The sequence below is a fragment of the Myotis nattereri genome, assembly GCF_964212035.1.
Source record: "Myotis nattereri genome assembly, chromosome: 9".
NCBI classification, from domain to species: Eukaryota; Metazoa; Chordata; class Mammalia; order Chiroptera; family Vespertilionidae; genus Myotis; species Myotis nattereri.
Window position 1 is genome coordinate 73,011,884 of NC_138084.1, and position 67,967 is coordinate 73,079,850.

Sequence of the window (67,967 nt, forward strand, 5' to 3'; positions counted from 1 at the left end):
GAGTTGGTTTCTTCTGAGGAGTCTCTGTGGCTCGCAGATTGCCTAATTTAGAAGAGATTATTAACTATAGTGAAACCAGGCGTTTGGTGGACTAAGTGTGAAGATAATGACTAGGCTGCTCCTAACATGAGACACACCAGCCTACTGTCTTTATTTATGTTGACAGTGCTTTCATTGGACCAGTGTCAAACATCACACAAGGCAGCTCATAGCCTATTACACTTCATGCATAGAATTTTGGATGAGTCACTCTTTTAAGTACTGAACCTAACACACTGAATTTTCTTTGGTCAAAACCCTTCCAAATATTTGCCATAAGTATAGACTAAGAAATTTGCCTTTTTTACACTAATAATTAAGTTTATTACATTGAGCAATAGAACTATTTTAGTTGTTTAAATGTAACAACACACTTCACAATTTTATTTTATTTTATTTTTTTAAATATATTTTATTGATATTTTACAGAGAGGAAGGGAGAGGGATAGAGAGTTAGAAATATCGATGAGAGAGAAACATCAATCAGCTGCCTCCTGCACACACCCAATTGGGGATGTGCCCTCAACCAAGGTACATGCCCTTGACTGGAATTGAACCCGGGACCCTTGAGTCTGCGGGCCGATGCTCTATCCACTGAGCCAAACCGGTTAGGGCCATAGTTTTATTTTAAAATAAGGCTCACAACAAACAAGTATTGGTGAGGATGTGGAGAAAAGGGAACTCTTATACACTATTGATGGGAATGCAGATTGGTACAGCCACTGTGGAAAGCAGTACGGCGTTTCCTCAAAGAATTAAAAATGGAACTGCTGTACAGGCCAGTGATTCCACTTCGGGGACTATATCTGAAGTAACTCAAAACACTAACTTAAAAGAATATATGCACCCTTATGTTCATTGCAGTGTAACCTACAATAACCAAGATTTTTAAGCAGCCCAAATGGATAAAAAAAAAACCAAAAAAAAAAAAACCTGTGGTACATTTACACAATGGACTACTTACCCAGACATAAAAAAAAGAAAGAGATCTTACCTTTACAACAGTATGAATGGACCTGGAGAGCATTATGCTAAGTGAAATAAGCCAGTTAGAGAAAGACAAGTATCCTATGATTTCACTCATATATGGAATCTAGTGAACAAAATAAACTAACAAACAAAGTAGAAACAGACTCATAATTAGAGAACAGACTGACAGTTGCTAAAAAGGAGGGGGTTGGGGCTGGTAAAAAAGATGAAAGGATTAAGCAATAAAAAACAAAAAACCTTATTGTCATAGACAAAGGTATGATGATTACTAAAGAGAAAGTGTGGTGGTAGTGATACTGTTGTAATTAACCTGGTTATTAATAGCCAGAAAGAAACAGAGGGGAGGCCAAATAGTATAGGCCTGTCATTTGGCTGCTTCACCAGGAAGCTAAAGCTTTACACTCCCCAGGTAGCCACTGGTCTACTCCCCAGATCGCCTGGGGAAGGACTGGACAGGGAGGAGAATAGACACATGCTCAGTAAAGACAGGACGCCTTCAAGAGGGTACTTGACTGTTTCCTGGGAACAGGTCATTGCCAAGGATGGGCGTGGCACTGCAAGGGCATAAAATTTGGGATATTTAATCTCCTAAACCAGCGGTTCTCAACTTGTTAAGTAACAAAAACCCAACTAAAATTGACTTAAAGCAGCGGTTCTCAACCTGTGGGTCACCACCCCTTTGGCGGTCGAACAACCCTTTCACAGGGATCGCCTAAGACCATCCTGCATATCAGATATTTACATTATGATTCATAACAGTAGCAACATTACAGTTATGAAGTAGCAACAAAAATAATTTTATGGTTGGGTCACAACATGAGGAACTATATTTAAAGGGCCAGAAGGTTGAGAACCACTGCCCTAAACAAAGGAGTTTGCTCTCTAGGTTGCTCTTGGCATGCTGCACTTTAACTCCTGGTGTGCAGGGCTCTCTTGCTCCTGCTTCCTGGCATTGGTCCACATGACCCACAGTCATGTGACCCCACAATGTACTGATAGACTTTGGTAGTACATACATTCAGCAAATCACACTGAACTTTATTGTTATTAGCCTGATGCTGAACTGGACGCAGCAACATGGAACGAAACTGGACACTAGCTTTGCTTTTAGCTTTACTGAAATCCCAGCTAGACTTCTTCTTTAACTGGACTAAGGAAAATGGGACTTTTGAAACACAGATGTAAGTCCATGCAAATAAAAATCACTTGTCCTCCTGTGTGAGTCTCAGAAAATTAGGACAGAGGATACCCCGATGTCCGCAATAGCAGTGGGAGTTAGAAGATGTTATAGGAGGATAAATGGTGATGGAAGGAAACTTGACTTGCTGTGGTGAACACACAATATGTACATTAAAAAGATGATGTATTATAGAATTGTACACCTGAAACCTATATGACTTTATTACCCAGTGTCACCCCAATAAATTTAATAAAAATAAAAGAATTGGCAATAAAAAAAAGAAAGTGTGAGCCTCCTCATAAAAACAAAATCAATTGGGTCAAATTAGTTGAGAGAGTTTTTCAAGTCCTGTGTATATGTCCATTGAGTTTCCAAATGTATGTTCCATCAGTTACTGAAAGAAGACTGTTGAAATCTCCAACTACATCTCTGGACTTGTTTGTTCCTCTTTTTAGTTCTAGTGGGTCTTGTTCCATATATTTTGAAGCTCTCATTGGGTCTGCACGCATTTAAGAGTGTTTCTCATCTTGATAATTTAACACTTTTGTCATTAGTAAAAGTCCGTTTTCTTTCCAAGTAACATGCTTTGTTCTAAAATCTACTTCACCAGACGTAGCCTCTCCATCTTTCTGTTGACTATTATCTGCATAGTATATCTTTCTTTGTTATTTTACTCTTAGTCTACTTGTGCCTTTATGTCAGCATAGGTAGCTAGTTATTAATATAAGGAAGAAAGTAAAAGGGAACAAAATAATCTTAATAAACTGTGAAGCTGAAGCAGGTGGCAGAGCAGCATTCCATCTAGTTTCCTGGGAAAATAGCATAAACAGACTCATTCACACACTCCAGGGGACTTAATCCTCTGAACAGACAGGCAAATGCCCAGGAGGCTGCTGCAAGCCTGGTACCAGAGGGAGGACGTGAAATTCCTCTGCTGGGCATGTGGGCAGTAGAAACTAGATGACATAGGGAAGTTTTGGACATGAGCAATGAGAACCAGGGTGACAACAAAGAGAGGCGTGGCCTACCTGGGGAAAAAATGGAAAGGTAATTGGTTTGGAGAGTGGGAGTGAAAATCCAATAGAAGTTGCTGGGAGCAGGATCTGAGGCAGGCCTGGGAAATGTTAGAATTTTGAGTTGGATAGTTTGAAAAGTGCTTTGTTCTTTACCCAAACCAAGAAGATATATGGAGGATTAACAAAAGCCTCCTGGCAGTGCTTTTAGAGCCTGCCCACCCTCTACATCCCCGATGGTGTGCTCATTCCCTTAAATCACAATAAAATCTTTCTGTCCCACTTAAGGTTCACATGTGTGTCTTTGAAATTCTTTTTTCATGACGGCATGAAATAACTCATTTTTCACAGGTAACGTTTATACTTATAGTGGGTTTCTTTTAGATAGCATAAACTTGGTTCTTCCCTTTTTTAAATCTTATCTGACAACCTGCCTTTTGATTGGGGTATTTAGATAATTTTAAATTAAATATGGATATAATTTGGTTTAAGTCTATGCTCTATCTTCCTTCTATTTGTCTTTTGTCCCCTCTTCCTTGTTCTGTCTTCTAAAGTTGTTAACATTTTTCATAACTCCATTTTTGCTCCACTATTGGGTTATTTTGTTCATTTACTTATTTTTAGTAGCTGCTGTAGAGATTATATTATGCACCTTAACCCTGTTACAGTTTGTCTTCAGATATTTGTTTCCCCTTTTTATCATTTGCACTGTTATCATGTTTTTCTTCTACATATGCTACAAACACCACAATATGTTTCTATGGTTTTTGTTTCATACATTCAATTCTCTTACATCATTTTTGATGCTCTTTAGACTCAGGTGTTGATCTAAAATTCTATCTAATATCATTTCCTCATCCCAAAATACTTACTTTCATATTTATTCAAGTAGAAATGTGCTGAAACAAATTCTGTTATTGTTTTTCCCCCAAAATGTCTTCATTTTTAAAGAAAAATTTGCTAAGTTAAGAAACTTAGAAAACAGATTTGGATTTGTTTTGTTTTGTTTTCAATATATCAAAGACATCTCTCCATTGTTTTTCTGGCTTGCAGAGTTTCTGATGAGTAGTCTACTGTCATGTTGTAGCTCTGTGTATAATGTATCTTTTCTCTGGCTATTGTAAGATTTTTTTCCATTATCACTGGTCTTCACACAAAATAAACTTTATGGTCTTGATTTTTTTGTTTTTTAATTTTTATTTTCTTTAGAATGATTTGAGCTTCCTGGATTGGTACAACCACTATAGAAAATGGTGTTGAGTTCCCTCAAAAAATTAAATATGGAACTGCCATTTGACCCAGTGATCCTACTTCTAGGAACATATCCTAAGAAACCAGAAACACCTTTCAAAAGAATATATGCCCCCATGCCCCAGTTCATAGCAACATTATTTACAACTAGGAGCCCAGTGCATGAATTCATGCACCTTGAAAGGAACTGTGTGCTGCTAGGCTGTGGTGGGCACAAGGGTGGGTCTCGGTGCATCCTCTGTGCCCCCACCTGGCCCCTCCTGCCACAGCCCCAGGTCTCCTGTCTGCCTGCAGCCCCACTCCTGCCGCTACTGCTCCCACACGCTGACAGTGCTGGCCCCGCTCGCACCCGCTGATGGCACGGAGTGATTGGGGCCGGTGCCAGCAGCGGGTGCGAGTGGGACCAGTACCCTCAGGGGTGATCAGGACCAGCAGCAGCCACTCACACCCGCTGATGGTGGCAAGTGATCAGGACAGGCGCCGGGCACTGGCAGTGGGTGTGAGCAACGGCTCTAGCACCTGCTGCAGGTGTGAGTGGGGCTGGAGTCAGCAGCAGGTGCAAATACCAGGTGGGACTGTGGTGCATGGGAGCAAAGAATTTTCAGTAACCACTAGCGGCTTGCCCCAATGACAGAGACCGGCACCCCTCCTTGGTCTGGTGCCCCTGCTCACCTCCTCCACAATCCCACCATGGCCGATGCCTGCCATGTTCTGCTGACACATCCTGGTGGTCAGATCACATCATAGTGACCGGTTGTTCAGTTGTTCCACAGTTCAGTCTATTTGCATATTAGCTTTTATTATATAGGCTAGCTACAATTTGGAAATAGCCTAGGTGCCCATCAACATTTGGGTGGATTAAAAAACTGTGGTACATCACACAATGGAATACTATGCAGCTGTAAACAAGAAGGATCTCTTAACCTTTGAGACAGCATGGAGGGACCTGGAGAGTATTATGCTAAGTGAAATAAGCCAGTCAGAGAAAGACAAGTATAACATGATCTCGCTTATATGTGAAATCTAATAAACAAAATGAACAATATTTATGTACAGTATCTTGTCATCTGTGAATAATGACAGTTTTACTACTTTTCTAATTTGGATTCCTTTTATTTCTTCTTCTTGTCTATGGCTAGCACTTCTAGTACTATGTTGAACAGGAGTGGTAAAAGTGTACATACTTGCTCCTGTTCTTAGAGAAATAGGTTTAATTTTTGCCCATCAAGTATGATGTTGGCTGAGTTTTGTCATATAAGGCTTTTATTATGTTGAGCTATTATCCCTCTATTCCAACTTTGCTGAGAGTTTTTATCAATAAAAGGTGTTGGATTTTGTTAAATGACTTTTCTGAATCAATTGATATGATTATGTGATTATTGTCTCTCAATTTGTTTATGTCATGTATCACGTTTATTGATTTGTGAATATCATACCAGCCTCGCATCTCCGGGATAAATCCCACTTGGTCAATATGTATGATCTTTCTAATGTAGTGCTGGATCAAATTGCTAGAATTTTGTTGAGTATTTTAGCATCTATGTTCATCAGGGATGATAGCTTTTAATTCTCTTTCTTTGTATTGTCTTTATCTGGTTTTGTGGCTAGGGTAATTCGGTTTCATAGGAAGAGCTTGGAAGTGTGTCTTCCTCTAGAATTTTTTGGAATAGTCCGAGAATGATAGATTTCATTTCTTCTTTGAATGTTTGGTAAAACTCCCCTGTGAAGCTGTCTGGTCCAGGGCTTTTGTTTGCTGGAAGTTTTTTTTATTTTTTTCTTCAATTTCATCAGTAGTTATTGGCCTATTCAGGTTTTTTTATTCTTCCTGGCTGAGTTTGAAAGATTGTATTTTTCTAGGGAATATATCCATTTCATCGAGATTGTCCAGTTTGTTGGAGTAGAGTTGTTCATAGTATTTTTTTTTTATAATCCTTTATATGTCTGTGGGGTCGGTTGTTACTTCACCTCTTTCATTTCTGATTTTGTTTATTTGGGTCCTCTCTTTTTCTTTCATGGTGAGCTTGACTAGAGGGTCATTAATATTATTTATCCTTTCAAAGAACCAGCTCTTGGTTTTATTGATATTTCATATTATTTTTGTTTGTTTGTTTGTTTGTTTTTGTTTTGGTCTCTATGTCATTTATTTCCACTCTGATGTTTATCATTTCCTTCCTTCTGGTTCCTCTGGGCTTTTCTTGTAGCTCTCTTTGTAATTCTTTTAGTTGTAGAGTTAGATAACATATTACCACTTTTTCTTGTTTTTTTGAGGTAGGCCTGTAGAGCTATGATCTTCCCTCTCAGGGCTGCTTTCATTGTTTTCCATAGATGTTGGAATGTTGTGTTTTCATTGTCATTTGTTTCCAGGATGCTTTTTATTTATTCTTTGATTTCTTTGGTAACCCAATCATTGTTTAATAGCATGCTATTTAGTCTACAAGTGTTTGATTTTTTTTTCATTGTTTTTATTGTAGTTGATTTCTAATTTAATGCCATTGTGATCTGAGCAGATGCTTGATATGATTTCTATCTTCTGGAATTTGAAGAGAATTTGTCTGTGTCCTAATATGTGTTCTATTTTTTTAAAATATCAGGTGTTCACTTGGAAAGAATGTATAATCTGTATCTTTGGGGTGAAATATTCCGAAGATGTCAATTAGTTCCATCAGATATAGTGAGTCATTTAGGATTGTTGTTTCTTTGCTGATTTTTTGTTTAAAGGATTTATCAAGTGATGCCAATAGCATTAAAGTCACCTACTATGATTGTATTGCTGTAGGTCTCTCCCTTAATATCTTCCAGAAGTTTTTCTTTATGTATTAGAGTGCTCCCGTATTGGATACATAGATGTTTCACAGAGTTGTATCCTCTTGTTGAAATGCTCCCTTTAGTATTATGAAGTGGCTCTCCTTATCTCTTATTATGGCCTTCACTTTGAGGTCTATTTTGTCAGATATAAGTATTGCTACCCCAGCTTTATTTTCATTTCCTTTTGCCTGAAACATTTTTTTCCCATTCCTTCACTATCATTCTGTGTGAGTTCTTTGTTCTGAGGCGGGTCTTTTATAGACAACAAATATATGTGTCATGTTTTCTTATCCACTCAGCTACCCTATGTCTTTGGATTAGAGCATTTAATCCATTTACATTAATGGTTATTATTGACTAGAGGCCCGGTGCACTAAATTTGTGTAGGGGGTGGGGGGGGTGGAGAGGGAGTCCCTCAGCCTGACCTTCACCCTCTCCAATCCAGGAGTCCAGAAGTTGTGTCCCCATTTTTGGCATCTCTGGTAGGTAGGGCAAGGCTGGCGTCTCCACAGATCCCAGAGAAGTTAAGGGGTGGGGGAGAGAGAATGGTTGAAATGACAGAGAGAGAGAAAGAGAGAGAGAGAGAGAGAGAGAGAGAGAGAGAGAGAGAGAGAGAGAGATAGTAGTCATATATGTGTCAGAGAGAGAGAATGTATATGTGTCTATAGAGAAACAATAGTTGTATATGTATCTATGAGAGACAGAAACAGAATAGTTGTGTATGTGTGTATGAGAGAGAGAGAGAGGATCTGAAAAGTAGGGTTGTGGGTGTGTTTCTGTGTAAGAAATGGAGAGAGAAAAAGATTGAAAAGAAGGGAAAAAAGGGGAGACAGACCCCACCTTCCACTTAGGGGACTCCCTTCTCCTTACCATGTAGTCAGCAACCCCAGCACTGAGTCAGCTAGGGTAGGGTGACCCCATTTTCCCTTCTCCATCTTGTGCTTCTCCTGTGTCTGGGCATGTCCTCTGGATGCCTTTGTCCTCTCATCAAGAGTCACCTCATGAGCCCCCACCCTGTGGCCCTGAGGGGTGAGATCAGTTGGAAGTGTCAGAATGAACATTCTCTCGTCCTTCTGCTAGCCACTGTTTGCCCTCATTTCCTGAGGGCTGTCTATCTGGCCTCCCCCAAGGTTATCTCTGTAGCCCCTGGACCCATTGAGTATCAGAGTGATTCCACCTGGGAAGCAGGATAGGGATCTCCGTTGAGCCCGGGCATCCCCAGAAACTGAAAGATTGAAAGAGCCACCAGAGCCTGCAGAAGAAGGGGGTGCCAGGGAGCTGGTGTGGCTGTGGCCCCCCTTGACAGCATAGATGTTTGCCTCCTCTTGAAACTTTCTGATATTTTTATTATAATGAATCTGCTTGTTGCCAAACCAGTTGGAGACCTGAGAAACGGTAATGACACACTTCTTGGCAAGCTCCTCCTTAGCTTCCTCACTGAGATATGGGTTACTCAGGTGGAAATAGAAATACATATTTAGGACTTCAGTGGCCTATCTGCTGAAGTTCTGGCATTTCCATCTGGCATCCAGGACTGGGAGCGCAGGATCATGATGGCCTTGCAGGTGGGCACTTCCACTGATGGCTGCTCCTGGGCCACGCCTGACTGGTAGTGACTAATTAGCATATCTGGGCTAATTAGCATATTCCTATCTTATATAGGATAGGCAGTTGTTTGTCACCATTTTTATTCTTTATGCCTGTGTTCCTTCTTCCCTTTCTATTTCTTCTTTTTAAAGCAGTCCCTTTAGCATTTCTTGCACTGCTGGCTTGGTGGTAATAAAATCCCTTAACCTTTTTTTTTTCATCTGTGAAATTCCTAATTTTCCCTTCAATTTTGAATGATAACCTTCTGGGTGCAGTATTCTTGGAATCAGACTCTTGCTTTGCATGACTTTGTATATTTCATTCCATTTCCTTCTGGCCTGATGTGTTTCTGTTGAAAAGTTAGTTGATAGTCTAATTGGACTTTTGTAGGTAAATTTCTGTCTCTCTCAGGCAGACTTTAAGATTCTTACTTTTTCATTGATGTTTGCCAATTTAATTATGATGTGTCTTGATGTTGGTCTTTTGGGGTTCATCTTGTTTGGAACTCTGTGTCCTTCTTAGACTTATGTGACTTTTTTCTTCCTGAAGTCAAGGAAGTGCTCTGTCATTATTTCTTCAAACAGGTTTTCTATTTCTTGGTCTGCTTCCTCTTCTTCTGGCACCCATATTATGTGAATATTGTTTTGTTTTGTGTTGTCCCAAAGCTCCCTTAGGCTCTCTTTCTGCCTTTGAAGGTTTTTTTTCCCAGTTGCTGCTCTACTTGGGTGTTTTTTCTACCTTATCTTCTAACTCACTGATGTGGTCCTCCGCTTCTTCTAGTCTACTATTGAAACTTTCCATTCTGTTCTTTATTGTAATTATACCATCCTTTATTTCCTCTTGATTCTTCTTGATTTCCTCTTAATTCTTACAATGTTGTTAAATTTGTCTTTCATCCTTTTTAGCATCCTTATACCCATTGCTCTAAATTCTTTCTCTGTCAAATTTCTTGCCTCCATTTCATTTATTTACTTTTCTGGCAATTCCTCCTTTTCTTTCATATGGGGTTTGTTTCTGTTTCCTTTTTTTTTGCTGTTCCTTTGTGGTTGTTTCTATGCATTAGATCAAACTTCTTTGCCAATGAGATTTTTTGAGTTTGTCTTATATAGTAGATATTTTGCATTTTACCACAATTTAAAAAATATCTTAGTATGTACTTGATATAGTGGCAAAACATCCCATATTCTGTTTTGACTTTCTGTTTAAACTTCAGTGAATTGATGATTCTTTATTACATAGATTTAACCCTATATGTGATTTCTCTCTTCTTTTATATTCTCACTAGAGGCCCGCTGCATGAATTCATGCACAGGTGGGGTCTGTCGGCCTGGCCGGCAATCAGGGCTGATTGGGGCTGGCCAGTGGGGGTGGAGGGGCCGCGGGAGGTTGCCTGGCTGTGGGAGGTTGGCTGTGGTAGTGCACTGACCACTAGGGGGCAGCTCCTGCATTGAGCGTCTGGTGGTCATAGTACATCATAGCTACTGCTGGACCGGTTGTTCCGGTTGCTCTGGTCATTCAGTCATAATGGTCATATATATATATATATATATATATATATATATATATATATTCCTCAATTTCCAAGGTAGGGTGAAGAAAATGTCTTATTAGCACAATTCTGCTATGATTGTCATTTATTATTTATTTCAAATAATTATTTCCTAAAAATGAAAAACTTATTAGGAAATTATAACTATTAACAAATATAGGTAGGTGTAATTATTATTACTCAATCTCTTCACACACCCTACATACCCACATAAAATGGTAGCACCAACTTGCCTGCTATTTCAACTATGCACCCCAGGTGAGTTTGGGGAGCCATGGCTGGTGAGTCTTTTCTAATCTGAGAGTTCATGGGGAAGAAATAGTTTGGGAAAAGGCTGACTTCCTCATTAGGCTTGCTGAAGGTTTATGCAAGCAATGTAAACCTAAAAGGTTTATGTGACGAGGGGATGAAGGAGGAAGAGAAGGAGATCAGACTGCCTTTCACAGTATTTTTGACATAAGCAGTAAAGGTCAGGAAGAATCTGGAATTCTGTTTGTATTTTGCTAGTCTTATCTGAATTTGAAACTTTGAGTCACCTGGGCATGGGATGCATATCAGCAGACCTCTTTGGAATTTAAGAAATGGGAGTGTGTCAGAGAAGAATGACTTCTGATTTTCAGGAAGTTAACAGAAATTCATGAAATCAACTCTCTCGTGTTACTCAGTGACCATATGCAGGTAATGCTAGAATCAGAAAGAATCATATTGAGTGGATGCTGCAAGATTCAAAGATCATTCCTCAACACTGATGAGCCCCATGGAGTGACATGTTTGGTTGAATAAGATTGAAATGATTGCTTCCTTGTTGGTGAGTGGAGAGGAAAATTGGGCTGTGTTCATTACTTAAGGAATCTTTGTTTCAAATAGACTGAGTCTTGATTCAGAAGAGGAGCCTGTTTATTCAGTCAGTGGGCCATGGTACAAAGTGATTAGCCAGGGGTAGATGAACAAAGTGAGAGATGAAAAGGACATTGTCATGGATAAGGCCCCAGTGTTGATTGACTTTATTATTGGGAAAGGATGCTGGGCCTGCCGTAAAAGTATTACACATCTCAGGGAAGACCATCAACCTGCATTAAAGATCCAGCTGCATTAAGGTAAGGGCCAATGATTCAGCCTAAAGTCCTACTAGTCCCTGTATCTTGAGTCAGGTATCTGCTATTTTCATTTGTCTTGTCAATTTAGAATAAGTTTCATATCATTTTAGCCTCAGACCCTATTTCTATATGACGCTACTGCATGATCTCTTGTCTCTAGAGAAACAATAAACTCTTTTTCTACCTATAACTTGCTCTTACCTCATCTTTCAATTAACGTGCTTTTCACAATATAAAGTGATGGTGGAGTTGTCAGGGAGCAAATTGACTATCAATTAAGTGTGCATTAAATAATTACATTTACATTAAATTACACTAGTCAACTTCTTTGCTTGTTATTTTGTGCAGTATTGTCTACTTGCATTTGCCAGTCTGTGGGTGGTCCCCTGAGGGCTACCCTCTATATTACCAGTCTTCCTAAGACCCCAGTTCCAGGTACTGATATTTGAGTTGGTCCATTCTTAAATCCTTTGCTCCCTCCTCAGAGTGAAGATGACTTCTCTGGTGAACTACCAGTACTAGAATACCAGCACTTCCCCAAGCCACTTCAGAGGGAGAAGCTGTTAGTTATGGTGGAAGAAAACAAAGTCTGTTTCTATCACAGATGATTAATGTCTCCAGTGGTCATCTATTTTTGATAAATCTCTCACTCATTTCAAGTTGCTTGTTTCTTATTCCTCCCTTCCCCATCCCAACCAATGATAATCCATCATTAACAATGAAGGCCATGGACTATTGTAATCTAATTGAGAATGCCTCTCGTCCTCTATCTGTTTGTTGTTCCATTCCCTTACAATTCCATAGTCACACCTACACCTCACTTTCAGTTCTGTTGGGATGGGGAACAAATGAAACCCTGAGTCAGAATCTTCAATAGCATTGACTCTATAATGCACTCATCTTCTTGCTAGGTTTTCAGCACCAGATCTATGACAACTAGCCAATGTAATAAAACTTCTTGCTAAAACAACACTAGGGGAAAACCCATGGATAGATATTCCATTGCTAGAAACCAAACTTCCTTAAGAAATGTTCATGAAAGTTCTGATAGCAAAGATAACTTTTCTAGCCCAAATGTGCAGGGTGGAACTACATATAGCCCACAGCCATGTTGACCCTACACAATGGACTGATGGACTGCAACTAGATTAATACTAAACTGAACCAAATTTCACCATAGAAAGAAAAGTTTGGAAACTGGCTTTGCTTCTAGCCCTTCTGAATTAAACTATTCTGGGCATGTATTCAGATCCACCTTAGCCTCATCCTTGTTATTAGATGTGTGGTTATATGTATAATTAATCTTAGCTACAATTTTTTATCTTTGAGGTGAGTTAATACTACCAAGCTCACAGTGTAGTAATGATTACATGAGATGACATATGTAGTAAATTAATAGTGCTTTCCACAAAGAGAGTACCCAGTAAAGATGATGATGATGATGATGGTGATGATGATGATCTTAAGGGCCTCAATTTAGATGCTCCTGAGAGCAGAGGCAGAGTTGGGGACTTGCATGGAGGTAGCTTATTTAGAAGAGGTCCCCTAGGAAGCAGTGGTGAGTGAGGGAGAAAAATCACTCTCCAAAATTTCATTAATGAATTCATTACAGTTCCTAGCAACCGGATTTCAATTTTCTGGGGATCCTCTAAAATTGTGTACAATCTACCTTTCTAGAATATGGAGAATTGGGGGTAAGAGCATTTATCAAATGACTACTGCCCTCCTATGGTTGAAGCTTGCCCCCAGGGCTGGGCCCCTACCTGAGCCTAATTTTCTGGGTGTCCATGCTCACAGCTGAGCAGCCCTCATTACTTTGGTGAACATCCCCAGGAAGAAAAGCAAAAAGAGCCTGAGGCACAGGTGCTTGATGTGGGACACTGGCCACATACAGGGACTACTCTCAGGTGGGCTAATGGGCTGTGGCATGTGATGAGAATGGTTCTTAAACTCATACAAATTAACTTCATACACTGCATTGCTTATTAACATATTATTTATGTATTCAATTTCTTTTTTTTTTAATCAAGATAATCTTCATGTCACTCCAGTCTCCTTCCACCCTTGAATGGATGCAATTGTTCACTCTTTTAAAAACTACTTGTAGAAATATGCTGTTGGATTCTTTTCCTATGAAAATTTTTCTCTTAAGACACTTCTCATATTCTACAAGCATTAAAGATATTTGAAAATTATATTAAAGTAATAATTAATATTCCTGAATGTCTGTTATTCAAAAGTTGATACTGATTTTCAAACATTAACTTTAATTCAACAGCTTCTCCAAGGCAGGTAGTTTGCAGGTAGTGGAATTGACACTTGAGTTGGATACCTATCAAGTGAATAATTACACCAGTGTAAAGTGTTGATAGTGTTAAATGGTTGAGTCCAAAGTCTGGCCTTTAATCTCCCTAGCAGAGGCCAAAAATGTAAACACCCTACAGGTTTGCCAAGAAACATACATAAATTGATCAGGTTATGTGGGGACAGGAAAAATGGGAGAGCATATAAATGCACAAATGTAGCCTTATGGATTCAGATTCAGATATTTACTGTCGTATGAAAATTCAGGGAAGAGATGATTCTGATCCAATATTTTATTTGAAATCTTACAATTTTTAACTTCTGCTAAAGACTACCAAAATAAGTTATTGCTGTGAGTCTCAAAGAAAACACATCTTCATTCATGAGGGAGTCTGTAGGTCACCAATGTTTTACTTCTTTTAACCCATATATATGGTCTTGGCCCTACTACTATTACATGATAAACCCACGAGGCTGAGATTTCTCCCCAGTCACTTTTGTAAGTAGTTCATCTCCCTGCAACTAATCTGCAAAATGAAACCAATAATGCCTGTATTCTTTTCCTAGGGCTGCTGTAACAAAATATCACAAACTGGGGGCTGAAAGCAGAAATGTATTTTTTTATAGTTCTAGACTCTGGGAGTCTGAAACAAGGTGTGAACAAGGCCATGCTCTCTTTGCCAGCTTCTGGTTGTTGCTGGCAATCCATGAATTCCTTGATTTACTCTTTGAATAACTCCAATCTCTGCTTTCATGATCATATTGCTGTCTTCCCTATGTGTGTCTATGTTTTTATATGTGATTCTTTCTGTCTGTCTCTGTTCTTGTGCCTCTCTTCTTTTATAAGTATATTTGTCATAATGGGTGAAGAGTTCACTCTATTATAATATAGCCTCATCTTAACTAATTACATTTGCAAGAACTTTTTTCCAAATAAGGGCACATTCTGAGTTACTATGGGTTAGGACTTCAACTTACATACAGGTGTGGGCAAAAGTAGGTTTACAGTGGTATGTGAAACACAGTTCTCATTATATTAATGAGTATTATTATAAATGAAATGTCTTTTTTTCCATACAAACAACTATAAACCTACTTTTGCCTGCCCCTGTATTTTGTGGAACACAATTTAACTCATAACAATGGCTCACTCCCAGGGCTGTTATAAAGCTGTTATTCTTTGGATTTATCTTCTCTGGGATGCATTGCGTTTCCTCTTTCAGTGGGCTCATATTTTTCTCAGTTCTGGAAAAATTTCTTCAATTTTTTTTAAAATATATTTTATTGATTTTTTACAGAGAGGAAGGGAGAGGGATAGAGAGCTAGAAACACTGATGAGCGAGAAACATCAATTAGCTGCCTCCTGCACACCCCCCCACTGGGGATGTGACCACAGCCAATGTACATGCCCCTGACCGGAATCGGACCTGGGACCCCTCAGTCCGCAGGCCGACGATCTATCCACTGAGCCAAACCGGTTAGGGCAAAATTTCTTCAATATTGTTCTCTCTTTCATTTTCTCAATTATGACTTTCTGCAATTTTAATCAGATACATATTAGAACTTCTCATTATGTTCTTCATATCTCTAAACCCCTCTTTCAAATTCCCCTTCTCCTCATCTCTGTTTATTGCATTCTAGATAAATTGTTTAAAATATATTTCAGATTACTTATGCTATCACAAATTTTATATGTCTGCCTTTTAACCTAACCACTATTAATTAAAACTGATATACTTCCAACATTAAAATTCTCTGCTTATTTCTTACTGTAAAGTAATTGCTTATTATTTTCCTTATTTGAACTCCTTATCCACTGCCATTCTATACTCTTATTTGATTAGTCCAACATTTGCTTATTGTTGGAGACATCAATTTGCAGTTTCTTGTTTCTTCTGTATATTCTCATAGTGGCTTGCTTTTTAGTATGCCTATAAACTTCATTCCTTCTGCTTCTGGCAGATGACAGTCCAAAGATCTCATCAATCCCTCCTCAAAGATTTGGTACCAATGCCATTCTAATACCAGCCTTTCACCTCGCAGAGGTCCCATAGGCCAGTATTTTTATAATACTGTTGATATAGAAATCTGATGCACAGAGACTATAGTTCTCCTGGCTGTCAGCTAGTCCAGACAGGCTCTTTGCTGCTCCTCTCCAGCTCACAAACTCTGAAGCTTCTTCTCCAGCCACCCAAACTCCCAGGAGCTCCAATCACATCTCTTGATCTCAATACCCTGACCACCCGGGGACCAGGTTCTGGTTCATATAGAACCAACAGTGACCCAAAGTGCATGTCTTAATAAATTCACAATGTTCTGGTGCATGGATGGTCTCAGACAGCTCCTGGTTATTCCTTACATTAGATTGAGACATTCAGCAGTGATATTCAATAGAGAATATACATCAAAAACACCTACGATTAGTTTTATGTATTTGTAACCCTGAGCCTCACTCTTGGATATTCTGGTTCAATCATCTGAAGTATGAATATTAGTATTTTCAAAAGATTTCACTTGCTGAACCAATGTAGTTTAGATACTTATTCTAGAGTCTAGTTCTCATTAAGCATTCAATACAAAATAGCTACTTTAGAGGCATATTCACATGAGTCATCTCCTCGAGAAGCTGCCTATCTCACCAGTTAAATTTCTCACTGAGGCTGACTGTTGTAAATCTTTATAACCTGACCCAATCTGTCTCTCAAAACTCCCTTTCCTCTAGTTCCAAACAAGCAACCTTTGCCATAAGCATTGAGGAGATCATTCTGGCCTCGGCATTTTGTCTATATTATTCTAGGCATTGATTCCAGCCTTGACATTTTGTGTATATTATTCTACTTATTGGATTGTTTTCATCTCAAAACTAACAAACAAAACCACTGACTTTAAAGTATAGAAATCCAATTCCACTTTGTAGTCATGACTCTGCTAATGAGAAAGAGACTTATACACTCTAAACTTCAATTTTTGATCTTTAAAATCGGGCTTAACTTTTCAGTATTGTTGAGTGGGTGAAAAGAGCTATCTTAGTACCTACAACACAGAAATATCTCAATAAGTTAGTCACCTTCTCTTTCCTCCATCACCAATCCAAACACTATGCCTCCTGCAGTTAGAGTATGTTGTGTCAGCCTGGGTGCCTTCGCTGGCTGGTCAAGGTTATATTTAATTGACTGACTTCTGATATCTCACAGCACTTTTTTATATGCCCTCACTTATTGTCAAAATTCTTTTTAATACTGATATTTTATCTTCATCAATTAGCTTCAGTTCCATAAAAATAAATGCATAATCCTATTTTCTGCTTTTATAACTCATATTTCTTAAAGTAGTGCCCGCTGTGGAGTAGCACATGGAGCCAAGTAGAGTCATGCATCACTTAACAATTGGATAGTTCTGAAATATGTGTTGTTAGATGATTTTGCCATTGTGTGAACCTGGATGGTTTGTCCTACTACACAACTAAGCTACATGGTATAGACTCTTGCTACTGGGCTATAAACCTGTACAGCATATTATTGTACTAAATACTGTAGACAATTGCAACATAAGTTAAGTATTTGTGTATCTAAACATAGAATAAGTACAGTAATGGAATAAATGGTATTCTTGTATAGGGAACTTAGCATGAATAAAATTTATTTGACTGAAAGTTGCTCTGATGAGTCACTGAGTGAGTGTTGAGTGGATGTGAAGGCCTAGGAGATTTCTATGCACTACTGTAGATTTTAAAAACATTGCCTCACAACAGTGTCAGAAATAGAACTTCTAAACTGTTAATGCTGCTCTATGAACGAAAATGTGGACTGGATTGATTGATTGGAGATATCAAGGAGAAACTGAATGGATAAGGCATAGATCAGCATGATAGTGACTGTCAGGATGAAATAAAAGGTGGTCTGAGGATCACTAAGAATAATAGCTCAAGATGAAGAGATAAAAGAACATAGAGATTGTCATGTAATGTGGTTTTGGCTATTGCATCTTAAAGCAGTGGTTAAATTAAGAAACTTTGTGGTATTCATTAAAAAAAGGATGGTTAACATGTAGAGGGTGTAGAACAGTGAAGACTCAATATTTTAACTTTGGACATTTGTTTGGGGTTCCATTGACCCTATCTTACACAGAGGGCTCTCTCTGGCATGGAATTCATGAGGGGAAGAGGGGGATTTACCTATGTTTTACACTATTATAACCTGAAAAACATTCAAAGTTCAGGGACAGACGGACTCCACACTATCACAGAAAGCTTTTACTAAAGTGGCAGTGGCACTTACTACTTGTTATGTTAGCTCCTATGGACCTGTGTCTTTGTACATGACTTTAGGTCCTTAACAAAGATTTTACACAATAAACTCTGATGGCCATCAGACTAAATCTGGGAGGACTGCAGTGCCTCTGAATATTTTGCACTGGAGAGTCAGGTTTCTCTGTGCTGAAACAGGTCAGTAGCTGACTAATTGGGATGTAATCTGTGCACCCACAATTCAGGTGCTATGAGTGAGAAGAAGTCAATCGCAAAGCCCCACAGGCATGGCTCCTGTTGGAGAAAGAAAAAAAAATTCCTCCTGGGCTTCTGGTTAAGATGGCAGCATAGCAAATAGATTATTCAGAACCTCCCACAACCACATCAAAATTACAACTCAACTAAAGTACAACCACCATTCAGAACCACATGAAATTTAGCTGAACAGAGTCTTATAACTAAGGATATACAGAAGAAGCCGTGTTGAAACTGGTAGGAGGGGCAGAAGCACAGAAAAGGCTGGTCCCAAATCCATGTGTGGCTGTTAAAAATTGGGAAGGATAACTCAGCTGCAGAGGTCCCCCCTGAGGAGCCAGAGGTCTGCGTTCCACACCAGAATCTAGTGCAGGGAAGATAAGTTCCCATAACTTCTGGCTGAGAAAACCAGCAGGGATTGTGGCTAAGTGAGATAAAGGGCTGCTCGAGCCCTAGGCAGTTCCTCTTAAAGGGTCCACACACTGACTGACTTGATCTCTCATGTTCAAGGCACTAGGGCAGGAGATTGAAAGGCACTAGGATCATATGGGGAATAACTGAATTGTCTGGCTTCAGGATGAGGGCTGGAGGAACAGCTTTCTCCCAGATGGAAGTGCTGGCAGAGATCACTGAACCTTCTCCTGAGAGAGCTGGCAGTCTCCATATCTGAATCTGCATCAGCCTGGCACTGTTTACCCGGCCCTGGTAATTTCTTGAGACTCCAGTCCACCCAACTGTGTCCAGTGTCTTTTCTATGCAAAGGGCCTGTCTTGGCTCATGCTTTAGACTTTCCTAAAATCTCTCAAACTAGCAGCACCTGGCCTCTGTGTGACCTATACCTCTTGCTAAATGGCCCCAGGCCTGGCACTAGTGGCAGCCAGCCTCAGTTCACAGCTTGGCTTCTTCTGGGCATGTCCTTGTCCAACACAAGTAGCAGTCATCTGCTCATGCTGGGTGGCCCCAGGGCAGGGCATCTGATAAACAACTTCAGACCACATCAGATTACAACCTAGCCACCTCCACAAGCAATGCACTCAAAGACAGACTCAGGGGGCACCAAAGCCCCACTGAAATGAAATCTGCTCTATGGGATTGGTCTCTGCACAGCAGCTCCTCCTCTGTAGTCACAGCCAGTCCTTACAGCCAATCAGCCTGAGGGTCAATCCCTCCCAGTGATGTAACAAAAGCAATCAAGGCTCAACTACAACTGAACAGTGTGCACAGCCTACATATGGTGCACCTGGAACATTCAGTCCAAGTGTCAAGGGAGACTGTGTCACTGGTCCCTACAGAACACCTTCTACATAAGGTCACTCTACCCAGACAGGGATAATCAGAAGCTCTAGCTGATACATAGAAACAAACACATGAAAACAGCCAGAATGAGGAGAGGAAGGAACAGGACCCATGTGACAGACCAGGAGAAATCTTCAGAATAAAAACCAAAACACCCACACACAAAAACTTAATAAAGTAGAGCTAAGCAAACTATCAGATATAGAGTTCAAAACAATGGATTAAACATGGCCAGTGTTCCTCAGTGGTTATAGCATCAACGCACACACCAAAAGGTGGTGGGTTTGATTCCCAGTCAAGGCCAAGTACTGGGTTGCATGTTAAATACCCCCTGGTTGGGGTATGTGTCAGAGGCAACCAATTTTGTTGATGTTTCTCACTGTTTCTCCCCCTTCCTTCCTCCCTTCCAGGAAAAATGCATGGAAAAAATGTTCTCAGATGAGGATTAAAAAATATATATACAAAACAAAACAAAACAAACAAAAAACAATGGTTATTAGGATTCTCAGGAACATTATTAAGAATTTTAACAGCATAAAAAAAGAAACATGGAAACCTTAAAAAAGAACCAGTCAGAAATAAAGAATACAATCACTGAAATAAAGAATGCATTATTAGGAATCAGCAGTAGAGTAGGTGAAGCAGATCAAATCAATAAGTTTGAATATAAGAAAACAAAAAACAGTCAGAACAGGAAAAAAAATTAAGGTAGTATAAGGAGCCTCTGGGACAACTTCAAGTGTACCAACTTTCACATCGTGGGATTGTTGGAAGGAGATGAGAGCAAGAATTTGAAAACCTATTTGAAAAAAAATGATGACAGAAAACTTCCCTAACCCTGTGAAGGAAACGGACATACAAGTCTAGGAAACACAGAAAGAAGATGAACACAAAGATGCCCACACCAAGGCACATCATAATTAAAATGAAAAAGGTTAAAGACAAAGGGAGAATCTTAAAAGAAGCAAGAGAAGAGCAGTTAGTTTACTACAAGCTCCCATAAGACTGTGAGCTGATTTATCAACAGAAACCTTGCAGGCCAGATTGGATTGGCAAGAGATATTCAAAGTGATGTAAAACAAGGATCTACAGCCAAGATTATTCTATCCAGAAAAGCTATAATTTAGAATAAAAAAAATAAACCTTCCCCAGTAAGAAAAGCTGAAGTTCATCACTACCAAACCAATACTACAAGAAATATTAAAGGGTCTTCTTAAAGAAGAATAAAAAAATCAGATCAAAAATATAAATAATAAAATGGCAATAAATACATATTTATCAGTTACTTTATTTTTTAAAATACGCTTTTATTGATTTTAGAGAGAGAGGTAGGGTGAGAAAGAAACATCAATGATGAGAGAGAAGCAATGATTGGCTGCCTTCTGCATGCCCCCTACTGGGGATTAAGCCTGCAACATGAGCATATTCCCTGACTGGGAATCAAACCATTGACCTCTTGGTTCATGGGTTGACACTCAACCTTGAGCAACATTGGCCAGCTATCAACAATTACTTTAGATACAAATGGACTAAATGTTCCAATTATATATACACTGAGTGGCCAGATTATTATGACCACTCCATCAGTACAATGAAGTGAATTAGTTATGCAAATAATAATAATAATAAAACCTTGAGAGTATTTGCTTAGGAAGTTTTGAATATTCAGTATTTTTGAAAGTGTCAATGAAGTACTGATGGGATGGTCATAATAATCTGGCTACTCAGTCATTATATATAGTGACTGAATGGATAACCAAAAAAACCCTTACATATGCTATCTACACAAGACTTACTTTAGATTGAAAGACACACACAAATTTAAAGTAAAGGGATGGAAAAAGATAGTTCATAAAAATGGAAACTAAAAACAAACAAACAAACAAAACAAAACAAAAAAACTGAGCAGGCAATGCTTATACCAGACACAATAGACTTTAAAACAATAGCTAAACAAAGAAGGACCCAGCAACTCCATTTCTGTGTACTTACCTGAAGAAACCCAAAACACTAAAAAAAAACCCAAAACCAAAACCAAACAAAAAAACAAACAAAAAAAATAAACATATACATCCATATGTTGCTGCAGCATTATTTACAGTAGCCAACATACTGAAGCATACTGTTTCTGGATACTAAGTGTCCAAAAACAGATGAATGGGTCAAGAGGAAGTGGTGCATATATATATATATAATGGCATGTACTTCAGCTACAAAAAAAAAAAAAAAAGAAAAAAATCTTTCCATTTGTGACATCATAGATGAACCTAGAGTGTATTATGCTAAGTGAAATAAGTCAGACAAAGAAAGGCAAATGCCAAATATTTTTACATATGTGGAATCTAAAAACAAAATAAGCAAACAAGCAGAACAGACTCAGATGCCTGTTACTTATTGATGGTTTCCAGGTGGGAGGGGGGTTAGAGGGATAAGTAAAAATAGTTAAAGGGATTTAGAAGTACAAGTTGGTATCTACAGAGTGGTCACTGGGATGTAAAGTACAGCAGAGGGAATATATAGTCAATAGTATTGTAATAACTATATATGGTATCTGTTGGTACTAGATTTATCAGGGTGATCACTTTCCAAGTTATATAAACTGCTAATCATGGGGATATACACCTGAAACCTATAATATTGTATCTGAACTATAATTTAAAAAGAAAAATAATTCCTCCTGAACCACATATCCTTCTGCTTCTTACAGGAAATTCAGCTCCACTATAATATACTAGAGGCCCAGTGCATGAAATTAGTGCACTGGGGGAGGGTGTGTCCCTCAGCCCAGCCTGCACCCTCTCCAATCTGAGACCCCTTGGGTGATGTGTGACTGCCAGTTTAGGCCCGATCCCACAGGGCCTAAACTGGCAGTCAGACATCCCTCTCACAATCCAGGGCTGCTGGCTCCTAACCACTTGCCTACCACCCTGCCTGATTGCCCCTAACTACTTCTGCCTGCCAGCCTGATCGCCCCCAAACAACTCCCCTGCCAGCCTGATCACCCCTAACTGCCCTCCCCTGCTGGCCTGATTGCCCCTAACTGCCCTCCCCTGTCAGCCTGATCACCCCCTAACTGTTCCCCCCTGTCAGCCTGATCGCCGCCTAACTGCTCCCCTCTGCCAGCCTGATTACTCCCAACTGCCTCTGCCTCGGCCCCTGCCACAGTGGCTTTGTCTGGAAGGAAGTCAGGAAGATGTCCGGTCTAATTAGCATATTACCCTTTTATTAGTATAGATAGGGCCATCTCATATATGGATGGGTCTGTTATCAACCAAAGTATCATTATGTGGCACATGACTATATTAAACAAGGAGGAGAGCACATTTCTTACCCAAGTTCTTTAATTTGTGATTTCCAAGTTTCTGAACCAACATTTTTTTTAATCTGGTCTTCTTATCCATGAAATGGAATCAACATTTATTTAACCAGTTTAACTTGCACAGTTTTCGTGACAGGCCATGAAATAAAGCATATAAATAATTTACAAGCGCTTTACAAAGTATATTTTGACAATCCTCGCTTCTGAAATATGGCTCATGACTAGTATAGACAGGAAGCACTGTGACATGGTCCACCACATTATTCCATCCTAGAAAGTAAGAACAATTATGAATCCCCCTTACACACACACACACACACACACACACACACACACACACATCAGAACACAGAAGCACAGAGATGTTAAATAAATTGTCCAAGGTCTGTACGTAAATTATCCCAGGGCTATTGGATCTCAAAGTCCATGCTAATAAACTGTACAAAAGAGGTTTTAGCAGTCCATCACCTTAATCACTTAACCACTTCACCTCCCAAAAGAGGTTTTAGACAAAGGAAAAATAAAATAACATATGATGGTTAGTTTTCTAAGATGTATGAATCACAATGTCCTAACAGCCCTAAAATAATAAAAAAGAATAAGAGATAAATACACTGAGAATGTAAGTGGCTTTCTAAGGGTGAAAATGGCACAACTAGAACACAAGCACAGTGGTCTTCTGCTTTCTATGTAGGAGCTTTTCATTTCACCTACTGTTATTCAAAGCAATATTGTTGAACAGCTGCCACAGGCAAGTCTGACATGAGGATTTTTAAATCAGTATACTTCCTTTAAAACATGACTTATAATTGGACTGTTCCATTAATTTATTTTATGATGATTTTATTTATGTAACAGTCAATGTAACACTATTTCTACATACATAGCTGAGTTGACATATTTATCATTTCTAAAACTTATTTCCACTCTGTCCATCCAACTATAGGTAATTCCATTTTATTTTATTTATTTATTTTTTTATTTTTAAATATATTTTATTGATTTTTTTACAGAGAGGAAGGGAGAGAGATAGAGAGTCAGAAACATCGATGAGAGAGAAACATCGATCAGCCGCCTCCTGCACATCCCCCACTGGGGATGTGCCCGCAACCCAGGTACATGCCCTTGACCGGAATCGAACCTGGGACCTTTCAGTCCGCAGGCCGACGCTCTATCCACTGAGCCAAACCGGTTTCGGCGGTAATTCCATTTTAGTCACTAAGTTCCAACTGAATTGTTGTGAATAGTATATATTCCTAAAACAAGACAGATAATCCCTTCTAATCCAGTGTATCAGTACAACCAGTAATTTCAGTTTTTGCAAGTTAATATTATGTGGTATAATTTACATAACATAAAATGTACTCCTTTTAAGGATATAATCTGATTATTCTATATAAATGTCTGATGTAGAATAACACTATCAAGATGCAGAACAATTCCATCACCCCAAAATGTTCCTTCATGCCCTTTGCACTCATTTTTCTCTCCACCTCCTCTTCAGGAAAACAGTGACCTGCTTTCTATGTAAACACATTAGTTTTTCCTATTCTAGAACTGCATATAATTGGAATCATAGGATATGTATTCTATTGTATATGGCTTATTTCACTCATAATAAAAGCATAATGTTTTCATCAAGGTTGTTACATGTATCACTAATTTGCTCCTTTTTTTATTGCTGAGTAGTATCCCAGTGTATGTATTTAGCACAATTTGATTATACATGCATGAACTTAAAATAGATATTTAGAATGTTTCCATTTTTTTAGCATCTAATTTTTGAGGACACAGTGGGCCCTTGCTATGTAATGACTCTCTACTTAGCTTCCCAGGATCAAAACTTATGGTTATACATCCCAGGCATACTGCCTGGCCATCCTTTCTGTGGCTGAAATGCTACCTCAGCATGTTTCAACTCATCGGTGTAAGGCCCTGGCTTGTAGGGAAACCCTCATGTGAAATCCTTAAGGCTTTCAGAAATAAATGAATAGATATAAATGTATACGGGAAGAGATATACATGCAATTTCTGCTTTCTTCCCTATAACAAGCCTCCCTGTGCCAAGGGTCACAAGATTGTGCTGCATACTGGATTGGGTAAGAAGCAAAGTAAAAATAAAAACACACTGAGAAAAGTCTTAGATTAAAATCTATACAGTGGATTTTATTCTAATGAAAAAATAAATTTAAGAAGTAGCCTACATCAAACCAAGGAACTGGTGGTCCACGTGTTAGAATGTAAGTTTGCTTTTAATAGTAAAACAGTAGTTTTACAGCTAATAATATTTAATTTAGATACTTCCTGCATGTATGCATGCTCACACACACACTGCATGTTTTACTAACTCTGTGTTACTATTCTCTTAAGAAACCGAGGTAATATTCCCATCAGTATTTTTAGTAAATAAGTTGATAACTTTGAAAGACTAATAGGCATTTTGTTATTAGTCCATCTTCCATCAACCATATCTACGAAATAAATCGGTTATGTTGAGTTTATTTCCGGACGAGCAATTAAACACGTGCTTGCAAAGAGCAGTGCCTCTCTAGGCCTTCCTGAACTCCTCTGTCTTCGGTTTTAACATCCTCCATATTTCACCTATGGCTTTCTTAATTAATTTCTCCTTAGCACTTACCTCACTCTCACACTGTCCCAGTCACATATTGGTTTCACCTTTCTCTTCTCGCCTTGAATGTGAAGCCATGAGGCAAGGGACCATTGGCTGTGTTGACTGAACGCCTGGAGCCTAGAGCGGTGTCTAACATGGAGTAGGCCACCCAGATATATATGCTAAGTGACTGAATGAATGAATGAGATGGAGGAGGATTCTCACAAGAGAGAAATTTAACTAGATAACCTGCAAATAATTAACCTTGGCTATTTAATTTAGAAATATTTAAATTAAAACAATATTAATAACAAATAATAACATTGTGTGCTCACGATGTGCTATGCAATTTCCATATTTTCATTGACGTAATGTTCAAAGGTGTGTAGGTATGTACTATTAATTAATTTATTTTACCAATAGAGAAACCAAAAGCGTAGGGAAGTTTAATACCTTGTTGAAGAAAGGGAGGTTAAAATGCTATCAGACATTCTGAGTCCAGAGTCTGAGCCATTAGTCTCTACAGTATCCCACAAAACCGAATCATCTGAAAAGAAAGTGTTAGATAAGAAAATATTTGATTCTGGTGAAAAATGTTTTCACTCCTAATAGCAGAGCTGCTTCTCAGAAACACATAGTTCCTAGGACATAGCAGATCTGCAGGACAGGGGCACGGATCACAATGGTTCAACTTCTCCAAATTCCATAGATTGGATGTATGTGTCCCTCCAATACTCAGATGTTGAAAACCTAAGGACCAAGGTGACAGTATTAGGAGTTGAGGACTTTAGCAGTTGAACTGATCATGAGGGCAAAAGCCTCATGAATGGGATTCATACCCTTAAAACAGAGATTCCAAAGCGCTAGCTCACCCTTTCTGCCAGGTGAGGTCATGGTGAGAAGTCAGCAGTCTGCAACCCTGTAAAGGGCCCTCACCACAAGCCAACCATGCTGGCACCTGGTTTTGCGCTTCCAGATGCAGAACTGGGAGAAATAAAGTCCTCTTGCTGATAAGCCACCCAGTCTATGGCATTTTGTTACAGTAGCGTGAATGGACTAAGACACCAAAGGATGAGTAGCTTTCCTGATCACACTCCCTAATGAATGAGAGATTCATTAGTGTGTGAGTTGAAGTGAATGGATACTTTCTCTCCACTTTCTTATCCTCTGGGCTGCATTCCCTTCCTACCCCAGCCTCATCCAGTGCTGGTGAAGGAAATTTTCCAAGGACGTACACCAGGAGGCACTCTGAAGGTAAGCAATAAGATTATTACTTCGGAGAAAAATAAAGACATGCATATGAATGAGCAGTTGGTATTTCCTAATAAGTGTACACGCCCTGCTGAAAAGGAAGGTGGAACATGCTTTCAGTTTCAAGTTGCACTCCAAGGCTAGGAGAGAAAAACCATGGCCGGTGAGTTTTGGGGTTTTTTTGTTCTGTTTTGTTTGTTTGTTTGTTACTTTCTAAAAGGGAAAAATTTTTGAAAGTGGCTGGCTTTTGGGGAAGCCATCATTAGGTTTTGTGACTGTTTAGGTGAACAGAACTGAGGGAGAGGGAGGAAAGAGGAGAGAGGAGAAAGGGAAGTAGAGAAGGGGCCCCAAAGACTCTCAGTTTTCAGAAAGGCAAAGTGAGGGCCGGAAAGGAACTGGGCTTTCCTGGTTTCACCCTGTCATTTTGCAATCTTAACTGAATTATCTGCCAAAGGGTGCAGGATCCACATGAGATGGGTACCAGCAGCTGCTGTCCCCAAGGGAAATAGGCTATCACTGTTTCCTTCTTTTATTATGCAGAGTTGAATAAACAGGAGGCACTGATAGTAAATCTCGGACTTCAGGCTCTCAGTGAGCACACTGGGTGGCACTGAGGGGAGGGTGAGGGATGTGGGTAGCTCAGGATGACTGAACTCCCTGGGGAAGGTCATTTTATGGATTAAATGTAAAGGAGGCTGTTGCTGACTTGAGAGGAAAATGAGGACGTTTAGTAACTTGAGGGATCCTTGTGCTTCAAACAGACAAAGTCCTGAAGGAGAAGAGGTTGGTTTTTGTCCAATCAGTGACCTCGGGCACAATAAATGGCTTGTTGGATGACCTATTAGAGGAAAGGGTGCTGAACCAGGAGGAGATGGAGAAAGTAAGACGTGAAAATGCCACAGATATGGATAAGGCCCGAGCTTTGATTGACTCAGTCACTCGGAAAGGGGCCAAGGCAAGCCAAGCATGTATCGATCACATCCGTGAAATCGACTCCCACCTTGCAGAGAAGATGGGGCTGCCCTCAGGTAAGGTCTACAGCTCGGACCAAAGTCCACTCAGGCCCCGGGTCTTTGCACCCACATAGGATTTCTTCATTGGTCATGATAGTGTGCCCACAACTTCTTTACATCTGTCTTCAGGGCCCCATTTCTAAGTCAGTGGCACTATTGTATATCCCCTGTCTCGTTACACTTTATTCTTATTCCTTTAGCCTCAGAATCCTTCTAATAATTAAAACTCACTTCCCATCCTGTGTATATGGTAGCTCAGTTGTTGAAGTTTATGAGAACAGTCTGATAAACTTCATACCACATTCTCTAGTCCTTCTGGAAAGGCACTTTATTTATTTGTTTAGTTAGTTAGTTAGTTAGTCAGCTAGTTACTTAAGTCTAGGAATTTCTAGTAACTTATATAGTTATCTGACATGAAGATTTAAAGTGTGTCATTGAATAGTTTTATAATTTCTCTCCAAAAGTTTGCTCTCCAGGAGGAATAAAATATTTCAATGATGGTGAAGCACTCAGAGAATAAACTCAATCCTGACAGAAAAGCTAGGATTTTAAATGTGGACTCTTTCATTTAATTGCCCTCTTGCAATTTCTTTGAGTGATGTTGTCCACTAGCATGGAACTAGGCTGTAGACCAGGTGTCCTCAAACTTTTTAAACAAAGGGCCAGTTCACTGTCCCTCAGACCATTGGAGGGGCCAGTTCACTGTCCCTCAGACCATTGGTTTTTTTTTTTAAAAAAAAAACAAACTATGAACAAATTCCTATGCACACTGCACATATCTTATTTTGAAGTAAAAAAACTAAACGGGAACAAATACAATATTTGTATTTTCATGTGGCCTGCGGGCCATAGTTTGAGGATCCCTGCTGTAGACCATTGTGTAAGGCCCGACCTCTACCTCACATGCTCCTGAGGCCCTGATACAAGACAGACAGGCATCTGACCTGCCCCTTCTATCTATAGTGCCTATGGCTCCCACACAGCTAAGATGGGAGCTCTGGCGGACTCTCAACCCCTGGTCTCTTTTATGCTCCCCAAATGCAATCAGAGGGAAAAGTTGTTCTTTGAAAGCAAGACCTCTTTTTCTCCAGGACTAGGGGAAGCCTATGCCTGGCTTACTGGCATAGCAAAGCTCATCTCTCAGTAACTTCCTGTTTCTCTTTTAATACCTTTTTTTTTTCCATTTAACACTCCCCCAAATTAAAGACAATCAATACTAACAATAGGGTTCAGAATAATTGTATAGAAGCCAAAGTTTCTTCTTCTTTGCCCCAGTTTCTTCTTCTTCCTTTCAGTTCATAATCCTTGAGTCCTAGAGGCACTTGGACAAACCACTCTAATAAAGCCAACACCTGCAGTTGCCTGGCTGCTTGCCAGCTGACGGCTCCTCAGTCAGGCTGTCATGCCTTTGTCTCTCTCTCATCTACTTGGCAATTGTTTTCAGGGCCACAGAATATGGTAATTTGATGACTTATTTGAATGACTCTAATGGCAGAGATCTTTCTAAAAAAAAGTTCTTGACATGTACACTCCTGCCACCACAAGTTTTCCTCCAGAAAACCTTCTTGAACTTATTGATGGTTAAGTTAGTCCAGCAGTCTGGATGGGAAGGATGGGATGAGCTGCAGTCTGTCGCCTTGGGCTCAGCATTTTGAGGGACAGCCTATGGTTCTCCCTCATGCAGAGCAGGGAAGTGGACCATATTTTATCTATGGAAATCTTGTCTTCAATTGTAACTATGGGATGAAAACTCAGTGTATTTTACATGTGTTAGCACATGCCAATTTTTAGAATTTCTGGATTAAACTTCCAAGGTGTGTATTGTTATACTAGAGGCCCGGTGCATGGATTCATGCACTGGTGGGGTCCCTTGGCCTGGCTTGCGGGGATCAGACCAAAACTGGCTCTCTGACATCTCCCAAGGAGTCCTGGATTGCAAGAGGGCTCAAGCCAGGCCGAGAGACCCCACCAGTGCCAAAATCTGTACACGTTGCCTCTAGTATGCATATAAGATCTTTGGTTAATCTCTTCCCACCCTCCCCACTTCCCCCTTGCCTCTGAGATTCATCAGTCTGTTCCATGTTTTCATGTCTGTAGTTTCTGCTCCTGCATTTAGCATCATAGCTACCAGTTAAACAGCTGGTAGGCTAGTCACTTAGGCTTTTATATATGTATAGATTGAGATCCTTATAAAAACTTTAAGAACCTTAAATGTAATTCCTGTCCTTGAAATTGATAAGCATAATGAATCGTGACCTCAGAGGATGCATTAATAGGCTTGAGTTGTTTTATGCAACCAAATAGTGGATCAGGCTTTTCAGTGTTTGTTTGTTTTTTCCTCAGAGCATGCCACTGAGTAGGGCAAGTGCAGATTACAGAGACTGTGGCCAGGGCCCCCGTCACGTGCATAAATCCGCAGTGCCCTTTGTGGGCTGGCAGAGTGGTTCAGTTAACCAGAGCCCAGATTTGTGTTTATATCCTAACTCTACCACTTTCCTGACCTATGGCACTTAGAAAAGTAACTTAACACTGGTTGATGGTGGAGAAGTGAGTCACCTCGTCATCATTTTCCGCTGCGATAAATCTTGGCAGTGTAATTGTGCAAGTCTTTTCTTGTTTTTTTTTTTTTTTTTTTTTTTTTTTTTTTAAATCCAAATCACCTCTGTGTTACACAGCTTCACTTTGCATATACCTGTTATGCAGTAGTGATCACCTCAGGAGCCACCTTGAAACACGCATATTAAGAGCACTCTTGCTTCTATAGCTGATGGAATCTCAGTGCCACTTTCATCATAGAAAGCAGAAATCAAGGGATTCACTTGCAGGCACTCTTCTGTTCTGCCTCAAATGTTAATGTCCAGGAATAAACGTGGAGAGGCTTTTGTTTCTCAGTGCTGAGTGTGGTTCCAGGTAGACAGCTATTTGAACAGATCAAAGCTTGGGGACATTGTTTTCAATAGGGAGTTTCCAACAGAGATAAGTGACTAATTTATGGCCCTTATCTTTCCTCAGGTGCACAATCAAATACTGATCATAATACACAAGACTCCCAAGCAGAGATTCTTCCCTTCCCAGGTAATGGAATGTTCAAAGCAAGAGCATTTTTGAACCCCATCTTCCTTGACATTAACTGCAGATTCATGGGATAAACACGGGGTGAGGAGGCAATGGGTAATTCTCCTGGATTGATCCTATGCCTTTTGCTCTTTTCAATCTATTCTGCTTTAGCAGAGGTCATTCCTGCAGTTTCGCTACCATGTTTATACCAACAAATTCTGAATATGTGTCTCAAATTCTGACTACCCACTTGAACGCCAAACTTGACCCCTTTTTCTCTACATATCCAGAGCTAAACTTGCCATCTGCCTTCCTTCACACCTTGGTTCTCCTCCAGTTTTCTCTCACTTTGTTATGTTGCCATCATTACCAAGTTATTCAAACCAGAAACTTGCAATTCAATTTTTAGCTCTTTCTTCTTTCTCAGCTCTATCTTTCAGTATCTGAGATTTATTGATTCCTCTCTCAAATCCAGATCTGTGTAGCCACTCTCTTTGTATTACTATAGTTCAGAGCTCCTATTCCCACAGTTCCCTAAGATTCTCCTGCCATAATCTCACTATATTTTTCTTGTATTTTAAAAAATAAATTCATCATTGTCCCCCACTGGACTTTAAGCTTTATGAGTTCAGTCTCTTATTTACTAAATAATCAGTGTTTTATTTGTCCTGGGACAGTATTTTACCCACAGTTCTTGAAGTATTTCAGCTGAAAGTGACTATTTTCTCTAAATTTTGGAAGATATTTAGAGGCCACAGATGCAAATATTTCACCAAATTATAAATTACTGTACTAAATCTATTAGGGGCGTTTATCCCATGAATTTTTCCTTAGATATTTCATGGGATGGAGACACTCACTATATAACCAAATGCTCATTCCTTTACTAGGAAAAATGAGCTCTAATGTAATTCAAATATTTCTCTTTAATATTTGCCATTGTCCCTCAGATTCCTGTATGAAGAAATAGAATATTTCTTCCATCTAATAATGATTTCTATAGTTTTCTTCAATAAATTAATTCCAATTATTTTTTACTTTACCCACAGTAAACACATTTCAGCCTGCCTTGCTTTGCCTAATTAAATGTATGAAAATGTCTTCAAATTTTCCTTCAAAATTGCATATAACTTTCTTGTATGAATAGTTAGTTTTTGATAGATCTTCCAAATATTGAGGAAATATATTTATTTTGAAAAAGACATTATGTTACTTCTTTAGCAAGTACATCACACTGTTGGATGGTGTTGAATTTGTAATAAAATAAACCTAAAGGCTTTATTCACATAAATTACTGTTAAAACTCTTCCTCATATATTGGTGTAATCAATGTTTAGTGCTATAAATCCATCTAGTATGCATCTTGATTTTAGCATTTATCATTCTATTTCATAGTCATTCTAGTTAATATATTCAGTATTCCTCCTCCTCCTCCCCATACATACACACATTAGAGAGATCCTGGAGAACAGAACAAAAGCCCTTCCTTCCTTCCTTCCTTCCTTTCTTCCTTCCTTCCTTCCTTCCTTCCTTCCTTCCTTCCTTCCTTCCTCCCTCCCTCCCTCCCTCCCCTCCTCCCTCTCTCCCTTCCTCCTTTCTTCCTTTCCATCTCTAATGCATCTTAAGTAAATAAAAAATAAGCATATATATTTTAAAAACATTGAAATAGAGTGATTAAGCTCTATCTCAATTATATCTTATTATCAAAGTTAAATAATTTGAAATAAATTTATGTCCTAAATATTTTCTCTAACGTGTTAGTTGGTTTTTGAGAGTTCTATCATGCATAGTCTTGAATAAATTCCCTTTTTATTCTTCTAATCTAAAATGTTTATAAAAATGCCGATCCTCAGAGGTAAAGGCTGATTCTTGTATCGCACCCATAGAAACCTCCCCTGGTGTGGAATGTATTCCCATAGCAGTGACTCACTCAGCAGAGTTGGCCAGGGTTTTTCTTTTAAGGATTCACTTCCTCCTCTGTGGCTTCATATGCAGCTCACGCTGTGAGGAGCACCTGGCGGGACACTCAGGGGTGCCATTATTCATAATGTTTCTTGTCTGTTGCAGCTCCCCAGGCAGTGCAAGACAACCCAGCTAAGCTTGCATTCCCAGGACCAGGAGGGAGCCTCAAGCTTTGCCCCCCAGACATAGCCCAAAAGATATGGAATGAAAAGTCAGCAGAGGTGCTGTGCTCAGAAAACAGGATCCGGGTGAAAGAAACACTGGAAACTCTTTGAAAGGGCAGTGGAGCTTTCTTAGAGCCAATTTCCTAAAGAAGTTCTAGAAAATCATCCTGCTGCTTCCCTTACATAAAGGGCTCCTATCTCCTAGAATCCCAGGTTTAGGGATGGAGTTCTAAGTTTGATACAGCTCCCTGAATAAATACTTATAATGACAACAAAGGCATCCTTGGATGCTTACTATGAATCAGATACTGTTCTAAGCAAGTTGCAGAGTTGAGAAAACATATTTGAATAACACCTTGAACCCTAAAAATAGCCCATGTTATAGATCAGGAAATTGTGCATTGGATGATAAAATATGTTGGCGAAAACAATAAGCTGAGGAGTCAGCTTTAAAATTCTGTCATTCTTGCATCAAAGCCTGTTCTTCTTTCAAATCTTAACTCAAAAAAAAAAAAAAATTAAGTCCTTACCAGTTGTTATCTGGGCATTTGTAAGTTCTATTTTAACTCCTATAGTAAGATTAATTTGCCTTTCCTGTAACTATGGTTCATGAAATTTGTTTTCTGGGTAGAACTAGAGTGGTAGAAACAGTCTTATATCCTCAAGATGAATATATAATTAAAGGGACCAGGACCATAATGCAATTTGCATTTCCGACAGATTTACCCAATAATGGGAAAGTTTACTCGGACACGTGTTGCCCTCATTATCTGCAACACAGAGTTTGAGAAGCTTCCCAGGAGAGCAGGAGCTGATGCTGATATCAGAGGTATGAAGATACTGCTAGAAGATCTGGGATACAGTGTGGATGTTAAAGAAGATCTCACTGCTTCGGTAAGGTCTTCCAGAATGTAGGACAATGATCACACCCTTCATTTTACTAAATAGCTTTTGGTTGTAGCACCAGAAACTTAATTTCTTGATAATATAAAAGTTAAGTTTGCCCTTGGAGGGTGCTTCTCACCCCTCCTAACAAAGAGTCTTTTAGCAAAAGTCTAGTGAAATTTTTATTTGGAAATTGTTCTGTAAATAATAATACCCTTTCCTCTCTACTAGAAATTCCCAAATGGCATCCTATAACTCTATGTCATCTTTGTTTAAATTAAAACTTAAATTATCTTTTGTACCCCATTGATTTTGATATTACCCAGGAATTCCTTAAGTGCCTTTTTATTGAATTCCCCAGGCGCTCTGATAATGGATCTCCTAGTCCAAAATTAATGGATTGGTCTCTTTCCAGGACATGAAGGCAGAGCTGAGGGCCTTCGCTGCCCGCGAGGAGCACAAGACCTCTGACAGCACGTTCCTGGTGTTCATGTCTCACGGTATTCGAGAAGGCATTTGTGGGAAGAAACACTCTAAGGAAGCCTCCGATATATTAGACATAGACACCATCTTTCAAAGTTTGAACACTTATAACTGTCCAAGTTTGAAGGACAAGCCCAAAGTGATCATTATCCAGGCCTGCCGTGGCGGTGAGTGCTGATGTCTGTTAGAACACAAGATATGCCAGTGTTGACCTCATCATTTCCATCCATGTTTTGTGCCTGCTCCTTATTGTCAAAGAATACCTACTGTGACCAAACAAAACTGTAGCTTCTGTGAGTTGTATGAATGGTTAGTAGATATTTATTCTATTTTCAACTAAAGAGATACCACTTTTAGTCTCAAGACTTTGATGTTTCAGTATCATTAGAATTCATTTAGGGTTCATAGAAAAGAAGGTTGTTAAGAAGATAGTTCCTGGGATGTACGTGTATACACGTACATGAATGAAAGACAGCCACAAATAAATTAGTAAATATGGTTGAACAGAGGCTTAAGTGAGAAAATAAACCTTTTTGGCTGTTGGTAGTAACAAGGTATCAAATCTTGTCTTTCTAGAGAATGAAGGGGTGGTGTGGTTAAAAGATTCAGCAAAAGGTTCTGAAGATGACTTCTCATTGGCTCCAGAAGATTTTGAATATGATGCCATTAAGAAAGCCCATATAGAGAAGGATTTTATTGCTTTCTGCTCTTCAACGCCAGGTAATGAGTGCCTGTATAGAACACCTTTGTGGGCATTGCCAATACAGAAACACACACACACACACACACACACACACACACACACACGCACTCTGTAGAGAATGGATATCTGTTGCACTTTCTATGACACTTCTGAAGAACAACTAAAGCAGTCCTCCTAGTTTAAATCTCCAATTATCCTTACCCACAGAGATCACATATATTTTCACTAAATTAGTAATTAGTAAACTCCCATGATGCAAACATAGTTTCCTGGAACTGCTTGGGATTCATTGAGAAATACCTACACTGGAAGTAAATTAGAAGCTGACTCCACTTAGGGAAGGTTTACAAAGTTGGGATCAGTCAGCAGTTCAATTTGCTTAGACATCAGCATGTATTTACAGAAAAGTAGTTTTTATAGGGGCAGAGAGAGAGATAAAAAAAAGCAGAAGAGGCATATTGAACCTCTAAGTTAAATTGTTTTCAACTAGAAGTATAGAGTGGATGAAAAAGAAAAAAAAAACATATGATTTCTAAATCTAGGCTATGGATTAAGAATACTGCCAATTATAATCTGTCCCTGCCATTTAGTATTTTGTAAAATAGTCTTAGTTATTTAGCCTCTCTGGACTTTATTTGAATTCCTCACTGATTATATATATATATATATATATATATATATATATATATATATATATATATATATAATGTTTTGAAATTTCTTGAAATTCACATTTTGTGTGTGTGTGTGTGTTGACCATGTCTTAATGTAGAAATCCATCATTTTTTCCCCAAAAATCAAAACAGTGATGCTAGGCAAAAAGTCCCACACACTTATAGCTTGAGTGTATTTAGCAGATTTTAGTATTAGACATAAATTTTCTTTAAAACCCTTTATTCCAGCCTTCCAAAAAGATTTACCTCTGGCTATATAGTCTTTTGTAGACCTCCTGGCTTCTCAAAATCTGTCTTGCTGAGTTCTTTCTCCTTTTCTTTTACTTTCCTCACCCCTCCATTGCAGTTGGCACTTATAAACTTCAATTCTGTTATCGTCAGTTAGTTATCTTCCACTAGTAAACGTAGCTTCACTTTCTCTGGTGTTAATTGCAAGCACATTGTGGTGCTCTCCTGAACACATGGGGCGATTTACTCCCTTAATTTCACAAAGAACGTGTGGAGATTTCTGCCTCCATCCTCTCTCCCATCCCCTTCTTTTAATAGGAACCGGCTTCATAAAACACCATAAAATTAAATAGAATTTTAACCTATTACTATTACATGTTTTATTATCAATATTATTGGCTAAAAGGTTTTGTTAAAGCTTGTGTCCATGGTTATATACAGAGCTATACCACTTTTCTCTTATATATTTATTTTTAAAATTTTAAAATGGCTCAGTGATTTCTATGTGTCTACTATTTATATAATTAATATCATTCTTCAATATTTCTCTTTCATAAGGCTGTTTTTTCCTCCAGCAGAATACGATCTTTCTCTCTTACTTTTTTTTAGGTTTGTACTTCTATTATATTGGTAGCATTCTTATATTCAATTAACCTTTTCTTTGCACAAATACCTTATGATCAGTAGTATTTGATTTTAATTAAATTATTTACAAGGTTGATATTTGGAATGTTATTACTGTAATTACCCTGTATGGACTGGGTATAACACATCCTATATTCCCCTAGACACTAATAATACATTATATCTAATCTTTCAATACATTTTTGTGGCAGAAAATTTTACCCTCCCTACCCTTTATAGTCAAGGCCATTGCATTTCAGAGTGTATAAATAACTTAAATTAGAGTCAGTAAACAAATACTCTTGGGATCCACACTCAGGTATTTCTTCCCTAAGTCCCAATCACTTCCCTCTACCTCATTCTGCCCTCCCCTTCGTATCTACTAGATTTATAGATCCGTGAACCCTAAGATAATACCAAACTAACATCTGCCCCATCTATGGCATCCTTCATATGGCATTATCAATTGTCAAGTATCAGTAAAAATATACTCATTACACATTGGATAAATCACTACATGATGGCAAACAGTGTATAGAAAGCAGCATGAACTCAACAGGCTTCCTCAGCTGGAGGGGAAATCCTAGCATTCCATCTTTTTGGCCAGACAAGAACTTTGCATGAGATTTGGAATGTGCTTTATTCACAGATAATGTTTCCTGGAGACATCCCAAACAGGGCTCTCTTTTTATTATGAAACTTATCAAAAATTTGCAAGAATATGCCTGGTCCTGTGACATGGAGGAAATTTTCCGAAAGGTAAGGCTCTAGATCAGTGGTTCTCAACCTTCCTAATGCCGCGACCCTTTAATACAGTTCCTCATGTTGTGGTGACCCCCAATTTCATTGTTACAAATTGAACATAATTAAAGCATAGTGATTAATCACAAAAACAATATGTAATTATATATGTGTTTTTCCGATGGTCTTAGGTGACCCCTGTGAAAGGGTCGTTCTACCCCCAAAGGGTCGCGACCCACAGGTTGACAACCGCTGCTCTAGATGTTTCTCATACTCTATTTCCCTGGGTACTTGACTATTCCAGATGGAAACCTAGGGAGCAACTCTGGACAGGCTTATCTCTCAGAAATGCCCTTCTTTCCAAATGAGCTTTGAGTTTCTTTGCTGAGTCAGCAAATCTGAAAGGCAGATCCCATCTGCTAGGATCTAGAAATCAACACCCAGAAAATAATAATTTATTTTAACTCCCCCTGAACCCTAAGGAGACAAATAAGTGGACTCCAATTTCCCTGTGTCCATAGCAATTAGATCCAGCAACAGATTTAAACAGTCTGGTCATCCCATGCTTGGATATGTATATTACTATGATTCTTACAGATGCACAACCTTTTTGCTTTTATGACTTATTTTGCTATACTTTCTCTAATTTTTCCAGCTTAAGTGAAGTTTCTGCTGTTCAAGAAAACAAAACTAGAGATTCTCTTTTCAATTTAGGTTCGGTTTTCATTTGAGTCACCTGATGGTAAGGCACAGATGCCCACCACCGAAAGAGTGACTTTGACAAGATGTTTCTACCTCTTCCCAGGACATTAATATAAGTAAGTTGAATCAGTGTCAATGGACAGATGTGTGTGGGGGGGTGGGCGGGGGCGGGGGGGGTGAGGTTGGGGAAGAAGGCCTCAACTCCATCCTTATCAAGAGCTCAAGGCCTCGTGTAGTAAATGGGAGGAACTAAAAAGATGCTTTCTGCTGGTTCAGTGCAGAGCATGCTGCTCTTCTCTCAAAGTTCAGCAGTCAGATGCCCCTTTCTCGGGGTCAGCTGATACACACTGAGATGTGGCCATAAGATGATGAAAGTTCGGTTTTAGATGGCGCCTCCTTTCACGCAGTGGGGCAATATGTAGACATAGCATGGTCTCTTCCTTCTGTCCCCACAAGTGGAGTGATCTTTTAACTTGCATTTCTTTTAACAGGACACTTTTTTAAATATGTGTGTGTGTGTGTGTGTGTGTGTGTATGTGTGTTTTCTTGTAGGAAACCAGGAGTCCTGTCATCCTGTTCCCGCTTTTGGAATCATGTCTGCAGGAAACAGACATTTCTTTCAACATTCTAATAAATCTGAAATTTAAAAAAATGAAAAGTTGTTATGGTGTTTTTCTACTCTGAGAAGATAAGCAGTGGGATTAGGAGCTTTTAATGGATCCAGAGTCCTTAGACTTGATCCATGATCAATAAACAACTTAATAGCACCATGCTTTCTTTCTAGACACCATTTTCTGGGCTTTCAGTTTTAGTGATACAGATGCCAATCACAGTAGCTACCTGACTTCAAAGAACCTGCTGCTCGCAGGAGGGATGCAGAGTACGATAAGTGATGCCTCCAAAATCCTAATTTACCACTCCCAGAAATTACATGTTTCTGTCCTTTCCTAAGGCCTTTTAGGGCTGCAAAGTAATGTTGACTCAACTCCAGGCAGCTCACAGTTTACAGTGCTATTGGGAACAGAACCCAACAAACACAAAACAATTAGCTGACAATACATGATACCCTATGTATGTGTTGTATACATAGCAACATCCTTGTGTGGTGCGTCGGTAATGAGTTTGGGGTAAAATCCTCCAGTCAGCGATGCTAGACTTGGGAAGGACTGAAAAGACTGCCTTTCACATGCAGTTTGAGCCCTTCCTAATCCTAATCCTAATCCATTAGGAGCAGAGGTGAATTTCTGACCGTTTGAAGACCGTATAAGTTGAATATCACAGTCTTTTTTCCCCCCACTAACTAATCTTCTGTACATATCTTTTTTTTACTGCCATGCATTTGTTCTACTACAGCCTGAGACTGCTTCTCTGATGACTCATTGTTCAAAGAATATAAAAAAAAAATGGTAGTGAGAAGTCACCCTCAGCGAAAATTAAACATGAAGGCATGTTTAGGCAGTTACAGGGAAGCATGAGGAGAGTGGAGATGCAGATTCCTTCAGAACTTACCCATAAAATCTCAGAAGCACAGGGAGACAGGGAGGGGATGATACCAGCACAATCGAAACAGAAAACAGAAGCTGTTTTGGATACTTCTTATCTGGAAAGGAATGGAGACCTGTTAGTTTTAACTCGTTCATGAGTTTTCAGTGAGCAGAGGAGAAATACTGAGGGGTCAGAAAAAGGACAGAGAGAAGGAGGTGTGGGGGCACGGAAGTGAGAGAAGGAAAAGGGAACAAAACAGTCAGAGGTGCCAGCCAATAGGAAAATGTTTCATCATTTACATTTTTTTTTTCTAAAGGAAGAAAGTTTTCTTCCCAAGGGATTTTCCCGGACTGACTGGTGAACTCAGATGTTCTAAGCAGCAGTTGCCCAATGTCTGGTTAGTTGCCCCCGCCCCCTGCAATGAGGAAGTGCCAGAAAGTTTCATTTTCAAGCCTGTGACTGGCTTTGCAGCAGCAGGAAGGGGCTAAGGCTGTGGTTACCTATGGCTGGTGAGTAGGGGTCTTTTTTGACCAAGGGTCAGGGAGGGACCTGGGTCTTCGGAAATGCTTTATTTATTGCTCCTGACAAACAGAAATAGCAAAAGGGAAGCAAGAGCCTGTGGTTTGCAAGCTGAATTCTTCCCCTTATCAGCTCTTTGTAACTTGAATCATCCATGGGACATTGCCTTGGAAGGGCGGAAAGAAAGGTTCAGAAAGGTTTCCAGGTCTTTTAGACCCAGGAATAGTTAATTCCTTTCTTTCAGCTCTTGATAATAAAGGGAAGGGAGAAGACAAATCGAGGAAGTTATTGTTGTGTGAGACAACTCTTGAAGAGCCTAAATGCCCTCTGAAATCTTCTGGCCTCCAGCTGTTTCCAAATTAGTCATCTGGGTGACAAACGCTGTGCCCAGGATCCCATAGGTGAACTTTGAATTCCCCCCCCCTTTGCCTTCTCCCGGATTGAATTACAGGCTTGGTCTTTTGAGGTGACTGTCTCTCCCCGTTTCTCTCTAGCCCTGGTGCTAAGGACTCAGGTGCAGTTTTTCCTAGATAGCTATCACAGTTTTTTAACGGATGGGATCTTCCTCTCCAGATTTTAACCCTCCAATCCACCCTGTTGCTTATACACAGAAGCTGAAAAGGCACGAGGTTAGCTATGTATGCAGCTAGTAGTCAAACCAGTCATATCACTTTTTGTTTCATTCTCCTCATTTGAAAGGAAGGGTTTAGGTCATCCGTTTCTAAACCTTACAACAAATCTGAATAATCTATAGTCATTTTTAAAAGTTCAGGTTATCCTGCCCTGAATGTCTCCATCTTAAATAGGCATTTCTAGCCTTATAAAGATCTGCGGATAATTCTTTTATAGCTGATCTGGCACAGGTTTATTTGCAGATTAGAATCATTAGGAAAAGTAATTAGTTATCTTTCAGTTCTCACATTCTAGGTATCTCTACATGTAATATTTTTACTCAGAAATACAGTGGCTCCCTAGTTCCTTTTAAAAATGTCTGAACATTTCAGACAGGTTTTTCTATCTTTTAAAATATGTTTATCCATTTTTCCATTAATCTCTCTAAAATCTGAATTCAACTTCACAAATTTTATACTAACTGTATTTATATATATATATATATATATATATATATATATATATATATATATTCTTCATGGTATAATCTCTCCAGGGTTTATGACTCGTCTCATGACATTTAACTTAAGTTCCTATAATACAAGGCTTAACTGTTTTATTTTCTTGTCTTCTTCATGAAGCCTTTGGCTGGAGAGTAGTGAGTGAAACTCACACTCATGCCTGCGTCTTTGGCCAGGCAGGAAGGCCTCACTGATTATTAGATTGGAATCAGGGCATCATTAGATAATAGATGTGAGAAACTGAACGGCAGGTGACAAAAACAAATAAATGGCCCAATAAATATAAACAACCAAATTTGGTTAGCCATTATTATACAATTAACAAGCACAAGGGAAAAATTGCTAGCCTAGTGAGAAACAAGGCGTCTGGAGCATCTACCTCTGACACTCTGTCTAGTTGGGAGCCTCAGGTAGGATTTTCTGAAGGAAGTGACATCTCATCTGAGATATAAAGAATAAGGAAACAGTGGGGAAACAGGAAAAAATGTGAGGTTGGGAGACTGCCCACATAGAGTTTCCTAAGTAAGGGTCTTCTAGAAGCAAGGTAATGAGCAAGGTGGGTAAGTGACAGAGAGTGAGGATGGATGAATGAGAAGACCTACATTAGATTAAGCTCAGAGGTTTCATGATTAAATCTAGATTTTAGCACCCTAACTCTGCTTCGTTGTGGAAAACAGATTAGAAGGATCCAAAAGTAGATTTATAAAGCTCCTGAAGTAATTAGGAAAAGGAAGGATGTTGGCCTGAAATGGAATAATGTGTAATTAAAAATGAGAGAAATGGGCAGATTCTGTAAATATTTAGCAGAGAAAATCAATACAATTTGACATGGAAGGAAAATAAGTTATTCAGAAAACAGGAGAGATTCACTATTAACATATGTGGTGAACTTGGTGTTTAGATATCATTTACTAGTAAAGGGAACAGAACAGGTATATATAAAGATCAATTTTATGAAAATGAGTTTAATAACTTTGTGGTATATTGAGAGGAGGTAGATATATGAGTCTCAATTTTAGTATCCACATCTGGGCTGAATCCATAAATTTGGGAGTAATGTATAATGAAGCCATGAGAATGTAGAGATGATGAGAAGAGTACCTAAGACCAAACTCTGCTTGTATTGTTTATCAAATTTCTCCCCATGCCATTCATTCAGTCGACTCTATCCCACCTTCTTGAGTGCACAGATGCTAGTAAAATGAAACTGAAGCCCAGAACTCAGGTAGATTAAATCTTCCACACACTAACTTGTATGCTGTTTGCAATTCTTCAAACTCTCTGTTCTAATGTCTATATACTATATTGTATAATGCTGGGGGTCTTAATCCAGCATCTAGAAGGGTTCAGGAATCTGGAGAAGGGCTGTGGCATAAATTAATCACGAGTCCAGAGATGAAACATAATTTTGGAAGGCATTTGGGGGGCCAGGGAAGACTTAGCTAAAGGAACTAAGTTCTCCTTGTCTCAGGACCCCTTGCTTTTTATTGACACAAATTGTCCTAAGGTGAGATAGATATACACATCAAAGGGTAGGGCTACTATACAAAATCCATTGTCCCATTGGAGGAATTGCTTTCAGCTGTTCGGGTGTTTGGCCAGTAGGAGGCAATAACATGTAGATTGAAATGCCCTCAGCTGTCTGCAGCAAGCACTGATGCATCTTTTTCAGGGTTGGGGAAATGCCCTCAGCCATTTCCAGATGATTCAGCCCTGCTGACATGCTGGAATTGGCTTCTGGCAATAGTATCTCTGTGTTTTCATTACCTTTTCTAAGAAGACTTTGTGGTCTCACCTGCAGAAATTTACCAAGTCTTCTTTGAGTCCCTGAAACACTTCGCATTATTTTAAGCAATTCTTCACCAAGTATCATGTAATGTAGTTTGATGATTTAAGATTTGGGGGGGGGCGTGCTTTGATCCCCTGAGTTTGATTCCCTTCTCTCCACTAACTATACACACTGTGCACTAAACATACAATTTGGGTCAATTACTTAACCAATTTCTCTGTGTCTGCTTTCTTTTTTATATAATAGAATTATTAATATTCAGGTTAGATGGGGTTTTGTTAGAGTTTAAATGAGAAGATTCATGCATAGCACTTGGCACCAGTGGGGGCTTGATAAATATGAATTATTATTACTGAAGCTGTGCTGTAAAAATAGAATGTGAATCCCAATTTGTGTGATTTGGGGCAAGTGATATTGAAATAGAGAAAAATAATGGCTATCTCATTAGATTATTGTGAAGATATGGCATATTAATGTTTGTATTTAGTACAGAGACATGTAAATAATAATAATAATAATAATAATAATAATAATGTTTTACATTGCTTTATATGTATTTATTTTTCAATAAATTTAAGTGGACAAGAGATGTTAGCTAGAATTAAACTAATTGATATAAGGTAACATTTAATTTATTTGTAATTTCCATGTTTCTTTCTCATAATCACTACTAAATAAACATTTATTGAAATAATTCAAGATGACATGGAAAATGAGGCTAGTGTTTCTGGGCTCAAGTTCTTGTTCAATGTCCTGGCACATTTTCTTTAGAAAGTGTCATTTTGTGTCAAGGCTATCCTTATATCTAGATGGACTGAATAATTATCTTAGAATTAATTGAGAATTGATGAAATATCCTGCCTTCCCATATATGTGTAAGTCATAACTGTGGTATTAAAAAAATATTTATTATATTGACTTCTATATTCCTCTATAAAAATTCAAACTATCCCAGGCAGTAATAAATTAACTTATTATCAAATTAATCTACCATATTGAAAGATTAGTCAGCAGATTATTTCCAACTCTAAGTTTTGATTGAGACAAGATTTTAAAGTATTGGGAGCCTGGATGCATTTATTCACTTATTCATTAATTCGTATTTTCAGCTAGGCTATAAGTACTTTTAGGAATTTAAGTGCAAAGATGTAACTAAGAGATGTGGATACAGACGGTGGATTCAAATGCATAGTGCTTTCACCAGGAAAACTAAATACATAGAGAAGATAGATTCTGTGGTCTGGTGGGACAAGAGCATGGACTTTTCTTGGAGCATACATCGTCACTATGAGATGGGGAAAAATAGAGAAATATAAGACCGATGGGTGATATTAAGCTCAATGTCAGAGAAAGGAAATAAGAAGCTATCCAAAAATCAAGGGACAGTAATCATTAAACAAAGCCTAGTACTCTTTTGATGCACTGACAGAATGCCACAGGTACAATGAAAGAGGGATGTATTTTATTGGGGAAACGTTGAAATAGTCAGAAGGTATTTCACCTTTCAGGGAGGTCTCTAAATATAGTGCAAAACTCTTTGGTTTTGCCCACAGTTGAAGGAGTCTTTGTATTTCTGACAGATAAACGCAACAAAAACCCACTTAAGGCTTTGGAATCTATCGGGAAAGACCTCTTAGTTGAAGTTTTGGATGGATTGGTGAAAAAAGATGTTCTAAAACTGGAGGAAACTGACAAGAAAAAATTCAATGACGCCAAACCTAGAGACAAGGCCTGGGTTTTAGTGGAAGCTGTGCGAGGGAGACACCATGAAGCAAGTCAAGCCCTTGTCCAAACCTTCCTTAACACAAACAAAAATTCCATCAGCACAAAAGGTAAGAATAGAGGCATTTGCAACAAATATCTCAAATTATCTGGAATCTGTGTATCTCCAATGCCCCTCCGGTGTCCTCTGTAATGCCCCCATGCTTAATTACTAAAATATTATTTTCACTAGTTTCATCAGTGCCCTTTTAGGGGCTACCTTGCACTTTGTGAGAGGGGGCTTGGTTTCTGACTAGCTAAGAAGCTGAGGGTTTGTGTTCAGGTTGCTCATGGAAAGAGCTCATTGTAGAGACTTTGTGGTTAGGGGGCTACCTGATCCCGAACCCTGGTTCTGCCACTTTGGACACTACATACATGACTTCCTTCAAGTTTCTGTATCTCCGTAGGCATCAGTATTAGCATCTGTGAAATGGGGGCAATTTTAGGAACTTTGCGGGGTTCATAAGCCTAAGAACAGAGTGCTAGGCATATGCGGACAACTCCTAACATTTTATTTCTCACCCAGCACTCTCCTCTGAGCTCCAGATACATTGAGCTCTGGCAGCATAGTCTCCATTTCCACTCAAATATTCCTCTGGCTTCATACAACTAAAATATCTGAAATTATACACTTGATGCTCCTCATCAAATCTATTCCCTATGTATCTCATTAGAACTATGATCCACCAATTTTCTTAATCCAGAATGCAGCTGTTGTCTTTGCCAATGAATGAATAAGAGCTCTTAACAGAGTGCCAGGCACATAATAAATATAAGATGAATAAGCAAACAAAGAACCTGCATGCAATAAATATTAGTAATCATGATTATCATAGTAATATTTAGAACTTTCCAGTAACACCTAAAAAGTTTAAAATATATTAAAATCTTTCAAATATGTTGACGTAGATTGAATTACAAATGCTACTAGAGATTACATGCCCTCAGGCTCAAATTCAACAGTGACTGACTCTGCTTGCTGCAGAGTTTAACCTAAAATCCCAACCTTGTGTACTAGAGCTCATCAATAAGAAAAAGTAATGCACAAAAGGCTACATACATTATAGAGCCCTCCAAATTACACATAAGCTTTTGTTTCCTTTTTCTTTCCTCTTTTTAAAATGTCTCTTTATGACTGAAAGCATTACATGTCCCATTTTTCCCCCTCCTCCCCCCAAGTCTTCACCACACTAGTGTCTGTGTCCATGGGTTATGTATATATGTGTATAAATTTTTGAAAGAAGCCCTTCTCTAGGTGGAAGGGACATTCCCCCCAGCAGGAAGGACACGCTTGTCTGGTTGATGTCCAAGATTGTGGCCTGAGCGGTGTTCTCACTAACATTCACGCTGCTCCTTGTACAGGTTTATTACTTTCTCTTTAATCTGGGATGGGGTAGGAATAAGTGAATTTTTTTTTTCCAAAAATAAAACATTTGCAAATAAAAATCACATTTAAATAATAGAAATTATAAAATAATTTCAGCAACCCCAGGCATCACCATAAGCATTAAACCAAACTGATATAAACCACTGCACTGGCAGAGGTAGTGAGTGGCAGGCAGGAGGCAGGGGTAGATCCTGTCATGATGTGTTGTGTGGTTCCCTGGGCTCTGTCTGCACATGGAACCTCCAGGGCAGGGGTCCTCAAACTTTCTAAACAGGGGGCCAATTCACTGTCCCTCAGACCGTTGGAGGGCCGGACTATAGTTTAAAAACAAACTATGAACAAATTCCTATGCACACTGCACATATCTTATTTTGAAGTAAAAAAAGAAAACGGGAACAAATACAATATTTATATTTGCATGTGGCCCGCGGGCCGTAGTTTGAGGAGCCCTGCTCCAGAGTGATCCTAGGACAACTAAGCTTCACAAACCTAGCAGGCCAGGAAGCTGGGTGAGCTGAGCTGTTAGAACAAGTCAGGTCCTGGCCAGGCCTTTTGGACATACCACAGATATGATTCTGAGGGTCCCTAGTATAATATTGAGGGAATGATGGAGAAATTGAATAGAAAGAATACAAGGTGTTTGATTGCTTATTTTATTTAACAAACTCATATATAGACACATATGATTGCTATTTAGTCAGAGAGATAAGTACTCAAATTGCTACCCACCAAGGATATGGTTTTGTCTCATCTAATATCAGTCCCTTCCCTTTTATATCATTTGAAGGGGTTTCCTGAATATGTCCTTAGGTAACAGGTAAACTGAGCTTTTTAAAGATTTATCTAAACTCCTAATTCTCTCATTTCTTTCAGCTCCATTCCCAGGCTGCTAGAAACTCCTTTTAGCCAGCAGGCTGCACTATAATATCTATTATACTAGAGGCCCAGTGAACAAAATTCATACCTGGGGTGGGGGGAGTCCTTCAGCCTGGCCTGCAGCCTCTCCAATCCGGGATCCCTTTCACAATCCGGAACCACTGGTTCCTAACCGCTCACCTGCCTGCCTGCCTAATGGCCCTAACTTCTCTCCCCTGCTGACCTTATCCCCATAACTGCCTAACTGATCTCCCCTCCTGGTCTGATCTGCCTAACTGCCTATCTGTGCTCCTCTCCTGGCCTGATTCCCCTAACTGCCTAACTGTTGTACCCTCCTGGCCTGATTTCTCTAACTGCTTACCTGCTCTCCCCTCCTGGCCTGATCCCCCTAACTGTCTATCTGCCCTCCCCTCCTGGCCTGATCCCCCTAACTTCCTAACTATTCTCCCCTGCTGGCTTTATCTCCGTAACTGCCTATCTGCTCTCCTCTCCTGGCCTGATTCCCCTAACTGCCTAACTATTCTCCCCTCATGGCCTGATCCCCCCAGCTGCCTAACTGCTCTCCCCTCCTGGTCTGATCCCCCTAATTGCCTATCTGCTCTCCCTTTCTGGCCTGATTGCCCTAACTGCTTATCTGCTCTCCCCTTGTGGCCTGATCCCCCTAACCGCTTATCTGCTCTCCCCTTGCTGGCCTGATCCCCCTAACTGCCTATCTGTGCTCCTCTCCTGGCCTGATTCCCCTAACTGCCTAACTGTTGTACCCTCCTGGCCTGATTTCTCTAACTGCTTACCTGCTCTCCCCTCCTGGCCTGATCCCCCTAACTGTCTATCTGCCCTCCCCTCCTGGCCTGATCCCCCTAACTTCCTAACTATTCTCCCCTGCTGGCTTTATCTCCGTAACTGCCTATCTGCTCTCCTCTCCTGGCCTGATTCCCCTAACTGCCTAACTATTCTCCCCTCATGGCCTGATCCCCCCAGCTGCCTAACTGCTCTCCCCTCCTGGTCTGATCCCCCTAATTGCCTATCTGCTCTCCCTTTCTGGCCTGATTGCCCTAACTGCTTATCTGCTCTCCCCTTGTGGCCTGATCCCCCTAACCGCTTATCTGCTCTCCCCTTGCTGGCCTGATCCCCCTAACTGCCTATCTGTGCTCCTCTCCTGGCCTGATTCCCCTAACTGCCTAACTGTTGTACCCTCCTGGCCTGATTTCTCTAACTGCTTACCTGCTCTCCCCTCCTGGCCTGATCCCCCTAACTGTCTATCTGCCCTCCCCTCCTGGCCTGATCCCCCTAACTTCCTAACTATTCTCCCCTGCTGGCTTTATCTCCGTAACTGCCTATCTGCTCTCCTCTCCTGGCCTGATTCCCCTAACTGCCTAACTATTCTCCCCTCATGGCCTGATCCCCCCAGCTGCCTAACTGCTCTCCCCTCCTGGTCTGATCCCCCTAATTGCCTATCTGCTCTCCCTTTCTGGCCTGATTGCCCTAACTGCTTATCTGCTCTCCCCTTGTGGCCTGATCCCCCTAACCGCTTATCTGCTCTCCCCTCATGGCCTGATCCCCCCAGCTGCCTAACTGCTCTCCTCTCCTGGTCTGATCCCCCTAATTGCCTATCTTCTCTCCCCTCCTGGCCTGATCACCCTAACTGCCTATCTGTGCTCCCCTCCTGGCCTGATTCCCCTAATTTCCTCTCTGCGCTCCCCAGCGTAGGCGTGCTGAGAGCTATCCGCCACGGCCCTGCACCCATTCTGATTGGTCGTTACATGATAGCATGCTGGCCAATTTGCATATTCCTCTATTATTAGTTAGATTGTAATGACAGGATTTGTTTTCATGCTAATTTGTACTATTAGATGTAACACAGAAATATTAAATCCCAATCTTAACTGCAAACACTATATTTATACAGACACACAACGGTTATTAGGAGATGATGTTTCTTAAGTTAGAGTGCTCACCAAACTTGCAAATAACCTGGAAATAGATGAGGTTTTTGCTGAAAAATATCCCATCTAATGAGAGAATAACCCAGGACCTGGGGAGTCTTTAAATTGCCAGAATCTTCTGGAATGAGAAAGGAGAGCATGTCTCTGTTTAATCTATAAAAATATTTAGAATGCTTGGTTTCCTTAGAGACTAACAATTTGCTGCATCTCCAGAGCTCTGGTGTTTAGCATATATTTTAGAAAGAAGTTTATAAAAATATTATGAAAAAACTAATGGAAATAAATGAGTAAAATATAAAAAATAGAAACTAAACATTTGTACAGGATAATATTTCTTTTTCTTTTAAATAAAAGAAAATCAGGGAGTTCCTTGATTGGTTCATGTAACTAACCATCAAGGTTTCTTTCTGGACAAAAACCTTGTTAATTAGATCTTGGCAAACTTCTCTTCTATTGTTTATGCACTCTTACTCATTCCTCTGAAAAGAGGGGTGCTGGACTTTTCCAGTCTCTTGCAAAATTTGTCAAGTGATGCCAAGCTGTGACGGATACAGTTAAGTTTCTGCAAGGACTGGGTCAGGATGAGTCAGAAACAAACTTCTTCAAAAGGGAGGAGTTATTCCCTCACATTTTAAAACATGGGTTGAAAATTTAGTGTGGGTTCATCAGAACTTTGGAGGCAAGGACATCCAGTGTATGTTAGAATCTCTGTGTAAAATGTTGTCCCCCTGGCCCTGGAATCAGTGCTCTGGTGGCTAGTTAGCTTTTCTCCTTGACATAGCTGACTCTACAGCTTTGCAAAGAATCATAGAAGCCCATTTCCTCTGGACAAATTGAAAATTCAGGCTGAGGTCCCTGAAAAAATAATGCCTATTGGTACAGGAGTCAGGATTCTTTTATGTGCTTAGTGTGTGTCTGTGTCTGTGTTGTGTATAAATTAGGCACAGACTTGGGATGTTATACCATCCTATGTAATAAAAAGCTAATATGCAAATTGTCTTTGACTCGGAGTTCCACAAAGGGGCGGGGCCAGCCTGCCAACCACCCATGGCCCATCCCGCCCTGGCTGGCCAACCTAATTGACCTTGATAATGGCAGGCCGGCCGAACCCTGCCCATGCACAAATTTGTGCACTGGGCCTCTTGTCCAATATGATAGCTACCAGACACATTGTGACTATAAAGTGCTTGAAATGTGGCTAGTAATACATGTTAAAATGATAATAGTTTGAATATATTATGTCAAATAAAATATTATTAAAATTAATTTCATCTGTTTGTTTTTCCTTTTTAATGTGAACATTAGCAAAAATTGAATTGCACATGTGACTTAATTATGTTTCTAATGAATAGCACTTTATTAAATATTTATTCAATGTACTCTTGATCAGTGATAAGAAACCATCCAGTTAGATGAGTGAGTGCTTTAGAGTAAAATATAGCCAGACTCAGGCTGTTTTAGCTAAATATAAAAAGCCTAATTTTGACCGAAGTCACCAAGGAAGGTGTTTTCCTTTTAATAATCATAATCTAGTATTACATTTTTGGGTGGATCTGCTACCAAGAATTTCCCTCTTCTTTCCCAGTCACAATACACTTCTTCATATTAGAGATTAAATACAAAAAAAAATTCCTACATTTAAAAGTGTTTAAAGAACTTTTCATGACTTACCGTCTCTGTCAGTATGTCTTAGGTGATCATGGGTAACAGATGCAGATATTAAAATTACATCATGTGATGTCATGTGATAGATCCTGCAGTTCCTCCAGAAGTGACTGGGCCAGCTGAGTCAGCAGAAACTACAGATACCCTCAAGCTTTGTCCTCCTGAAGAGTTCCTGAAAGTGTGTCAAGAAAGGGCTGGAGAGGTACTGTGTTCTATCCATAAAATAGAGACAGAGAGAGAAGCAATTGCTTTCACTAAGTACTTGATTCCCTAAAACACTAGTTGCAGAGTGGTGGGGTGGGGACAGTGGTAATCATTTTCATAGATGCTTTGAGCAAGGAGGAACTCATATAGCCTCACACAGATTCCAATTTTCTTTCAACCCCATGATAAAATACAGATCTCTCTCTTCATTTATTTGTTCTATTTGAGACTTATTACAATTAAGCTGTAGCTATAGATCAAAATATTTAGTAGTTATTTTCATACTAGTTGAAAAGGCTAGAGACAAAACATGACTTAAAATACAATTAAAGCCTGAAACCCATTTTATCTCGCTGTGTTAAAAATAATACTGAAATAATGATGTTACCAAAGGTAAATCATCTTTGATGTATTTATTTTTAGCTGGAGCCAATACAAAATGTCTCCTGGTTTTTATGAAATTTGATCTGAACCTTGAACACTGAGAATGATTTGTCTAGGTGGAGAAAATTATGGTAGGAATTGTTCTAGACACTTCAAGATTCTTGAGTAAGTGTAACAAATATGTTCTAGGTCCACTTCTGGGCTTTTAGAAAATAAGTTACATTATTTTATTTTTCAGTCTATTTTTATTTTTATATAACCTGAAAGTTCTAAATCACTTTCCATTCTCACTTATTTCTTTTGTCAGTTCAATCCATTACAAAGAAAAAGGCAGGGTCTCTGGTACAGGAGAGGGGAGAGAGCAGATCCACGATCCTGTAACAAAGCAACAGAGATTAGTACATGAAGATTTAAAAGAGATTTCAGTAAGTCAAACTCACTGCATATCCATTTCCTGCAGATCTATCCAATAAAGGAGAGAACAGACCGCACTCGCCTGGCTCTCATCATATGCAATAAAGAGTTTGATCACCTTCAGCCCAGGAAAGGGGCTGACCTTGACATCACAGGGATGAAAGAGTTGCTTGTGAGCCTTGGCTACAGTGTGATTGTGGAAGAGAACCTCACAGCCAAGGTAAGGGCTCCTCACCCACCCCACACACCCTCCTACTAACAAACTAACTTTATAATGATAGCCAAATGCTTTAACCACCTTAGGCCACATATTCCTCTGTGTGGGCACGTGCATGTGAGTAGGTGTGTTTATAAAATGAAATTATTAGATAGATGACATCTATGTCTCTTTGGGCTCCAAATATCCTCAATTCCATGAAACTAGACAGAAAGTGCCTGGCATGTATACCCACATACACCTGGCATGTATACCTCACTTGGTTCCAAAGTGAGGTGATTCGGATTCAGACCTAACATTCCCAGAAAATTCTAAAGTAATGAAAATTTAAAAGGCATGTAGTCACCATATAAATACTGAGTCCTGACTTGGTCCCAGGGCCTATTTTGGCACTGAGGGTAGGTCTGTGAATGAGACAGGACGTTCCAAGTTTGAATTGATTTAGGTTTACTGGTGGGGGGCAATCATATGAAAAGAAAAACAGAAAATTTCAGAGATTTGATGTGTCTCGTGACTCTCTGTAAGAGTGAAAATGAAGTTAAAAGTATTTTAAACAAGAAAAAGAGAACATAAGAGTGAATTGGGGCGTGGGGAGTAATTGATTTGATGGAACGGTCAGGAAAAGCCTTTACAGGAGACAGTATAGGACCTGACAGATGACAACCAGTAAGAAAGGTCTGGGAATATGTGAATGGAATCCATTCCAAGAGGGATTACTACAATGAAGAGTGTGAACTACATATGAAACTGACACATGAAATATACAAAAAGACCAGTGTAAGGAGAGCCTAGGAAGGATGACAGGAGGGAGTACACATATGTCAGAAGTGTGATTTCATTCTAAGCACAGTGGGAAGGGTTGTTGAAGGGAAGAGGTAGGATATATTTATGACACAAGGTTTCTATTAGGTAATCAGATTAAAGACAGAGATAGAAAGAAAAAAGTATATAAGTTAAAATAAACAAATATAAAATATATCAAGAGGACAGCTCATAGAAAGTTAGCAGGAGCAGGTCCTTGAACCCCCACCTCCATGGTCAGAAAAAAAAAGAAACCTATCACTGAGCAACCAATATCTGAGGGCACAGTGACTGGAACATTACAGGTGTTTCTCATACTGCTCACCATAAACAGGGGGTCAGATTGGTGTTAATGCTTGTCCTGTAGAGTAAGACTCCGTGGTCTTTTTCAGGAGATGGAGTCAGTACTGGTGGCATTTGCTGCCCGCACAGAGCACAGGACCTCAGATAGTACATTCCTGGTGTTCATGTCCCATGGCCTCCTGGATCGACTCTGTGGGACTCTGCACAGCAAGGAAAACCCAGATGTGCTACCTTATGACACCATCTTTCGGATATTCAACAATCGCAACTGCCCCAGTCTCAAGGACAAACCTAAGGTCATCATTGTCCAGGCCTGCAGAGGTGGTGAGTTCTGATATGGAAAATCCAAAGGGCATGAGGTGTTTGCAATGGATTGCGATGTATGTCTTGCTTTTAGGGAAAACAATCCTAGACCCCATTCAGTGCAAATAAAGTGAATTGAACTCTTGGGAAATGCCAAGGGGAGTTGGTATCATGAGAGTTTGTCTTTTTAGCTAAGAAATATCTATTCAATTTAATCAAAGGTAAGTGGTGAAGGAGATCTTCAGAATCCCTAATCAAAGTTGAACACAAATATATAAACCTTGGAATAAGATCATTTTAATGACATCTGTACATACCTTACAGGCATTTTGACATTCTCCGGCTTGAGAACAATGTCATTGGAAAGTGGGGCTGTTCTCTAGTAGCAGCACCCTTTTCCCTCATGCATTTTTGAAGGGGAAGTGAGTAGGGAGATGTGGGCACTTGGGATTTGCTGTTAACATTTCCTTTGCTTTTTTCTGACTTCCAATCGCCTCTTAGCATTCTGGAACAGTGTTTGGAAGAAAAATCAGAAATAGCCTAGCAGCTGAAAACTGGGAACTGGGCTCTGAAATTATGCAGATAAGGTTTTTTAAGTCCTCTGCTCTTCTTAGGAAAGGGGTTCTTCCAGTTTGTTGATGCCATCACTACTTGCTGGTAAGATGCTGCCACTATTAATTGGCACATTGTTCAAAGAAACTAGAGAGAGGCCAAGGTATGTGTGTGGGGCAACGGTTTAGTGTGTGTGTGTGTGTGTGTGTGTGTGTGTGTGTGTGTGAAGTTGGTGAGAATAAACATTTAAAAAGAATGAGGTAGACAATAGTGACAGTCATACTGATAGAGGCACACAGTTTGCACAATGTTAATGTCTCCACAGAAAATCGTGGGGAATTGTGGGTCAGTGACTCTCCATTAGCCATGACAGACAGCTCTTCAGAGTCACCTGAGAACCTGGAGGAGGATGCCGTTCACAAAGCTCACGTGGAGAAGGACTTCGTTGCTTTCTGCTCCTCAACCCCACGTAGGTCTTTCAGTTACAGACAAGGTGTATGCGCCTAAGGCCACCTCAGAGTGATTCTGGAATATTGAGATGGGCTCCCTGCAGCAGTGATGTAAGACACATTTTGAGGGCTGTCAAAACAATTTACATTTATCTGACCTATTCTATGGAAACAGAGTTTCTATATTTTCCACTTTTAAAACTGTACTTTTATTCTAAGTGCAGCACTTTATGGTCAAAGTTATACCACATACTAAAACAACCTAATACAAGGAACCCCGTTCCCCATACACTGTTTAAAAAACAGATTTGATTCCATTTTCTATCAAATCTGTTTAACATTTTGAATAGAGTTTTAGTGGATCCTGAGACTGCCTGCCATCCTTAAATTATCAACTCCAACTTCTTTTATCCATGGTTCTCATTTGATGCTGTTTAGAGGGACCCATTGCATGGCTCAGCAAGACAAGGAGATCCTTTAAAATATGTAGAAAATTATACCCTGGGGCTTAGTGGTTGGTCCTAATAATAGGGATCAATGTTTAGTTCTTGACCTCTACGTAGTCATCTTAAGAAGCTCTAACATTTGAATGTTTCTACTTTGCAGATTTTTGTTTTAAGTCTTTTCTATTTGTTACCACTTCATGGACATATTGTTTTTCCCTAGCAAGGAGTGAACATATTTTTTCCATTAATTTTAGAGACAGTGGAAAGGAGGGGGAGGGAAGGGAAAGGAAAGGGAGAGAGAGAGAAACATCCATGTGACAGAGACACATCAATTTTTTTGCCTCCCACATGCCCTGTGACCAGGGGGCAGGGATCTGACCTGAAACCCAGGTATGTGCCCTTGACCAGGAATGGAACCCGAGACCCTCCAGTGTGCAGACCACGCGCTAACTGAGCCACACCAGTCAAGGCTCATGGAGGTTTGATTGACATACAAAATGCTGTATATACTTAATGTATGTAACATAGTGAGTTGGGATATAATATACACCAGTGAAACCATGACCACAATCTCCTTTGGATTTGTTCACCCACGTGCTTATAATATTGTGAAAGACAGAATGCTATACACTCTGTAAGTTACCTGGAACCCAGGGAGCCATTTTATGTTGCTTACTGTATAAGCATGGGGAAATTCTTTAATCCTCTGAGCGTCCATTCTTTCCTCTGTAAAATGGGGTAATTTCAGTTATCTCTCAGGCCATGTTTCAAAACCAAGTGAATGAACATGAAGCACATAGTAAGAGTCATTTCCAAGAATATAATGCAATCATTATGAAATTCTAGTGAGTTATTCCCTTAGTTAAATCTCTGGCAGGTTTTTTTTTTAAAATTTTTTCCTCCTCTTTTTGGAAAATTAGTTAATATAGAGATATAAGTGTTTCCCCTAAACACGTCAAGATAATTCCAAAGCTACTCTTAAAAAACTCAAAAACTACGGGAAAAAAGAAAAAAAACACGTGTGAGAAAAGAAAACATTCAAGGGAACAGCTCAAGGCTTGCCACTCCTTATCTTTACAGATAATGTATCCTGGAGAGACACTACTAAAGGTTCTCTCTTCATCACACAACTAATCAAATGCTTCCAGAAGTATTCTTGGCGCTGTCACCTGGAGGAAGTATTTCGGAAGGTAAGCTTTTTCTTCTTCCTTTTCTAATCCTGTGAGTATGTGTGTGTATGTGTGTGTGTGTGCATGTGCTGGAAGATTTCACTCTTATTTTTATTTCAAATGACAATGACAGGCTTCGCCAGGCAAACAAAAGTAGAACAGTGCCTGGTTTCCATTATCCAGGGGTTGACATCTGTTTTAAAGGAGAAGATGTCAACACAAAATTGCTCGAGATCAAAATAGAACAAAATAATATAAACTGTAAGCTTCTTTGTTATGGGCTATACATTTATTTTAAGTCAAAGAGTGGAAAGTATTTTGAGTTGATTTGTGTGGCTTTATTGAATAAATATCTATTGGGTGTTATCCTACTTGGTAATTGTTGCTATCCTGTGACACTGGTGTAAATGAGGTATTGTGTTGTAAGGCTATTCGGGACCTTTTTGTGAGAGAGATGGATACTATACAATCAGACCAGCAAACACATATGTCATTACAGATTGCGATAGGCTCCATTACACAAAGGATCAAGGGCACGTGAAAGAAAAAAAAGGGAGAAGGTATTCTTTGAATGGAGTGGTCCAGAAAAGAAGTCCAAATTCCTTTCCCACCTCAGGAAATTCCTTATTCCCCCCTTCCTCCTAATTTGTTTCCCTCCGGGGTTCTGAGCACCACTCATTCGGCATATATTCTGTTTGTTCTTAGCTGTACGTACTCACTTGAATGCAACCTTCATGAAGGCAGAAATGTCCTCAACACCTCAACATGCTGGCACATAGGAATTCATATTCATTCAATAAATCAATACATGGATATCAATACCTTTCTCCCTTTAGGGTATTAAGAATATGGGGAATTTTTATTTATTATTATTTTGTAAAATATATTTTTATTGATTTAGAATAGGAAGGGAGAGGGGGAGAGAGAGAAACATCAATGATGAGAGAGAATCATTTATTGGCTGCTTCCTGCATGCCCCCCACTGGGGATCAGCCTTGATTGAAATTGAATCCAGGATCCTTTAGTCTACAGGCCAATTCTCTATCCAAGGAGCAAAACCAGCTAGGGCTGTATGGTTGTTTTTAAATAGAAAACTGTGGAGAACAGTAGCACTCCGTGGGCAAAGGGGAACACAGCTTTAGTAAGCAGGAGAAAATTGCATTATAAAGTGCATTGGGGTCTCCGTGAATGGGAACTTTGGAAATTAAGTCCTATTGGATGAATAGGAATTAGACATTGTACTTCAGGGCATTCCTCGGAGAAGTCTATAAATAGTGTGATCAGTGGGGAGAGGTCCTCATCCCCACCACTTGCTGGTGGGAGTGGGTGTGTTGCAATATCCTGAGAATTTTCTGAGGCTCACATGGGAAGGTGATATATTATAGAAAGCTTCATTTCTGTGCAATTATACCCCAGAGTTCCCAAGGTCCCATTTCCCTTTGCCCTGCCAAGAAAGAAGTACCAGTTTGTTTTCAGCAGATCTGAAATCAAAGCCAGTGTGCAGAGTTTCTGTTCCATGTCTCCACAGTCAAATGGAGCATCAAGCTAGCTGATTTGTGTTTCCAGTTATAGTCCATTGTGTGTGAGGTCCACGTGGCTGTGGGCCATGCAGCTATGGAGACAACAGGGGCAGGAACAAAGCCAGAGGAGCATGGGAGCCAAGAGAGACACACTGGAGAGTGAGCTTCTTTATCTGCTGGTTTACGCATTGCCAAATTGGTGCAGGCTTGTAATGGCCCTGCCTAGTCTAGTCAAAGCCCTTATTCTCCGGGTTTGACAGACAGGTGCTTTCCCTTGTAACCCCAACTCCTTGTGCATGCACTCATCTCCCATTGATTGAGTCCCTTCCCCTGTGGTCTGCAGGGATGGGCCAGTGAATTGCAGCTTCCTGGTGAAGCTACCCAAATAACAGGCCTAAAGCGTCTTGCCTTTCCCCTTGCTCCTGTTCTATTATTAACAACTACCTAATTGCAATGGTGTCAATAAAATCTCATTTATCAGTCCATGAAAAAAAACTTCAGAGGTCAGCTTGTTGGTTAGGATGTGAAAATTGTTGTGTTCAGGTTTTAGGAACAATAATTGAGTTTGTGCCTTATTGAATTCAGGATTAACCTTGGAAGTTGAAGGTAGAGCATTTTTGAGAGCCAGTTCTCATGAATTGACTCTAGGAGATCAGTTAAGATCTGCAGATCTGAAACTCAAAATAGAAGAGTGAAATTTGAAAGGCCTTGGGTTAGGCTTGTAGTGTTTATTTTGAGATAAAGAGTATATTCTGACATGTGGCGTTACTTCTAAACAGTAGGGTAACAGTGACAGGGAATTAGAATATTCATTGGCTTGGTCCCATCATTCCCAGAATTTTTTGGCTCATGGTGCAAAATGTTTTCTGAGAGTGGATAAGATTTAGTTTATTCTAAAACCTCTTTTTTTTCAGGTACAACTATCATTCGAAAAGCCAGATGTTAGAGTCCAGATGCCTACCATTGAACGACTATCCATGTCAAGATACTTCTACCTCTTTCCTGGCAATTGAAAATCAAAGCTGTTGACAGGTATAACAAATGGGAAAGTGATATTGGTGATGAGGTTCATGGGCTAATGACAGCCAATTGCTTGGGTAGTCAAATTAATGTTGCCTATTGATGTAGTTTAGTGACTAGATGTTATTTTTTTCTCTACTTATATGAATTTGGATCCTCCTCATCTTGATAATCAATTAATCAGTCAGCCAATCAAGGAGATAAGCCAAACTGAGACAGGAAGTAATAAATAATCAAGGACACAGGGTAGTCATCAATGAAACAGAAATGTACTCATGCTTCTATTATTACTATCTCTCTCTCTCTCTCTCTCTCTCTCTCTCTCTCTCTCTCTCTGTCTCTCTCTCTCTCTCTCTTTCTCTCTCTCTCTCTCTCTCTCTCTCTCTCTCTCTCTCTCTACACACACACACACACACACCTACTGAGTTATCAAACATTGCCTCAGATCTTGAAAAGCAAAAAAAAACACACAACAACAATAAAAACAAAACAAAACAGAAAACAGAGGAGATGGCTGTGAAGGAAGCAGGATATTAGTCCTTTAAGTGCAGATATCGCATTACTGACCTTGAGCTCCTGTTACCAAGACAGCATAAAATATACCCTGGACTGTAATTCATGTGTTGATGCACATTCTGGCTCTCTGACTGTTCTCTCAATGTAGATTGCAGAGTCTGCTCTCTGATCCTTAAATACTGCTCTGAAACTCTTTCAAGCACTGATGTTAACATACATTTATTGTTTTGGGTAAATATATTTTAGAATGGGTCCAATGAATTTATATCCAGCTATTACTTTACTCACTCATAACAGCTTAATATCACATTGTATTGTAAGTGTATTGTTAATCTTTCTTTAAACAGCATAATTTAAATTATATTTTATAGTAAAGTTTATCTCACTACTTTAAATCTTTACCCACCTTCTTCTTCTCCTGGTTTGTGATTCCCTGGTGGATAATTGCATAGGTAGTTCATTAGAGTAGCTCTCATTGCCTAATTAGTATAAGATAACCAAATTAGAGGTTGAACTCTTTGACTAATACTTATCAAGCACTCGCTATTTTCCATGTTCTGTTCTAGAATGTTGGAATATACCAGTAAACAAAATAAATGGAAAGCTTTTGCTTCAGAAAGCTCATACTCTAGTCAGTGGAGACAGACTCTAAATACACAGACAAGTAAATATATGTCAGATAGTGATAAGAGCTAAGAAGAAAAATAAAGGAGGTTAAAAAGATGAAAGAGATGGGTGTTGTACTATAATAGATAGATTATTTAAGAAAGGCTCCTTTGAAGTGATAAAATAAGTCAGAACAGAGAGTGGGCAGAGTTGGGTAGTGACCCTTGTGATTCTCTGCAGAACAATGTTCCAGCACCCCTGGGACTAGCAAGCACAAATGCCCTGATGCAGAACTGTGCTTAACATCTTTAAAGAACTGCCAAAAGGCAGTGGGCTGGGGGAAGTGGCAGAGACAAGTTCAGAAAATGGTGATGAGTCTGGTCACCTGGGCTTTGGTGATCACATAGTAAACGTTCTAAAGTTTTAATCCTGAGTGAGATAGGAAGCCCTCTGAGTGCTTGTGAACAGAGAAATGAGAACAAATTAGATTTTACAAAGACTACCCTGTGTGCTTTTGGTGAATACACTGTAACGGTCACAGAAGTCAAAGGAAGTGGCAAAAGCACATGGAAGAGGATGAAAGAGGAAAGATGGTAAGGGTGGATTGAAGGCTTCTGGGAATTACTGTCCTCACCTTCTGTATTTTGTGTTTGTTTGTGTGTTTCTTTTTCTTCTTCAGGGAATTACAGGCCGTCCTGCCCTTCTTTACCAACTTCTAGAAGCACCTTTACCCGTATGGCACACCCATTTAACCATTTGTATTTAAATAAAAATCAAAACACATAAACTGTGTCTTTGGGTCCTTTACTAGAGACTAGAATTTCAGTTAAAATGGTGGGTGAATGGAAATGAAGTGGAGTACGCTAACTGGGTTTTCTAGCTTAGGACTCATATGATACCCGCATTTCACTGAGTGAAGACAGCTGGCCGTGACTTTCCCTCAGCAGTGGGGTGAAAGGGGATGGTGCCTAGATGGAAGACAAGAACTGAAAATTGGTCAGCTCTTCAGTTGTATACTCATCAAACCCACGGTCTACGAGGTATGCTTCAGTGAAGTTTTCTAATTTAATATTTAACATCATAGATTCAGATAATATTTTTCATCAGTAAACTATTATTTTAACATATTATTCCCATATATCTTTCTATCAGTTAATTCACTTTCTTGTTGTTTTTTTTTCCAGATGTTTTCATATTTCCAAACTTTAGGAAATTTTATTATAAGAAACTCTTGGATATTGTCTATAATAATTTGGCATTTCGTTCAAGATGGGACGACCTTACTGTATTTGTATACGAACACAAATATCTTCAGATAAAAAACAGAAAGAGAGTGGGGAGTGTCAGCAATGGGAGAGAGAATATTAAAATGTCTGGAAAGGTGAATATTAGTAGAGGAAATTTTGGCACCATGACTATCGGAACTACTAAGTGAGGATATGTACTACTTCTGTTATATACACACTAGAGGCCCAGTGCACAAAATTTTGTGCACGGGGTGGGGGGGGGGTGAGTCCCTCAGCCTGGCCTGTGCCCTCTCCCAGTCAGGGACCCCTCGGGAGATAACACCCTGCTGGCTTAGGCCTGCTCCCTGGTGGCAGAGGGCAGGCCCAATCCCTAGGTGCAGCCCCTGGTCGGGCTCAGAGCAGGGCCGATTGAGGAGTTGGGGTGCCGCCCCCTGTCATGCACAGAGCAGGGCAGATTGGGAGGTTGTGATGCCACCCTCAGTCACGCTCAGGGAAGGGCCAATTGAGGGGTTGGGGCACCGTCCCCTGTACCACTCAAGGCAGGGTCGATGGGGAGGTTGCGGTGCCACCCCCTGTCACGCACAGAGCAGGGCCAATCAGGGGGTTGGGTGCTGCCCCTGTCACACACACAGAGCAGGGCCCATCAGGGGGTTGGGGCACCGCCCTCTATCACCCACCCCCGATCAGGGGGTTGGGGCGCCGCCACTCTCACACTCAGGGCAGGGCCGATGGGGAGGTTATGGCTCTACCCTATCACACACAGAGCAGGGCCCGTGGGGGTGGGGGGGTTGGGGAGCTCCCCCCTATCAGGCACAGAGCAGGGCTGCTCAGGGGTTTGGGGTCCCGCCCCCTGTCACACACAGAGCTGCAGGGCAATCAGGGGGTTTGGGCGCTGCCCACTGTCATGCTGATCCTGGTGCCGGGAGACATATTACGCTTTTACTATATAGGGTAGAGGCCTGGTGCATGGGTGGGTGCCAGCTCGTTTGCCCTGAAGGGTGTCCTGGATCAGGGTGGGGGTCCCCACTGGGGTGCCTGGCCAGTCTGGGTGAGGGGCTGAGGGCTGTTTTCAGGCTGGGAGTGACTGAAGTTCTCAACCGCCATTTTTTTTCTTTTTCTTTTTTTTTTTTATTCTGGGCCAGCTTTACCTTGAGGCTTGGCTCCAGCTCTTAGGCCTCCGCTCCTGAAAGTAGGTTTCTGGCCTTTGCTTACAATGTTGCGAATCTGCTGGCTGAAGTCTGGTGGTATTTGTTACAATGTTTCTTAAACTGCCCGCTCAGAGGCCTGCAGCCGCAGGCGGGGAACGTTGGTTTCCTCCGTCACTGAGGCAAGCAAGCCTCATGTTAGTTTCAAGCTGCCTGGCTGCCGGCCGCCATCTTGGCTGACAGTTAATTTGCATATCTCGCTGATTAGCCAATGAAAAGGGTAGCGGTCGTACATCAATTACCATGTTTCTCTTTTATTAGTGTAGATAGAATGTTAATGAAATATTTGAGTGCATAGCTGAATTGACTTAAAATAAGATGTTCTCGTTTTCAAATATAATCATAACTGTCTATATTTATTAACACAATTATTAATAACAATATTTAATATTAAAAGAATATTAACTCTATATTAATATTATTTTAATAAATTTGATTACTGTAAAGAATTTTATATATAAGAAGTCAATTGAACCATCACAGCAACCCTGTAAAGTAATTACTATTAATATTTCTGTTCTACCTATAATAAAGCAAAAGTATATAGAGTTTAAATGACTTTCCAAATGTCACTCAGTTAGTAGGTGGAGACACCATGATTTGAACTCAATTTGACTTTCTCTAGAATCCGAGTTATTGACCACTGTTCTGTGTTGTCTCTGCAAAGCCATGAAAAACAGAAGCTATAAGAGTTCTGAACTGGAAGGTTTAACTGAATTTTGAATTGTAATGTTTAACTTACACTACAAAGATTCATAATGTTTATATTTCTGGACTTGGATGTCTGTGTAGAAACATGAGACACATCACAAAGATCCAAAAGCACATACTATAGAGAATTCATTCTTCTACTGTGTGATAATATTAAAAATCTAATAACATAAAGATTTTCACACATCTCCACACAGTTGGAAACAACACACACACATGCACATATATATTAATATTTAATATGCATATACTAGTTTACATACAGATGTAAACATATAAAAACAAAAAAGAAAAAAATGAACTAAGCATTAAACTTGAGAATTCAGAAAATACTGAACCAATAGGGAAATAGGAAAATGAAAATAGATATTAAAACACAAAAATCAATGAGATGTCATGAAACAAAAAAAATTGAGCAGATCAAGAAAAGCAAAAGCTGGTCTTTAAAAAATACTAATAGCAGACATTCAGTAAGATTGAGTATGAAAAATAAGAATTAGAAGAAACACAATATAGGAGATAAAAATGAACCATAAGTACAAATAAACATAAATACAGTAAAATTATAAAATTGTCTGCCATACATTATATAGATGAAATTCTAGAAAAGATAAATTAACAAAATTAATCCATGAAGAAATAAAAAGCCAAATGTGTCAATAAACATTAAACAGATTATATTTTGTTTTATCTACTTGCAAAGAAGTTAACAGACATAAATAATACATACATACATACATACATACATACATAAATATCTTACAAAACCTCTAAGAAAGTGCTGAGCTTAACTTTATATAAATACTTCCATATAATAAAAATAGAAGTAATCTCTTTAAATTCTTTTATGGGGCTAGTTCGAACTGATACAAAGTAGAGAAGTGGAGGCAAAGTTAGAAAAACATAGGTTGATTCCCAGGAACATTGATGTAAACACTCTAAATAAGGTGTTAGCAAAACAAATCCAGCCCCATTTTTGTAATACTAATAATTTTTAGCCAGTATTTGCTCTGGAATTTAGTTAGAGTTGAATAACAGAAATATTTATGCTTACATTACTCAAATTGAGAGATTAAAGAAAAAAAACTATATTTTACGATGTTTAGGAAAGCATTTAATAATATTTGTATTCATTAGTGATTTAAAATTACACCTTAGATAAAAAGGAAGAAAAGCAATTCCTGAATTAAACATGTACCTAATAAAAGCTTAATAATACATAAGAATAGAGCAAAAACAATATGAGAAAATACAGGGTATCCCCCCCAAAATATATATTAAGGCCTGATAACTCAATTTTGAAAATGAAATGTATTTTAATAAACATTCCCATTATAATTATTTAAAGTGTGTGTATACATTTTTGGGAAACCCTATATATATATAGATAGATGATAGATAGATAGATAGATGATAGATAGATAGATAGATAGATAGATGATAGATAGATGATAGATAGATAGATAGATAGATAGATAGATATAGGTAGATAGATATAGATATAGATATAGATATAGATAGATATAGATATAGATATAGATATAGATATAGATATAGATATAGATAGATATAGATATAGATAGATATAGATAGATATAGATATAGATATAGATAGATATAGATATAGATAGATAGATATATAGCCTTATTGTGCAGAAATATTACAGAATTATCTATTTATATAAAGAGCAAGGGTCCGTAAGGACCTTAAGCTCAACTAAGTGCGTGGGGACTGGCAAGCAGGCTGAACACCGTGAGGTTCCTGGTGGCCGAGGGTGCAGAGTGGGAGTGTGGGCCTGTGGGTGTGTGCATGAGCATGGACCCAAGCGACACACACATGCCCGCACCCACACAGGGCCCTTGGCTGTGCCACCCGCGCCTCCCTGGACTTCACCCTACAGCCCGATCCTCCTGGCCCTGCCTCTAGTGGGTGCGGGTGGGAGTCAGTCTGGAGAAACTTTCTCGGACGTGCCTGGTGCTGGGACTGGATGCATCCGAGCTCAGTGAGGTTCCTGGTGACCAAGGATGCAGAGCGGGAGTGAGGGCGTGTGGGTGTGTGCATGAGCATGGACCCGAGGGACACACACTCACACGCCCGCACCCACACAGGGCCCTCGACCAGCCACCCGTGCTTCCCTGGACTTCACCTTCCAGCCTGGATCTTCCAGGTCCAGCCCAGAGGCCGCTCAAGTTCAGCAAGAGTTTGCAATTTGCCCAATTGGATAGTTTTCTCTTAACCCGTTTGTGGGGGTGTAATCTGACATAAAACCAATGGACTAAATAAGCAGAAGCACTTCCTAGAAAGTCAATTTAGAAATATGGATCACAATTCAAGTGAATTAGCTTTGGGCCAGGAGTTCCATGTCTGTGAATGTGTCCTAAGTAAACAGTCAAATAAACAATTATGTTCATTGTAGTTGTTGATGCCAGGGGAAACCGGAAACAATCTGCCCCACAATAAAGGGTTAGTGAGGTAAACCATGGTAATGTCAAACAGTCAGGCATAACACCGTAGCCATTAAAAATCAGGTCTGTACATCCAATTCGTTGACATGAAAAGAAGGCCATAGCCAAATATTAAGTGGAGGGCAGGGGAAGCTCAGAAGAGTGCACGTATATTTATATGTAGGGAAATCATAGTTTTAAAAACAGTGATTCTCCTGAGCTCCACAATTGTGAGTGTTAGCAAATTGTTTCAGGTGTGACAGGTGTCCTTTGGCGTCCCATACACACAGACATCCTTGCCTGTGGGACAGCCTGAAGCTTTGCCACACCTGCCCCTCTCTGCAGTGACAACTGCCAATCAGACATTCCCTTTAATAGGGCTGGTTTTCTTTTCTCCTTGCCCAAACCACGCCTTTCCAACAAAAGAATATTAACCAAGCAATCCTAACAAGAAGTTTGTTGCCGACCGCCAGTTATGCCCTTTTACTCAGATGTTGCTTTCAAGGCCTACCAGGTTGTAATTCAAAACTATTATTTATCTGCAACTTGACCATTTCTTATTTGCTTAAAATATTCTGGAGTATTTTAAATACATATAGAAGAGTAGAGAATAATATGACAAATACTTATCTATACTAATAAAAAGATAATATGCTAATTAGATCAGACATCTTCTGGACATCCTTCTGGAAAAAGCCATGGTGGCAGGGGCCCAGCAGAGGCAGTTAGGGGCGACCAGGCCAGCAGGGGAGCACCCCAGTGGGGATCACCACCACAATCAGGGGTGTGGCCAGCCTGCAAACCATTGGCAGCCCCTTGCCCAGGCAGAGGTGGCACTGGGGGCTAGGTGTGTGTGGTGCAAATCTTTTAAAAATAAAGAAAGACCCACTGGCACTCCAAGGCGCCTCCTGGCACTGTCTTCTCCACCCCTACTCCCTCCCCAAGCAAAGCCCCAGGAGGAGCCCCAGGTGGAGGGGCTCAGGTGGGTGTGGGCCATGTGGCCCCAGGTCCCAGGCCCTGTGTGGGTGGAAAGGTTCGCACCACAGTCTTTGTAGTGACTCTGGTTAATTCTGCTGGGAAGACCGGGGGGCTCCCATGTGTTTGGGGGTAGCCTGTTCATGCTGGGACCCAGGTGTGCGGCTGCACACCCACAGGGGGCATGTGCTGAAAGCATGGCGCAAGCATCATATGGACATTTGTGCATGAAAAGGTGTGCACACACCTTTGTGTGCATAAATACCTGTTTCTCACAAGCGTACCTGGAAAGGTGCTTTATCTGTAATAGGCAGTTTTCAAAATGTAATTCAGAGCAAGGGATCTGTAGCAAAAAAACACACACAAGAAGAGGTTTTTGATACTAAACACAAAGCTGTAATTAAAGTGTTTATACCCAAATGTACTGTCAATCAAACATATGGTGATATTGATTATCTGGTGGGTGTTTTTGAAAGGTTTGGTTGACCACTTCTCATTTCACAAAAATAAAATAAAGTAACTAAGTGATTACTAAATATATACTTCTAAGGCAAAGTAGTTTACCCACTTTTTGCATGTGTAGCACATCAAGGCTGCTTATAAAGTATAACTTGGATGATGTGACAATATGGTTGAGGAAGGGGGGTGGCCGGTTGTTTTAAAAAATTAGGCACCTCACAGCTTTTAAGACAAACGTGTTAACCTAAAATCTTCAGAAGGCAGGGTCAGGGGTCTTTTAAGACCTTTGTATAAGCTTAACACATAAAAAAAGCATCGACATTTTTAGGATGTGGCTTGAAAGAAACCTGTAATTTTCAGTTATTACTGCCTTCAAAGTAAAATAACATTTTTGCAGCCTTTTTATGTGAGGTTTTTTTTTTTTCATACGTTCATTACAATATTTGAAATAGGTGTTGTCATTATTTTAAAAGAATAGTTTTTTTCCTCTCAATATCAGACCTAAACTTTCACACACACACACACCCTCCAACGATGTTTATTTGCAGTAACTTATGTGTGTGGACTCCGGGTGGCCTAAGCTCAGTGATTAGACAGGTGCTTTTATAGCCAAGGTCAAAGGCTCTTTCCCCTGATTAGCTCTAGAAGGGGAGCAGCCAGAGGCTCTCCTGACCAGCATAGGGGAAGGGTGGAGGGGCAGGAAAACCATTAGAGGAAAAGGAGTGGGATTGGAAGCTCCCTCGAAACCACTCTTAAGAGAGTTCAAACTCTCTGAGCAGCGGTGGTCGCAACCGTTACGACCAAACGACTAGAAGGACCACTCAACCAGTCGCTATGATGCACACTGACCACAGGGGGAAGATGCTCAATGCAGGAACTGGCCCCTGGTGGTCAGTGTGCTATCACAGCCAAACTCCTGTGGCCAACCAACCTCCCCTGGTCCTTCCTTGTGGCCAGACAACCTCCCCTGGTCCTTCCTTGTGGCCAGACAACCTCCTGCAGTCCCTCCACCGGCCAGTCCCTCCCCCCATCCTGCCACCCAGATCACCTTGAATGGGGCTGGCCGGCCAACCTCCCACACTTCCTCCCCCCTGTCCAGTACTTCCCCCTTGCTGGTCCCTCCCCCCGGCCGGCTGGCCCTGATCCACATCTATGGAGGTTGGCAAACCTCCAGCTGTCCCTCCCCCCAGCTGGTTCCACCCCCTAGCTGTCCAGCCAACCTGCCACAGACCCTCTCCCTGGCCAACCTACCTCCCTTGGTCTCTCCCCCTGCTCCTCCTCCTGGCTGGTAGGCCCCGATCAGCCCAGCCCTGACCTGATCTGGGATAGAGGTTCCATATGGACCCTGATCATGAATTCATGCACCGAGCCTCTAGTCTTTAAGTAAAATGTAAAAAATAACTGTATTAAATGTTGCATTAGACTTCCAAGAAA

General features: G+C 39.9%; 2 protein-coding genes across 3 annotated transcripts; both read left to right on the forward strand.

Annotated features, from left to right (window-relative positions):
• The first annotated feature begins 26,941 nt into the window (after positions 1 to 26,941).
• CASP1 (caspase 1) lies at positions 26,942 to 38,674 on the forward strand. Its single transcript, XM_081099458.1, has 10 exons — positions 26,942 to 26,956; positions 27,555 to 27,821; positions 30,819 to 30,881; positions 32,931 to 33,046; positions 33,710 to 33,883; positions 34,290 to 34,524; positions 34,934 to 35,077; positions 37,236 to 37,345; positions 38,042 to 38,145; positions 38,582 to 38,674. Exons 1-9 carry the CDS (start codon positions 26,950 to 26,952, stop codon positions 38,138 to 38,140), a joined length of 1,215 nt encoding a protein of 404 aa, XP_080955584.1. The 5' UTR covers positions 26,942 to 26,949; the 3' UTR covers positions 38,141 to 38,145; positions 38,582 to 38,674.
• Positions 38,675 to 39,830: 1,156 nt separating this feature from the next.
• Positions 39,831 to 60,531, forward strand: LOC308524857 (caspase-13-like). 2 transcript variants are annotated; one of them, XM_081099460.1, is made up of 9 exons: positions 39,831 to 40,023; positions 44,536 to 44,787; positions 50,674 to 50,789; positions 51,636 to 51,809; positions 53,000 to 53,234; positions 54,091 to 54,234; positions 55,741 to 55,850; positions 58,264 to 58,381; positions 60,372 to 60,531. In XM_081099460.1, the coding sequence occupies exons 1-8, from the start codon at positions 40,017 to 40,019 to the stop codon at positions 58,360 to 58,362; spliced, it is 1,137 nt and encodes a 378-aa protein (XP_080955586.1). In that variant the 5' UTR covers positions 39,831 to 40,016; the 3' UTR covers positions 58,363 to 58,381; positions 60,372 to 60,531. The 2 variants fall into 2 exon arrangements, with proteins under 2 accessions (XP_080955586.1, XP_080955585.1); XM_081099459.1 differs by lacking the exon at positions 60,372 to 60,531 and adding an exon at positions 60,171 to 60,255.
• The last annotated feature ends 7,436 nt before the right edge of the window (positions 60,532 to 67,967 follow it).

Coding starts and splice junctions, on each gene's coding strand:
- LOC308524857 (XM_081099460.1), top strand. Junction 44,788..50,673: donor AAATTCCATCAGCACAAAAG/GTAAGAATAGAG, acceptor GTCATGTGATAG/ATCCTGCAGTTCCTCCAGAA. Junction 51,810..52,999: donor AAGAGAACCTCACAGCCAAG/GTAAGGGCTCCT, acceptor GGTCTTTTTCAG/GAGATGGAGTCAGTACTGGT.
- CASP1 (XM_081099458.1), top strand. Junction 27,822..30,818: donor GAAGATGGGGCTGCCCTCAG/GTAAGGTCTACA, acceptor ATCTTTCCTCAG/GTGCACAATCAAATACTGAT. Junction 35,078..37,235: donor TTTCTGCTCTTCAACGCCAG/GTAATGAGTGCC, acceptor CTTTATTCACAG/ATAATGTTTCCTGGAGACAT.